Source organism: Cricetulus griseus, chromosome 2, assembly GCF_003668045.3.
Source record: "Cricetulus griseus strain 17A/GY chromosome 2, alternate assembly CriGri-PICRH-1.0, whole genome shotgun sequence".
NCBI classification, from domain to species: domain Eukaryota; kingdom Metazoa; phylum Chordata; class Mammalia; order Rodentia; family Cricetidae; genus Cricetulus; species Cricetulus griseus.
Genome location: NC_048595.1, coordinates 26427677 through 26499264, shown reverse-complemented (window position 1 = coordinate 26499264; position 71588 = coordinate 26427677). Strand labels below are relative to the sequence as shown.

General features: G+C 43.9%; 2 protein-coding genes across 3 annotated transcripts; both read left to right on the top strand.

The window, feature by feature from the left end:
• The first annotated feature begins 10294 nt into the window (after positions 1-10294).
• Positions 10295-10549, top strand: LOC100761930 (DNA-directed RNA polymerases I, II, and III subunit RPABC5). The gene has a single exon (XM_027399289.2). The coding sequence runs from the start codon at positions 10295-10297 to the stop codon at positions 10547-10549; it is 255 nt and encodes an 84-aa protein (XP_027255090.1).
• An 8108-nt stretch (positions 10550-18657) lies between these two features.
• On the top strand, positions 18658-54771 carry Clspn (claspin). Of its 2 annotated transcripts, none has more exons than XM_027399291.2 (25): positions 18658-18809; positions 20651-20759; positions 21314-21753; positions 23865-24026; positions 25656-25733; positions 26451-26523; positions 27447-27555; positions 27742-28310; positions 33462-33653; positions 34362-34573; positions 36440-36615; positions 36937-37001; positions 37883-38082; positions 38399-38553; positions 39657-39886; positions 40815-40923; positions 43479-43554; positions 43926-44023; positions 47802-47966; positions 48069-48190; positions 48910-49037; positions 50340-50442; positions 51363-51445; positions 51639-51800; positions 53506-54771. In XM_027399291.2, the coding sequence occupies exons 1-25, from the start codon at positions 18798-18800 to the stop codon at positions 53617-53619; spliced, it is 3942 nt and encodes a 1313-aa protein (XP_027255092.1). In that variant the 5' UTR covers positions 18658-18797; the 3' UTR covers positions 53620-54771. The 2 variants fall into 2 exon arrangements, with proteins under 2 accessions (XP_027255092.1, XP_027255091.1); XM_027399290.2 differs by having other exon boundaries at positions 18663-18821.
• Positions 54772-71588: the final 16817 nt, after the last annotated feature.

Below are 71588 nucleotides of genomic sequence, written 5' to 3'. Positions count from 1 at the left end.
CAAGCCACCAAAGTCCATTCCCTTATTTGGCTACTTTCTCCTCCCGGGGCTGACTACCAAGGTCCAAGCTATCAAAGTATTGAAGTCCAACAATCAAAAGACCCCTTTGGCTCACCTAATGAACCTGTCAATCAAAATTAAACACCTCATCTTAACACAGGAGGTGGGGGTTTCCCCACTTACCTTTATAAAATACCATTCACCTATGGGCCATATCTGTCTCCTCTCTATCCAAAGTCAGTCACTTGTTCTTCCTGGGGACAAATACCCCCTCCCCTTCCCCCTCTCCCTTGTTCCTTCCCCCTTCTCCCTAGCCCCCTACCTTCTTGTCTGCCTTTGTCTCTTATTCCCAGCCCTTTGTCCATCTAAGACAAATAAGTCTCCTCTGTGCTGAGACTTGGTCTTGGGGTGTCTTGGGCGGACACCAGTCCCTTCAGGGACACATTTGGCCAGCTGATGATTCAGGATATGGTGATGATCCCAGTAGTTATAGAAATAAAACTGAGTGCAAACTCAAAGGCAGAAGTTTTAACTGCGAACACAGGAGTTTAAGGAAAGGGGATCAGCACTGATTTTTGAGAAATCCAGAATGTCTGATAACAGAGGAAAGAGCAGGCACTTGCTGAGATCCTGCAGGAGCTTGCTGGCTATGAGGGTGGCTTTGAGTTCTTTCTACACCTGACTTGTGTGTGTGTGTATCCACATTCAAGTGTCACAGTGTATGCTTGGGGCTCAAAAAACAACTTGTGGAAGCTGGTTCTCTCCATCCACCAGGTGTGTTCTGTATTAAACTCAAGCCATCAGCCTCAGTATCAAGCACTTTTACCCACTTAGCCATCTCACTAGCCTCAAGTATAGCATTTTAATCTTATTTCATTTTTTAAACATTTTATGTGTTTAGATGATTTTCCGAATATACATCTGTTCAATGTGTGCATGCTTGGTGCCCGAGAAGGCCAGAGAAGGCTGTCAGATCCCCTGGAACTGGAGTTACAGGCATTTGTAGGCCATCATGTGGGTGCCTGGAATTGAACCTAGGTCCTTTGGAAGAGCAGCAGGTGTTTTTGACTGCTGAGCTGTCTCACTAGCCCAGAGAAATAGGTTTTTTTTTTTTATGTTCATTTGTTTTTTAAAGAAATTTCTTCCGCAGCCGGGTGGTGGTGGCATACACCTTTAGTCCCAGCACTTGGGAGGCAGAGGCAGGTGAATGTCTGTGAGTTCAAGGCCAGCCTGGTCTACAAAGCTACACAGAGACATTCTGTCTCAAAAAATCAAAACCAGCAAACAAAAAAACCAAAGAAATCTCTTCCTCGTGGTTTAGTTACATAGCCAAGGCTAGCTTCAACTCCTTGTATAACTGATGCTGGCCTTAAAGTTGATTGTCCTGGATCTTTGTCAGACCTGGGGCTACAAGTGTATACCACCACATCTAGCAGAGAGCAAAGCACTGATTAAAGTCAACTGGAATATTCATACACAGAGCATGGCTTATTTTCTTGTGGGCTTTATGAATGAAGTGGTCTCTTTGGGCTTTTTATTAGAAGACTTCCAGTTGTGAGTTTGTGGACTTTCTCTTGGTTTAGTTAATTTCCCTGAGAAAGATCTTCAAGTCTCCAGTGAGCTTTGCTGCTCATTGATGTGAAAAAGGATGGGAAATAGTATCCTCACTTAAAACACACACTTAATCTTCTGAGTATGGTTCACCATAGGGTTGTAAAAAACAATAAAGCTGTGCACAGAAATGGAATGAATGAAGAGAACGAGAGGCAAAGTCAGAGAAGAGGAGATGGGCTGGCAGACAATGAGGGTGCTGTAGACCATTTAGGAATTTGGATGTTTTCTCTGAATCATTGAGACCATTTAAACAGAAATAGACACCTCATTTGCTCTTTGAAAGGATCAAACTAGGGACTGAGAGTGAAAGACCCCCAAAGAGGTACTTTCGTAGAAGGAGACCCGCACCCAGGAATCAGCGAGACCACGAGCTTGGATGCAAAATCGCAAGAGGCTTTATTGGAGATACGGGTACCCGGGAGACTTAGCTTCTGTGAGGCCAAGCGCCCCGAGCCAAGGGAAAGGGGTCCTTATATAGGGAAAAAGGCGCAAGCTAGGAGCAGGGATTCTATTGGATAATTCTAATGAGGCATTGTACAGAGCTATTCCCATTGGTCAATGTATATGAGGCGCTATACAGGGTTATTCAAATGAGGCAAAGTACAGAGTTATTCAAATGAGGTGAAACATAGAGTCTTTCAAATGAGGCGAAATACAGAATCATTTCTATTGGATGGTTCAAATGAGACACAGAGCCATTCCAGATCAGCATATTCTCAAGGTCTGGTGTCTGGTACAACAGACTCAATTCCCCCCCCCTCCGCGTCCAGATGGCTGACCTTGGGGGCGGAGACCTTGGGACAGAGTGTTTCTCATCGGGCGGGGGCTCAGGGGCAGGGCTCCAGGCCGGCTCACTTGGTGTTCGTTCTCGTGCCGGCCCACCTGGTGCTCGTTCTCGGGCTGGGCGTGCGGCGGGTGGCGGGGGGAAGTGGAAGCCGCCGACAGGAGGAAGAGGAGACAAACTTGAGAAAGAAAGGGCTAAGGGGCAGGGGTCTTTCAAGAGTGTGACTCAGTTGGTAGAGTGTTTGCTTAGCACACTCAAAGCTCAGGGTTTGATCTCCAACTGCAAAAACCAGATGTGCTGGTGTGCACGCCTTTAATCCCAACACTCAGGAGGTAGAGGCAGGCAGATCTCTGTGAGTTTGAGACCAGCCTGGTCTATAAGAGCTTGTTCCAGGACAGCCTCCAAAGCCACAGAGAAACCCTGTCTCGAAAAACCAAAAAAAAAAAAAAAAAAAAAAAAAAGCTCCTAGCCCTTAATAGCACCAAACAAAATTTTACTTGGAAATAGGATCTTTGTAGATACAGTATGATTGACATCCTTACAAAAAGAAGAAATTTGCCAGGTTTGGTAGCACACACTTTAAATCCAAGAACTTAGAAGGCAGAGGCAGGTAAATATTTATGCATTTGAAGACAGCCTCATCTATATAGTGAATTCCGGGACAGCTAGAGTTACATAGTGAGGCCCTGTCTCAAACAAACAAACAAACAAACAAACAAACAAACAAAGATACAGGGAGAACATCGTGTACAGTCAGGTGTTTGGAGTGATGCATCTACCTGCCGAAGAAATTCAAAGATGGTTGCCAAACCACCAGAAGCTAGACAAGATGAGGAAAACTAGCTAGCTTTCCACTCATCGAAGGAAGTGTGGCTGGGCCATGCCTCGACTGCAGGCTAGCAGCACTGTGAAGCAGTACACTTCTGCTGCTTGTATGATCCAGCGTGTTAGGGCAGCTCTAGGAAACCAATACAGGGAGCAGAGGCAAAAACAGAAAGATGAAGAAGCAGGTCACAGAGTGACCCGGGAGAATGAGCAATCACAGTGGCTTAGGTGAAAGTGTGTAGCTGTAAGTCCCAGCTGTAGTTTTTAATACAGAGCTAATAGAATTGTTGGTGAGCTGAATTTGGCATGTGACAGAAGGAGAGGCATTAAGAATGATTTCAAGGGGCTGAAGAGATGGCTCAGAGGTTAAGAGCACCGACTGTTCTTCCAGAGGTCCCCAGTTCAATTCCCAGCAACCACATGGTGGCTCACAACCATCCCTTATGAGATCTGGTGCCTTCTTCTGGTGAGCAGATATACACAGAAGCAGAAGGTTGTATACATAATAAATAAATAAAATCCTTAGGAATAATGATTTCAAGATTTCAGTGCTGCCAGTGTTTCTGGTACCTGCCTCTCCATGCCTGAGGGCTTTCCCCACAAAGATAAAGAAAACCATCCTGTTCCAATCTTAGACCTGAAGTGCCAGAGATTAAACTGCATAAAAAGAAAAGAAGCTTTCTGGGATCAGTGTATAGATAGCCCAGCTCCTACCTCCCACATGTGATGTATGAGAGAGCCCAGGACTGCCTCAAATGTGCTACCTGCCCAGTGTTGCAATTACAGGTGTGCCCAAACAGCCAAACCTGTAACTCCAACTCCAAGGGATCTGATGCCATCTTCTGGCCTCTTGAGGCATTGCATGCATGTGCACAAATCCACACCCAGACACATGCATGTACATCATTAAAAATAAAGGTTGATTGGAAATTGGCCTGGCGCTACAGGCCTGACAAGCAAGCCTTTTCAAGGCTGAGACAGAAGGATGATGAGTTCAAGGCCAGCTTGTAAAACATAGTAACATAGTATCTCACAATGGAAAAAAAAGTTGATTGGAATTTTTTTTATCCATTTATGAATATTGCCAGCGGATGGCCTTTCATAATAGAAGCTTCATTTCTCTAAGGGTGTTAGTTCTCCGGCGTGTTCACTGCTTCCGTGCCTCACTTCGGAATAAGGAGTCTGTGGGGGCTGAAGTGGGCGAGGACAAAGAACTGGCTCCTAAGTTTCCGGTCACCTTTCTTTCGTTGTTCTGTATAGATCTTCAGGGTCACAAAGGAAAGCCCCTGACCGGCACTTCCTACTAATGCTTTTGTCTTCGGTGCGTTCCTATCCCTGGGTCTTTCTGCTTGGGTTTCTAGGTTGTCTAGTATTTGAACTGAGCCGTAGTTCATGGGCAGGGACCGGTTTGCTTGTTGTTAGCATCATCTCCATACACTTGTTCCACTTAGCTTTCTGTCTTCCCCTCTGATGTCCCCTCCCTTTGTATCCCCGTGGGTTCATCCCAGTGTTATTCTCTTGCTCCCACTCTTGTGGAGCTCCAGGAAGAACAGGAGATAAGCATCTATATTCAAAGACACTCTTTTCCTCCATATCGAGCATGTTTTGATATGGTCTCTGCTTAGCAAATTTATCAACTCTGGGAATAGTATTTCAGGGGAGAGAGTCTTCTCTTGCAGACCCCTCAGGGTCTTGGCATGCTGGAATTCTTTTTTTCTTCCAGAGGCTAACGTGAGTCAGAAGTATTTTTTTTTACATGGCACATATGCTATTTTCCATCTATCTGACTATAGGGACATCTCCTACTTTCCAAGGAGCCAACTCTAGCTGACTCCTTCCTCTCAAGCCTTGTGTGTCACATAGAACTTGTCATTGAACAATATGGACAACTATATTAAGTCCTCAAAGAAGTAGCAATGATAAAAAAGGAATCTTTGCCAGGCGTTGGTGCTCAGGAGGCAGAGACAGGCAGATCTCTGTGAGTTTGAGGCCAGCCTGGTCTCCAGAGCAAGTTCCAGGACAGGCTCCAAAGCTTCACAGAGAAACCCTGTCTTGAAAAACAAAAACAAACAAACAAAAAAAGAAATAAAGGAATCTTTAAGTTATATGGGGGAAAATATTTACAAACTGTGCATTTACAAACTCATGCTTGTGGCATGAGTAAGGGTGATTTAGGTCATAGATTTAAATTTATATCAGTGTCATCTTCTCTCTCAAACAATCAAGCAAGATTTTACTGAGAAGTGGAATAACAGTCTCTATAGCCCGGGGGGGGGGGAGCAGAATGTGCTGATGCTAAGAATAATTGAAAACACTTTCATAACATTCATTGTCAAACAATACTATTCTAAATCCACCCCCCTCCCCCGTGTGTGTGTGTGTGTGTGTGTGTGTGTGTGTGTGTGTGTTCCTTGAGTACACACAGGCATGTGCTTATGGAGATCAGAGAGCAACCTCAGCTGTTATTACTCAGGAGCCCTCATCACCTTGCTTTTAAAGGTAGACTCTTTCACTCGTCTGGATTCTCCTGTCTCTGTCTCCAGTTCCCTAGCCCTGCAGCCCCGAATCACAAATGCTCCCCATTCTTTTCCCACATGGGTTCTGGAGATTGAACTCAGATCCTCAGGCTTGCATACAGCAAGAACTTTACTAAGCTATCCCCCAAGCCTGTTTTCCTCCTTCTCTTTCTCCTCCTTTGTTTCATCAGGGTTGGGAATTGAACCCCGGTCCTCTGTAATAAGCATGCTCAATGACTGAGGCCCACATGCCTTTTCACGTTTGTTTTGGTTTTGATTTTAGCTGTGCTATCACAAAAAAAAAAATAAGGTGGACAATAATTGAGGAAGACACTGGATGTTGACTTTTATTCTCTTCATACACACACACACAGAGAGAGAGAGAGAGAGAGAAAGAGAGAGAGAGAGAAGCAGAGACAGAAAAATCAAAGCATAAAGGAGATAAACATACACCTAATATGCATTTCCCTAAAACAAATGAAAGAGAAAAAGAAAACGCCCAGCTCCAAGAAGCTTAGAAAACAATAAGTAAGATATATGTAGATGAAATCATGCCTGGACATATTTTAGTCAAACTACTGAAAAATAAAAAAAAACAAAAAACAAAAACAGAGATGGTTCAGCGGTTAAAAGCACGTACTTCTCTTCTAAGGGATTGACTGAGTCCCAGCGTTCACATTAGGTGACTCAAACCACCCGAAACTCTAGCTCCAGGGGCTTCTGTTGGGGGAGATTTGTTTGTGTTGATATCTCCGAGACCACCAATAGAGTCCACATTCAGCTGGCAGGAGTGGACCATAGAGCTTCCTGATGGACTCAGAGGGAGACAGAAGAACACAAGCTTAACACGAATTCTCATTGTTCTTAATAATAAAAACTCGGAGTCAGCTTTCAGGGAGTGAAAGCTGAAGGATCAGAGAAGCAGAGTCATCCAGTAGGAAGTTCTTACTTCTATCAATGCTCAGACCAAAGGCACAATCCTGTCCTCAGACTGCCGCCTCAGACCGCTCTGAACTCCTGTCTCCTCCTGCCTTACATTATTCCATTCTCTGCCCTGCCATATCCCTTCTTTGCCTCCACCTCCTTAGCGCTGGGATTAAAGGCGTGTCACTCCAAGTGCTGGAATCACTTTTGTGTAAGCTCTGTTTCTCCTTCAGCCTGGATCAATTTCTTGTAGCCCAGGGTGACCTTGAACTAACAGAGATCCATTTGCCTCTGTCTCCTGTGTCCTGGGAGTATAGGTGTGTGACACCACTGCCTGGCCTCTATGGCTAACTAGTGTGGCTAGTTTTGCACTCTGATCTTCAGGCAAGATTTATGTGTTAGATCATAAACAAAATATCACCACACACAAAGGAGGAGCCAAGAGGTTGTGCCCTCTCTTCGATCTGGAAACTAGGGAGAGGCAGGTGTTCATGGCTCCACTGCTCTATGAATCTCTCAGGTCTATTCTCTAGTGTTTACTCCTGAGTTTTATTTTTTTATTTTTTTAAAGATTTATTTGTTTATTTAAGATTTATTTATTTATTATGTATACAGTGTTCTGTCTGCATGTTTTGCCTACAGGCCAGAAGAGGGCACCAGATCTCATTATAGATGGTTGTGAGTCACCATGTGGTTGCTGGGAATTGAACTCAAGGACCTCTGGAAGAACAGTCATTGCTCTTAACCACTGAGCCATTTCTCCAGCCCCAAGTTTTATTTTTTTAATAAAATAAAAAAAAAAAATCACAGTATCTGGTGCCCAATGTAGGGCACTAACCCACCACGATCCTGAGATCTCATGCTCTCCTGACTCAAGCAATCAACATAAACAAATCTCCCTCCAGCAGCTCCAAACCCCTCTGACCTCTGCAAGCACCTTCACATACATTGACATACCTGCATATAGGTATGTACACTCCCAGTCAGCTGTATTAAAAGTAGCAAAGTGGGGGCTGGAGAGATGGCTCAGAGGTTAAGAGCACTGACTGCTCTTCCAGAGGTCCTGAGTTCAATTCCCACATGGTGGCTCACAACCATCTGTAATGAGATCCGGTGCCCTCTTCTGGTGTGCAGATATACATGGAAGCAGAATGTTGTATACATATTAAATAATTTAAAAAAGTGTTACCATATAGATTAGTTTGTATTGGCTAAATAATGTATATGATGGACCAAGCCTAATGCTTTACATACCAGCCATTTCTCAGAAACAATAGCTGATGGGGCTGGAGAGATGGATCTGCAGTTAAGGGCACTGGCTGCTCTTTCATTGGACCTGGGTTCCCAGCATCCACATGGCAGCTCACACCTGCTTGTACCTCCAATTCTAGGGTATCTGATGACCTCTTTCTGGGCTCTGCTGGTACCAGGTACAAAAGTGGTGCACAGACATATATGCAAGCAAAACACTCATCCACATAAAATAAAAAATAGTAACAGTGAGTGAATCTGGAGGTGGGGTGTGTCTGAGAATATAGCTCAGGGTTAGTCTGGTTTGTATGAGGCCCCAGATTTGACCTTCAGTACTGCAAAAACAAAACAGTTGAATCAGATGCCACGATTTGGAAAGCTGGTTTTATCTGAGAATGAGGAGTAGGCATAGACACAAAACAGTAACACTAAAATTCTCTGAGAGCCGTTACAAAACAGTAACACTAAAACTTATCACCTCTGTCCTTTCAGTATAACTAAGCACTGTTAAAATGACTTTGCCATGACAGGTAAACAAGAGCTTTTCAGAAAATTTCCATCCAAGACTTCCTTGTAATATTCAGTGACACAGAAATAGTTAATCCCTAGACGCACTCATCTTTCAGCTTTCATCAACCATAGCATTTTGTAGTCGCAATGGTGGCTGAGGGAGTTGGCATTACTTTTGTACTTGCCACATGCCAATCAGTGAGTTAGGGAACTTGATGCATACCAATATATTTTTATTATTGTTTGTGTGTGTGCACATGCATGCTCATTGAAGCGAAGAAAAAAACAACCTCTCTTCAGCTATATGGCTGAGTGGCAGATCCAAGGATGTCTCTGGTGCTGGTGCCTACCTTGTCCCTTTGTACCACTGTTTGACCTGGGCCATACTGGCAATCTCCTCTCCCATGTTCCTGGGTCCAGAATTTTCTTCCTGACCCATTCTCCAGACTGAAGCAAATTTGACTTCAGTAAAACAGTAATTGTTCTATTTGATTCAACTTGGCTTCTATCTGGTAAGATGTGTTTAATTTTGTTGGCATTTAATGCCACTGAGAACCAATTTGTTATGTGAATTGAGGTAAGTCATCTTCTGTTTCAAGTTGATTCCAACCAATCTGGGCATTTGTTAGTAATCTTATATGAACATTATCATGTTGGACTTTGTTGTTGCAGAGGGGAGAGCAGACATCACCTCAACACTGAGAGGTAGCCACCCATTCCTCAATCTTACTACCAAGTCGTGTGTTACAGTGACACCAAATCTGTGAAATCTGACACAGGTTCAAACATTTATTAACAATCATATAAAACCACTCATATAAGTTTTACAATGTAATTTCAGCTCTTGGTCCTTTTATGTACTTTGTCAAGAACCTCTCAGGCAAGCCTTACTTTAGGTAAATAAGACATTCTGGCTGGATTTGTCTAATCTAGTTAGAAACAGGTAACAGGATTCTTGGCTGAAAGGGTGTAAAGGCCTGACTAAGACTTAGCCTATAAATCACCCTGAAGAATCTAGTTCCTGGCCTCACTAGATTCTTCTACCTGAATATACAAGGGTGGAGGAAGCTATAAAAAGCAGTGCTTCTAACCAAATCACATACCTTCTGCCCACCCTCTTCACTCAGGAAAAAAACCACGGCCAAAACTGAAACAATCCTGGAGCACTGGATGGAAGGAAAGACAGCTGTTCTTATAATAATTGCCACTGGAATGCAGGCTTACTGCTTGGAATTTCTCAGATACTTCTAACCACCCCTAGAGTGTAAAAGTATCATCATCCTCCTCCTCCTCCTCCTCCTCCTCCTCCTCCTCCTCCTCCTCCTCCTCCTCCTCCTCCTCTTCTTCTAGGTCTCACAAAGCCCAGGTTGGTCTTGGAACTCCCTGTGTAGCTAAGTATGACCTTACATTTCAAATCGTCCAGCCTCTACTTCTCAAGCTCTGTGATTACAGGCATACACCATCACACCTGGATGTAGATGTTGGATCCAGAGCTTTGTGAATGCTAGGAAAGCACTCTGCCAATCGAGGTACAGTCCCAACGCTGGAATGTGTATTTCTTATGGCCTCTGGAGTTTACAATAAAGATAGTTGACACACACAAACGTCAAACCTTAATGTACATTGAAACACTATGATTTGTCCATATACAGAGCATACACAAATATATGATGTTTTATGTTGTTTCTAATTTATTATACTATTTAAACATATAGGAAAGGCAACACCTTCTCTGGAGTTTAGTGGTGTGATGAAACAGGACAAACTGATTTCTAAGATTTCTTCCAGAGGGGATCTCCTATGATTTTATGAGTAGATTTAAAAGCAGAAAAAAGATCTGGATTAAAGATTTATGCTGTGAGACGCCGCCATGATCATCCCGGTGCGTTGCTTCACCTGCGGGAAGATCGTCAGCAACAAATGGGAAGCCTACCTGGGTCTGCTGCAGGCCGAGTACACCGAGGGGGATGCCCTGGATGCTCTGGGCCTGAAGCGCTACTGCTGCCGCAGCATGCTGCTAGCACACGTGGACCTGATTGAAAAGCTGCCTAACTATGCTTCCCCTAGAGAAGTGACATCTGGAGTTTACCCTCCTCCTCTGCTGGCCATGCTGAATTCAAACTGAGGTGTTGGGGAGGTGGGTGCATTGCCTGGCTTTGGCCCTGTGGCCTACATCCCCTCACCCTGGAAGAAACAGTTCAGTAAAGATGTTAGCAGGAAACAACAGGTCTAACTTTATATAAGACCCTCAACATCATGTCTATGCTGTCTTTGAGGTTACCTGGCCTGGCTCCAGTCTTTTTCCCAGGACTGGTCTCCTTCCCCTTACCCAACTTGGGAGTCCGGTCTTATGGGAGCCCACTATTTCTGTTTCTTTGGGCCTTGACCCATTTGATCTACTAGGTAACCCTACAGTACAATCTTGTACTCATTGCCCTAGGGCCTCACCTTTTCCTGCCAGTTCTCAGGGTGGGTAGGGTAGATGTGGCCACACCATCCACAAGGCAGGGCCCAAGCCTGGGAGGTTACTCCTTTGGAATACTGAAAGTGCTTGGAGGCCCACTCAATTGTCTCACCACCATGGTACAGAAATTCTTTTTATGTGTGTGGTGTTTTGTCTGCTTGTATGTCTTTATACCAATTGTGTACCCATAGAGACCAAAAGTTACAGACAGTATTGAGCTACCATGTATTACTTTTGGTTGTTGTTGCTGGGATTAAAGGCGTGCACCACCAAAAAAACAAACAAACAAACAAAAAAAGATTTATGCTGTGGAACAGTCTTTGTATACTGTAAATATGCATTGTTACCTTTATTAATAATAAACTGATTGGCCAATGGCTAAGCAGGATTTTGGGGGCAGAGAGAATGCTGGGAAGATGGGCGGAGTCAGAGGAGGATTGCCAGCCAGAGGGAAAGCAAGCAGAACATGCAGGAGAGGCAAAAGCCACAAGCCTTGGGGCAGCACACAGATGACTAAAAATGGGTTAATTTAAGTTGTAAGAGTTAGTAATAAGCCTGAGCTATCAGCCAAGCATCTATAATTAATAATAAGCCTCTGAGTGGCTGTTTGGGGGTGGCTGCCGGGACACAGAGAAACTTCATCTACAGATTTACTCTTTATTTTCAATGATCTATCTACATGTGTGTCTTTATGTGGGTATGTGCACATGAGTATAGGTGCCCACAATGCTCAGGGGCATGGGATCCCCTGAAGCTGGGGACCTGTAAGTGGTTGCAAGCTGCCTGATATAGGTGCTGGGAACCAGACTTAGGTCCTCTGCAAGAGCAGTACACAATCTTAAACACTGAGACATCTCTCCAGCCCCAGAATCTGGGTTAGGATTTTGAGGAAAAAACAAAACTTAGTAATAGTTGGTAAAGAGTCATTAAGCATGAACACCTCTTTTTAAGATTTTATTTTTATTCTATGTGCATGGATGTTTTGTTTGCATGTATATATGCACCACATGCATGCAGTGCCAGCAGAGGTCAGAAGAGGGCTGGATCCCCTGAACTGAAGTGAACCATCATGTGTATTCTGGGAATTGAACCAGGGTCCTCTGCAAGAGCAGTAAGTGCTCTTAACCTCTGAACCATCTCTCCAGACCCACAGACTCCCCTCTTCTTGAATAAACTTAGTTTTCTCTTGGAGCTGGAGAGAAAGCTAAGGAGGTAAAGTGCTTGCCAGCAAGCCTAATGACCTGAGTTTGATCCCTGGGAGAGAAGGAGAAAACCAATTTCCACATGGCCACTACACACACACACACACACACACACACACACACACACACACACACACCACAATTTATTTTATTTTTTTAAATATTTGATTCTGTAAAGCAGCAGCTTTTCCCCTTAAGCCCTCAGGTACACTGAGCATCCTCTAAACTGTGTCGTTTAATTTTTGTCTAGGCACTTATTTATTTGTCCACTTATTGCCTATTACAAGAATGTACTTACCTTAAGCGCAGAGATTTAGCCTGGTGGTGGTGGTGCAAACCTTTAATCCCAGGACTCAGGGAGGCAGAGGCATGTGGATCTCTTTGAGTTCAAAGCCAGCCTGGTCTACAGAATGAGTTCCAGGACAGCCAAAGCTACATAAAGAAACCTTGTCTCAAGAGGGGGGAAAAAAAGGAGCAGAGACTTTGTAGCAATCAACATCCATTTGTTTGTTCACAATTCTGTGGCTGGGCTCAGCTGGCCAGTTTTGGTTTACCTTTGTTCACTTAAATGGTTCCTTCATCTGGAGGTTAACTGCGTCTGGGTGGTCCAAAAGAATCAACGTTGGCCTCACTCACCAAGTGCTCCACAATCCACTGCCTTGTGTGTATATTTTACCCCCAAAGAAAGGTGACTTGAGTTAGCAGATATTCAGGCTAACTAACTGTAGATTCTAAGACTGCAGATTCTTAGAGGGTTAGATTTAACCTTTGTGTCTTGTTCATTCCCTGTCTCCTTTGCCATCATAGACACCTACTCTTCTCAAAACTTACTGCCCCCCTACTCATTCTATTTCCCTGCCTAACATATTCCCCTCCTCTTCCTCTTTGCCTATCTGAGTGTTTCTCACTGACATTTAACAAACTTGGCCTCACCCACCGAATGCCAATCAAGTCTGAGTCATGAAGACAGCCGTTTTAGAGATCTCTGGTTGATACCACTAGTAAAACCATCCTTTGGGCCTAGAGTGGGCACAGTGTTCTGCACTCAAAGGAAGTAACCATATTCCTGTGAGCCTCCACTTTTCTAGGTATACCTTAGTTGTCTGACACGTCTGAAAGGGGCTGGGTAGTAACCAATCAATAAAGCAGGTACTGGAATTAAACAGGCTGTAGCAAGGAACCAGCATCCCTTTGTCATTTTGTGGTGGAATCCTTTCCCTCGAGCATACATACCTAGATAAGTCTCCCAACATTGGCTGAAGCTTATATGATCAAAGTATCCAGATATATGATTAGCTATTCTATAATAGTTAATTCTATAATGTACACAGGACAGAATGTATGTCCTGTGTACATTTAAAAGCTGTAGTTTATTTTTATTTACATACATGTGTATGCAGGTGCCCATGGAAAACAAAAGAGGATGTCAGATCACCTAAATCTGGACTTATGGCCACCTGATGTGGGTGCTGGGAACAGAATTCTGGTCCTCTACAAGAGCAGCGAGTGCTCCCAACTGCTAAGCCATCTCTCACGCCCAGACTGATATATAGTTAAGTGCCGGAGACACAAACATCTCAATAAATTTTCTTTGTACTGATACAAAAACACCTGAGAAAAGTGAACACAACCAGGGTAGAGGAATTTCTGTACATATTTCTTGGGTAGGGAACTAGGGAAGAGATGGAGGAGTGAAGAGACGCTACGTGAGTAGAACACAGTTGCTGAGTTGAGTTCTCCTTAATGCTGGGATAACAAATGTGCACCACCACACCCAGGTTTTGTGCTGCTGGGGATGGGATCCAGGGCCTTGGGTTCTCTAGGCAAGCACTCCAGTAACTGAACTACATTTCAAAATCCCCCTTTCTTCTTCTTTCTCTGTCTGTCCCTCTCTTTCTCCTCTCTTCCCTGGCCTCAAACTCTTCCTTCCTTAGACCTCCTGAGTGACGGGTGAATTTTTAATTAGTGACATGCATTCTCAGTTTCGATGGATAGTCCATCACTATCAATCCGGAAAGTGGACAGCACTGGAGTCCCCTCAACTCTCCCTCACCCCCAAGGTCAATCATCCACCAAGCACTATTAGTTTTGCCTCTTTTTTCTTTTTCAGTCCATCCCCTCTCTTTCATTGTTACGATCATTGACCTAATTCAAGTTCCCATAATCTCCCAGAGACAACTGGTCTCTCTAGCTCCCGTGTAATCCCCCTTTAATTCATCTTTTACACATGGCTGGGATAATCTTTCTCAGACATACATTTCACTGTATGGCTCTCCTTAACAAGCCCCACCCCTACTCCTCAACTGCCTAGTTCATTTGGTTTAAATTCTGAGGCGAACATTCCCAACATTTTATTGCATGTGTAACTTGCCGCCTTCGTTTTGACCCCTCCTCCAACCCTACATACACACACACACCCTGTGCTCCAGCCATAGTGACCTACTTTCAAGTTCTCTAAACACAAAATGCGTTATCAAGCTCCAACACATACACGGACTGCTCCTCCTCTTTGTGCCAGCCTGGGGACCGAATTCATCTTTGAAATTCAGTTGGTGAGTCATCTCCCCTGACTTGCCCCAGCCATAGTCTAGTCTACCACCGGCTACAGTTGCCTCTCCCTCCAGTTCCCCACCATCTCTTGTATGAATTTACATATTGCATAGACTTGCTTGCTTGCCTGTCTCCAACTGGGAGTGGGAGGCTCTCTGAGAACAAACCGACTTTTATGTGTCTTTGTTTTCTTCATGGCTATCGTAGCTTAAAATAGGAGCTTGGGGTTTGTTGAGGGAACAGGTGACTATTTTATAGGTACTGATATTGGACAAAGTTGTGGCACCGGGGCCTCTGCACAGAAAGTATGCTGGCTTACCTTGAGGAAAGGCCCTGGACATTTTCTGCATTCAGTATGACATGTGGACCACCCATTCAACAATTAAGCACCTATTATGCTTCAGGTCTTGCATGACTTTTTTTTTTTTTTTAATTAGGAGGTATTGTGTTAAGCAAGAAAACCAGATGCAACCTCTAACAAGGGCACTAAGAGCTTTAAAGCTATTTGAAATTGAAATATGAAATTTCTCTGAAGTTCTATGCTTCGAGTGTAAAGTGATATAAATATGTTATGCTACCAAAGACAAGTTTAAATAACTCTTCGAATAATCTTACAGTGACTCTCCTACTCACACACAACCCAAGCTGCCTCCTCCTCCTTCTTTTTGGTTTTTTGAGATAGGGTTTCTCTGTGTGTAGTTTTGGAGCCTGTCCTGGAACTTGATTTTATAGACCAGGCTGTTCTCGAATTCACAGAGATCTATCTGTCTGCCTCTGCCTCCCAAGTGCTGGGATTAAAGGCATGTGCTGCCACCACCCAGCTCTCCCAAGCCTTCTTTAAGTGGCTTCAGATGATAAATAGAATAAGGGAACTGGAAAGATGGCTCAGAGGTTAAGACTGGTTACTGCTTTCACCCACATCTGGGGATTTACAACCACCTGTAACTCCAGCTTTAGGAGATTCGAGTCCCAAAACCCATATGCTAGAAGGAGAAAATAGATCCCATATGTTATCAGTGTCCCACATATGGGCTATGGCATGTCCACCCATCTCCTCAATAAAAAAATAAATAAATGGAAGGGGAAGTTACTATTTAAAAAGTAAACTGGGGGGTGGTGGTACACACATTCAATCCCAGCACTTGAGAGACAGTGGCAGATGGATCTCTGAGTTCTTGGCCAGCCTGGGTCTACAGAAAGCCATCCAGGACAGCAGCCAGGGCTACACAGAAAAATCTGTCTCAAAAAACAAAAAACAAAAAAAAGTAGACTGACATGACTGAGACCTACCACTTGGTGGCAGTGCTTCTCCAGAAATGAGGGACTAGGCAGTTCACAAAGTCTATAGAACTGTAGTAAAACTGTAACATGATAGGCTCTCCTTCATAAAAAGAAGGAAAAGAAAAGAAAAGGAACAACCCTAGAGAATGATCCGGGTAGGAACACTTATTTAGCATGGATGAGGTCCTGGCTTTGCTCCTCAGCACAGCAGCCACAAAATCCAAGGGAGTGAAAGATAGGATTTAGGTATGTCTTCAACCTTTTCTTAATCTTTAGCATCTGTTTTGTTTATCTGCCACAGAACAAATCATAAGAGAACACTCGACAATGCCGGAACATGTTAAGTTCTGTTTCTCCAGTGCACGTGTAATCTCAGAATGTATTTTTAATTTTTGTGTGTATGATGCATGTGAGTGAGCTTAGCACACATGTGTCATAACATACATGCAGAGGTCAGAGAATAACTAGGAAAGTCAGTTCTCTCCTTCCATGTGGGCTCTAGGGATAGAACTCTGGTCATCCACCTCTGCAATAAGCGTCTTTACCCGCTGAGCCATCTTGCTGGCCTACAACTGGCTAGTAAATATTGATTCTGTGTGCTGTATCAAAATTCAAAGGGCTTAACTTCTGGGAAGAATAGATGAATAGATGAGAATGATTTTTTAATTTATTTTGTTATGTATGGATGTTTTGCTTGAATGTATGTCTGTATTCCATGTTTGTGTCTATTGCCCATGGAGGCTAGAAAAGGATGTCAGATCTCCTGGACTGGAGTTACAGACAGTTGTGAGCTGCCATGTGGGTGACAGGAATTGAACCCGGGACCTCTGGAAGAACAGCCAGTATTCTTAGCCTCTGAACCATCTCTCCAGACCCTGAAAGTAATTTTTGTAGGCAGAAGTGTTATTGGGGTAACCAGAACAGGGGAAGAGGAGAGTCATGGAGGGCTGCTCTTTGTGAGCTCTGAAGTCATAAAGAAGAGGGTATGACAATAGCTCTTCCATCTTTAAAGTCTGTTTTTCTCATTTGCTAAAACAGACATGATTATATTACCTACCTTAAGGTTTACTCGGAGATTAAGAAAATGACGACTATAAAATTCTGTCCAGGGGCTAGAGAGATAGCTCAGCAGTTAAGAGCACTGAGGACCCGGGTTCAATTCCCAGCACCCACATGGCAGCTCACAACTGCCATATACACAGGCAAAACACCAACGCGAATAAAATAAATACATTATTAAAAATAAAAAAAGAAGGACTGGAGAGATGGCTCGGAGGTTAAGAGCACTGACTGCTCTTCCAGAGGTCCTGAGTTCAATTCCCAGCAACCACATAGTGGCTCACAACCACCTTGAATGAGATCTGGTGCCCTCTGCTGGTGTGTAGGGCACATGCAGACAGAAGACTATACTTTATATATAAAATCTTTAAAATAAAAATAAAAATAAGTATAGAAAGCCAGGCGGTGATGGATGCCTTTAATTCAGGCACTTGGGAGGCAGAGACAGGTGGATTTCCTTGAGTTTGAGGCCAGTGTGGTTTACAGAGTGAGTTCCAGGACAGCAAGAGCTATGCAGAGAAAACCTGTCTTGAAAAACAAAACAAAACCAAAAAACCACACCAAACCAAACCAAACCAAAGAAACAGAACTTCAAATATTCTGTCTATTGTTTCTGTCACAAAGTACATGACCAATAAAGGTTGGTCCTCCTAATGCTGAAGGGAGTCCTAGAGATAGATGCATATTTATGAATCACTGATGTGTACAGTCATAGTAAAACAGATAAAAAGATGAAACACCAGGATGGGACTCTTTCTGCAATCCTGGAGATTACTTCCAGGCCACACACAAGCTAAGCAAGAGCTCCACTATCGAGCTACACGCCCAGCTCGAGACCCTTAGGGTGTGAAGAAATGGTAGTTGCTTTGTATCTGAATGCAGATTCCGATAAGGCTGGAAACTTTAAAGAGTCACACCAGTCATGCCTGTATGCCTCTGAAGAGGGCCTAGGAATGTGAGGCTTTCTGTGCTAAAACTGGGCAAGTCCTCAGCAAACTGGGCCCAACTGGTCACCATACCAGTAGAGGTAAAGGGCGGGGGTAAGGGGGTGGGGATGGGAATAAACACTCAGATCTTTCTTTCCCTGTGCCAGCTGGTCTCTTTACAATAACCTTATAAGTAATTTTACCACTGGCTTGATCATACAGAGGCCAAATGGCAGGCCAGCTGGGACAATACAGTCCAGAAAGGCCAGTCTTGCTTGCCCATCGAGCACGGCAAAGAAAGGACAAAGAACAGACCAAAGGGGGCAAAACCATAACTCTGTAGGTTAGATTGCTCCGGGGATGAGAAAGCCTCCAATGGGGTCTCAGGAGCCCTTAGTAAAACCTCAGGTGTGGGACACCGCCTGGAATACCTGGGAACTTCTTAGCTCACTTCCTGCCTGGAAGTTTCACTCCTCAAATTGCGCTTGGTACGACCCATGGAACTAAGCCAAAGATCAAAAGTCCAAGAACATTCACCAGACACCTTCTTTCCAAGCCATAGCGCCTACCTCTTCGCACCCGGGCATCCCCAGTCACCCCAAAGCCACTCCATAGCTGGTTGACAACGGCGTCCGCGACCCGCCAAATCAACCCAAATTACATTTGCGGGGCCGGCTGGAGGCGCTTCCTGATTGGCAGGAGGGCAGGGGGCGGGGCTTCGACGAGAAACCCTCCCTCGGATTGGTGCAAACTATCGAGGGTGCTGTAGCGCTTCTAGGCGCGAAAGCTCGAACACCGCTGCCGGGTTGGAGACGGCGGGAGCGGCCGCCGGCAAGTTGAGGTTACCGAGGACCGGTTCTCCCGGAGCCGCGCGGTAGGGAGGCCGGAATCATGGCCGGCGAGGTGGGTTCTGAGGTGAGTTTAGGCTCCGGCTTGGCCTGTGCAGGCCGCTTGCGGAGGGTCGAGTGTGACAGGGGACCCCGCAGGGCCAGAGCGCCGAGCCCGGAGGACTACAATTCCCGGCGTGCACAGCTTCGAGACCCCTGGGCTGGGGAAGGGGGCCTGGGCCTCGCATGGGTCTCCTGGCGGCTTCCCGCGCTCGGTTCTTGAGGCTCCTGGTTCCGCACCGGGCGCGCCGCTGGCGGCCCAGCTGGGTCCTCGGCTTGTCACGGCAGCCCGCCCTGGTCTTTGGCGCGTTTCCTGTCGCGCAAGCTCTTTTACAGCATCCCCGGCAAAAAAAAAAAGGCGGCCTTGGGCAGCCTGGCCTGGAGGGTGTCGGGTGGGATTCGCTGTAAACACCGGGTGGGGGTAGTATGACGTTTGAACTGGTTCTGGAAGGGACCTCTGAGGGTCTCGTGCGTGGGTCCACTGTGTTTGCCAATCAATAGTGCTTCCCGCGCGGCGTCCCAGCTGACGGCTCACTGGTAGAATTTGGCCATAGGACAGACACTCTTTCGGGATCTGTGTTCTTTTCTGGAGCCAGCACTAGGACCAGACAGTTGCCTTGGAAACAGATTTAATGGGGTATCACAAAACCTAATCACCAAATGAAAGCCGTATTTTGACATAGTTTGCACGATTAGATACCGAACAAAATATCAGACTTAAATCAAGATGAGATCTCATCCGGCACCAACCTGTCTTCTCACCTCACCCGAATCCAAAAAAAAAAAAAAAAAAAGCTTTGTTTTCAGTAAAATTTTTCACAAAGGCAGATGACTGACTTCATAAGCCATACTTTTATTGACTCTTATTTTAAAAGAAAGAAAGGACCCTGAAAGTAAGGGAGGGATTATCAGGGACAGGGAAAAGTGCCAGGGAGATGGGGAGGTAGAAGAATGGTAGATGAGCACAATTGCTTCGTGGGGTGTCTGTCTGTCTTTCTGCCTGTCGAAGTGGGGCCTGAGAGATGGCTCATGAGTAAAGACTCTATCCTCAGGATCCACCTAGTAGGAGAGAATAGACTTCTGCAAGGTGTCTTCTGACTTCCACACATGCCCTTACGTACACAAACACAAAATAAATGATGTAATCTAAAAAATTTAAAAAGGGGCTAGAAAGATGGTTCATTACATAAGAGCACCTGCTTCTTTTCCGGAGGGCCTGCGTTTGTTCCTATCACCACACGGCTCTCGCAGCCATCCATAATTCCAGGTCCAGGTGATCCAGTGCCCTCTTGTGACCTTCATGGGTCCCAACCATGCATACAGTGCCCTTACATGCATGCAGGAGAAACACTCATACACATAAACTAAGTAAATCTTTTTTTTTTTTTTTTTAATTTAAAGGGGGCTGGAGAGATGGATCAATGGTTAAGAGCACTTGCTGTTCTTGCAGAGGACCCCAGTTCAATTCCCAGCAACCACTGTAGCTACATTTCTCACACCCTCTTTTGGCCCCCACAGTCACTGCATGAAAGAAAGTTGTGCATAGACATAAATGCAAATGAAACATCCATACACATAAAATAAATCTTTTCAGTTTAAAAGGAAATAACACAGTGAATCTGATTCGTGTAATTAATGTGTTTAATAATTAAAAGTAAAAGGAGTTGTTCATTTAGAATCCTGTAGCAATTGTTTTTGTTTGTTTTCGGTTTTGGCCAGTAATTCTAAATGTCATCCCTTCATCAAACTATTGTGTTGGTTCTTTTCAGTTGCAGCTGGATGAACCATGCTTTGTGGATCCATTCAGACTTGGGGCTCTGTCTCTTTGTTGATGCAAAGTTTATTCTCTTCTTCTAGATTAATCTGGAAACCAGTGATCTAAAACTTGCTTCACAAGAAACAGCAGACAGTCCTGTAGACAGTGGACAGGGCAGCCTTGAAACACTGGAGCCCCTGAGTGAAAGAGGTTTGTAATATACCTTATATTAATCTTAGGGAATAGAGTATGGGGTCCTGGGTTGTAAGCAATTTCATTTGTTCTCAGTATTTTCTTGACTTATTAAATTGTTAGTGCCCCAACTTTATAATTTATTTCCTTTTTGACAAATGCAAAATAACAGTGGTTACATAGATTTTTAAAGAATATTCATTTCTCTTATATAACTGAATACATAAAAAATGTCTAATAGTTACTACATCATTGCCTGGTTAAAAGCATTCATTATAGAAAAGATTTCTAACACCTGTCAGGATGATTAGATTAGAATGAATTTACACATTATAAATATATATATATATATATATATATATATGTAATTACATTTTTAGCAATAGAGGTTTTGCCACAGGAAAAAAAAATTTTTAGTATATTTTTAGATATGCTTTGCTACAGTCAGTTCTTAATGGTAGTTGTATAATTCCATACGGTGACATATCACATGTATAATTAAATGTAATTTTAAGTAGCTAGGAAGAAGGCCAAATGATTGGGTACCTTAAAAAAAATTGTGTTTCCTCCAGATTCTGATGAAGAGATATTTGTGAGTAAGAAACTGAAGAGTAGGAAAGTGCTGCAAGACAGTGATTCTGAGGCCGAGGACAGAGATGTCTCTCCAGAGAGACCCACCTATGACAGTGCGGAGGAGAATAAAGAGAACTTACACTCAAAACAGACCAGGAAGGTCAAGAACATTTCTAAGACTCTGGCTGACAGCGATGAAAGTAACATGGAGGGGACTCTGTATCCAGAGAGTCCTGAAACTCGAGAGACACCTTCCTTAGAGCTGAGCCACCAGTCTAGAAGCCCTGTGAAGCTCACCGCCGACAGAAAGCTTGCCAAAAAACTCTCCAGAGAAGGAATTGAAGGAAAAGCAAAAGCAAAATCCAAAAGAAGACTAGAGAAAGAGGAGAGAACGATGGAAAAAATTAGGCGGCTAAAAAAGAAGGAAAGGACACATGAGGTGTGTTGTAGTTTTCTGAACTTTGTAATCCTTTTTGTTGTTGTTGTTTTTGAGACAGGGTCACACCATGTAGCCTTGGCTGTCCTGGAACTTGATCTATAGGCCAGGCTGGCCTTGAACTCACAGAGATCCGCCTGCCTCTGCCTCCTGAGTGCTTGGGATTAAGGACGTGCACCACCATGCCCAGCAGTCATTTTTCTGAACTTTGTAATACAGTCTTTGTTCAAGGTTTTTCTAAAATGTATTTTTACTTGATGTGTAATTGCATATACTTGGGGGTACTGTGATATTGCAGTACATGTGTGAAGCATGTAAGGATCAGATCAGAACAATTGGCAAGCCTGTTGTCACCTCCAGTAGTTGGCATTTCTTGACGTTGGCACATTAAACATCTTGTGCACTAGTTGTGTTGAAATATTGAATTAATAGTTGTCAACCCATAGCGTACTGTGTTATAGGACTTTATTCTTGGGGGTTGGTGACATGGCTCAGCAGTTTAGAACACTGGCTGCTGTTCCACAGGACCTGGCTTTAATTCCCACCAACCACATGGCAGCTCACAACTGTCTGTAACTCCAGTTCTAGGGGATCTGACACCTTCACACACATATACAAGCAGGCAAAAACCACCAATGCACATTAAAACAAATAAGTTATTATTACTATTATTATTTGAGACAGGGTTTCTCTGTGTGTAGCTCTGGCTGTCCTGGAACTTGCTCTGTAGACCAGGCTGGCCTCCAACTCATGGAGATCTGCCTGCCTCTTTTTTTTTTTTTTTTTTTTTTTAAGATTTTTTTTTCTCTTAATGTGTATGTGTTTGTGCCTGTGTGAGTTCATGTGCCCTGTATGGATGGTGTAGGTGCTTGTGGAGGTCAGAGGTGCCAGACCTCTGGAACTGGAGTTCAAGTCAGTTGTACGTCACCAGATAAGGGTGTTGGGAACTGGATGTGGGTCCTCTGCCACAGCAGCAAGTGCTCTTAACTGCTGAGCTCTCTTTCTAGTTTGACATAATGTCCTTGTCTTAGTTAGGGTTTCTATTGCTATGAGAGACACCATGACCATGGCAACTCTTGTAGAGAAAACATTTCATTGGGGTGGCTCACTTACAGTTGTAGAGCGTCAGACTTTTATCATCATGGTGGCGAGTGTGGCAGCATGCAGGTAGACATGGTGCTGGAGAGGTAGCTGAGAGTGCTACATCTTGAAGGTAACAAGAAGTCGACTGAGGCACTGGCTGTGTCCTGAGCATAGGAAACCTTACAGCTCACTCCTACAACTACCTCCAACAAGGCCATACCCACTCCAACAAAGTCACCCCTCCTAATAGTGCCACTCCTTATGAGATTGTGGGGGCCAATTACATTCACACTGCCACTGTCCTCTAGTCCCATCAGCATTGCTGCAAATGACAGAGTGAACAATATACCTCTAAGTATGTACGAGTATTTTATGTATGTACTTGTTGAGTACATTCTAAAGAATAATTAGGTTTTATTTTTCAGATAGTTTTCAAAATGTAGGTTTTAGTTCCTGATATTGTTTCTGCACACAAATTACAGTTATAAATGTGCTGCTTTGCGTAATAGTGATGATTATATAATTTATAATTATTGATCTTCTTTGATATTGTGGATGCATAAAGGATACTTCCAAATAGATGGGTTTCTGGTTTCTTGGTGTGTTCTTGTAGTAATTCTTTGTTACTGTTCCTCTGATGAAATGGACTTTGAAGAGAGAATTTAAAAAAATATATATATACATCAATCAAAAGTTCATTTGTTAGCCAGGCAGTGGTGCACACCTTTAATCCCAGCACTCAGGCAGAGGCAGGCAGATCTCTGTGAGTTTGAAGCCAGCCTGATCTACAGAGCAAGTTGAAGGACAGGGCTGTTATACAGAGAAAGTCTGTCTTGAAAAACAAAAACAAACAAAAATCACAGCTTGGATTTCGAAGGACAAGTGTAGGTTAGGAACCAGAGTGTTCTAGGTGTGCTATATTGCCTATTGAGGAAAGTTGTGTTGTGTTGTCTGTTTCAAATTGCCATATGGTGTTGTGAAATGCTAGACTTTAAAATGATCGGATTGTGCTCCTTTTCTTTATTGTCCAGGAAGGTGATGCAGACCAGCCACTTAATGACAGTGGCTGTCTTCTTGAAGATAGTGATCTTTTTGAAACAGGTTTGGAAGAAGAAAATGACTCTCCATTGGAAGATGAAGAGTCATTAGAGTCGATAAGGGCAGCTGTGAAAAACAAAGTGAAAAATAGCAAGGCAAGTGAAGAACCCTTCCAACCTCGCCCACCTTGTCCCCTCCCTTGCTTTGTTTTTTGATTTGCTGTTGCAACTTTCATGTTTTAAACTTAATTTCTAAAGGATTTGTTTTTAATGTATGTGGGCTTTTTGCCTGCGTGTATGTCTGTGTACCACATGCAAACATGCAGTGCCCATGGAAACCATAAGAGGACATCAGATCCCCTGAAACAGAAGTTACAGGTGGTTGTAAGCTACCTTGTGCGTGCTGGAAATGAAATCTGGGTCCTCTGCACTTTGGCTCATTTGCTGCTCAAGAATGAGGACCAGAGTTCAAATCTCTAGAAACCAGATAGAAAAGCAATGTGTGGCCATGGGCTGTAACCCCAGGATTGGGAGACAGACATAGGAAGATTGCCTGGACCTGGTGATCAGCCTAGTCTCAGATTCAGTGAAAAGACCCTGTCTTAAGGCAGTAAGGTGGGGAGTAACAGAGTAGGATACCTGATAGCCTTCTCTGGCCTCTATGTGTATACCAGTGCACAAGTAAACATGCATATACAGCAAACATGCATTCATACATACATACACACACACAAATAAAAATTAAACAGAAAAAGGAATATTTTAATTAGGTTTCTGTGGCTGTGATAAACATGGCCAGAAGCCTGTTGGGGAGGAAAGGGTCTATTTCAGCTTACAGTTGTAGTCAGTCCAACATGAAGAGAAGTCAGGGCAGGAACTGAAGCAAAGTCATGGAGGAGTGGTGCTTACTAGCTTGCTCTCCATATCTTGCTCAGCCTGCTTATTTTTTTTTATGCAAGCCAGGACCACCCTCCCAGGGACAACACCTCCCACAGTGGGCTGGGCCTCTCCTCCGTTAATCATTAATCAAGACAGTACCTACACAGACTTGCCTGCAGGCCAGTCTTGTGGAGGCATTTTCTCAGTTAAGAGTCCTTCTTCCCAGATATGTCTAGACTCATGTCAAGTTGACAAAAATCAACCAGCACGAGGGATTTACTTTCTGAAGATTTTATTTTATGTGTATGAATGCATACACTGTATGTGGGTATGTGCCCCATGTGCATGCCGTGCCTGTGGAAACCAGAAGAGGGTACTGGAGTCCCTGGAACCTGAGTTATAAACTGGTGTGAACTAGGGCATAGGTGTTAGCAACTGAACCCAGGTCCTCTGCAAAAATAAGTGTTCATAACTGCTGATTTAACATTTCTAGTCCCCATAAAAGAGGGGTTGTTTTTTCAGTTCCCTAGAAGTCATTTCCCTTCTTAGGAAATATATAAATAGAAAAATTAAGGTTTGGAGTCCATTTGTATCTAACTTTTTTCTAGGCACAGTAGGAAAACTTTCTATCTGGTAATTATTAACTTAAGAGTGAAGTCATATAATGTAGTAAAAAAACATCTCTAATACCCCAGCCACGTGGGAGGCAGGAGAAATGCAAATTCAAGGCCAGCCTGGGAAATTTGATGAGACCCAAAGCAAAATTTGAGGACTGGGGATGTGTCTCAGTGGAAGAACACTCACCTACCATGGCTAGTCCCTGAGTTTAACTCCTTGCACCAACAAGAGAAAAACATCTTTTTATCTGAGTTTAATTTTTGTTTTAATTGATTTGCAATCTTCTAGAAAAAGGTACCGTGTTTGGAGAGTGAGACGTTTTCATTAGAAGAAGAAAATGAGTTACCTAAAGGCAGTGGGAGGAAGGTAAGACAACCCTACTCAGTACTGATGTTGATCTCTTCCACAGGAGACTACATTTCTCACAGATAAATACTTTACCTTATTTGATTTCCTTGGTAACCAAGAACTTTTCTTATTTACTTTTTTTTTAAGATTTGTTTATTTTTATGTGTATATGCTATGCCTGTATGTATGTCTGTGTACTATGTGCCTGCTGTGCCTGGTGCCCAGAAGTAGGCGTCAGATCCCTTGGATCTGGAGCAGCCATGAGGGTGCCAGGAACTGAACCTGGGTCCTCAGCAAAAGTAGTAGGTGCTCTTTTTTTTTTTTTTTTTTTTTTTTGTTTTTCGAAACAGGGTTTCTCTGTGTAACTTTGGAGCCTATCCTGGCACTCTCTCTGGAGACCAGGCTGGCCTCGAACTCACAGAGACCCACCTGCCTCTGCCTCCAGAGTGCTGGGATTAAAGGTGTGTGCCACCAACGCCCGGCGTAGTAGGTGCTCTTAAACACTGAGCCATCTCTCTGTCCTCCAAGGTGTTTCTTTGTATTTAGAAGGAACAGAAATATTATTAGGTTAAATTTGTTTTCTGAGACTTGCTTATAAATATTATTGTACTGAGTTTATTAGTGCCCATTCTTCTTTCTTTTCCTGTTTTCTTGGAGAGAAAAGCTCTTCAGGGATGAATGTCTTCCTGGAAACCACCATTAATTGTTTTGTTTTGTTGTTGTTTTTTTTTTAAGGAAAGAAGGGCAGCGAAGTTAAGTAAGGAAGCATTAAAAAAGCTGCATAGTGAGACTCAGCGTCTCGTCCGAGGTAATGCAAACCAGTTCAGTAAACTTTGAGGCGAATCAGGGTTTGTTTTTGTTGTTTTGTTTTGGTCAGCTCAACTTGGATGTTGGAGAGTTGTTTTGCTAATACTCCTAATGTGAATTCACATTGTGATATGAAATTTAGAGTTAAACTTGATAAATGTCCGTTGTTCTCAAGCCCATGGACCACTAATATAAACAGAAGATTTGCAGAATTGTGTTAGAGCTAAAGAAGAAACTATTTGTTTTAAGATATATATTTCTAAAATTTGAAACTATATGTTTATGTGTGTGTTGGGGGAGGGGCATTTTGTGCATATGAGTGTAATTGCCCACAGTGGCCAGAGGAAGTCAGATCTCCTGGAACTCTAGTTATGGGCACCTGTGAACTGCTGACCCAACATGGGTTCCAGGAACTGAACTCAGATCCTCTGTGAGAGCAAAAGTGCTCTAGCCCCTAAAGGGAAACTTTTAAATGTTGTCTATGGACTGACTGTATCAGGATCCCTGTAGGAATGTATACAATTTTAACTCCCCACAATGATTCTGTTTCAATAGGTTTGAAATGAGATCCAATAATGAATATAAATTTGTTAAAATCATTCTGGTTTATTTTGCCTGGCATGTGGCCCAAGGCCCTTAAGGTGTTTGAAACTGGGAGGATTGAAAGTTTGAGATCAACATGGACTGTATAGCAAGTTCCAGGCTAACCCATGTTACACAGCATGACCCTGTTTCATAAGAAAACAAACAAAAAAGCCAGGGGTCTCTAAGGAGCTTGCTGTGTTTGGCTCTTGCCCTTGGTAAAGCAGGATTGTTTTCTGTTTCTTGTGATAGCTTTGTTTTATACTATTTGATTAACTGAGTGTGAAGTGACATTTTAGAGCATACACATGAGCATTTCCTTGTTTTGTTCCATTTTTTTAGAATCTGCACTTAATCTTCCATATCATATGCCTGAGAATAAAACTATTCATGATTTCTTCAAACGTAAACCCCGGCCCACTTGCCAGGGAAATGCCATGGCCCTGCTGAAGTAAGAACCTGCTTTCCTTGTGATTATAGTCTTACTGAATATTCAGTTTTGTAGCATCTGGTGTAAATGTTCAGATTCCTAAGTCCCTTAAAACCAATGTAAGTAATTCATTCTGTATTGAGGAATGAGAGTGTTTCCCAGTGAGAATCTTGAGTTTTCAATTCCAGCTCATTTCCCCTTTCCTAGGTCGTGTAAGTATCAATCAGGCCATTACAAGGAGACCATAAACACAGCAAATGCAGCTGAGGTGAATGCTGATGACCCCAGCAAAGGTTCTGAGCAGACAGCAGGTGCAGCAATCGAAGAGGAAACTAATGTGCTCCCCGAGGTCTCAGAAGAAGCCCGGATCACTGCTGGATCAGTTGAGGCTTGTGGGGAGGAGCCGGTAAGACAAAGAGAACTGGAAATTGAGGAGATGGAGAAGCACAGTGATGACGGACCTTCTGGGGACAGATCAGGGTCAGAGCAGGAATCCTCCATCTCCAGGAACAAGGCCAATGAGGTATATCAGGTGGGAGAACTCACAGCATCTGACCCGCATGCCCTTGAGGGAGAAAAACTGAAAAAACCAGAAGAAACAGATGCAAAAGAGCTGGAGCAGAAAACTAAACTGTCAGCAGTTTCGCCACCTGAGAAGGTGAGAAGATTCACCGTGGACCGTCTTAGACAGCTGGGAGTGGATGTTTCCATTCAGCCTCGGCTGGGTGCTGATGAAGATTCCTTTGTGATACTCGATGAACCGGAAACCAACAGAGGTAACCCTTGAACTGAGAAGATTGTTTGGGGTGATTCATACTGGCAACTTGTGCTGCTGTGGAAGGTGGTGAATGTGGGAGAAGGCAGTGATTGACGTGATTGATCTTAGTCTAGAGGCACTAGCGTCCGTCTCTTTCAGACGAGTTGACAGGTGTCAGGGTGATCTTTTAAATCTTTTATCAGATAGAAACCTCACTGGTTAAGAGGGCTTGTTGTTCTACCAAAGGACGAGAGAGAATTTGGTTCCCATCACCCACATCTGATGGTTCATAACTACTTATAACTGCAGCTCTAGGGACTCTTGATGTTTTCATCAAGATGATAACTAACACACAGAAGAGAACTACTGCTGCTTGGTTATGGTATTTAGGGTTTTATTTCTGACTTGAACATCTAAATTTTTCTGTGACCCTGTGACAAATCTTAGTAAATCATTCATAAAAACATTCAATTTTTCACAGCCAGAAACAAACACTTTGATCCACTTCAATCATCTGCAAAACTGAATTGTCTTCCCCCAATCTCACACTCAATAGATACTAAGCTATTTGCTGCATTTATAAAATGTCATACTCCTTTTTGGGCTGACAGAGCAAGGTCACCTGTAACCTCTAGGAATCCTGTTTTACAAGCAAGGCACTCTCTCATATACCTATGTAAATAGTGTGTTCACTGTAGAGACTGGGAAGATGGCTCACTGGTTAAGAGGGCTTGTTGTTCTACCAGAGGACGAGAGAGAATTTGATTCCCATCACCCACATCTGATGGTTCGGTTCATAACTACTTATAACTGCAGCTCCAGGGACTCTTGATGTTTTCATGACTCGTGTTTCTCTGGCTAGTCTCAAACTCACTGTGTAGCCATGGGTGACCTTGACCTGAGTGATGGGTTTGCAGGCATGCACTACCATGCCTGGTTCGTGAACGCGAGGGATTGAATCTAGGACTTCATGAATGCTAGGTGAGCACTCTACCAATTGAGTCACACCTCTATCTCTACAAATTGTTTACCTGAGTTTAGGATATTTAGTTATTATTGAGTCGGGATCTCTGTGTAGTTCAGGCTAGCCTTGAACTCCCAGTTTTTCTGCCTCTGCCTTATAAGTGTTGGGATTCAGTATGTGCCCATCTTAACCATCTTAGAAAGAAAGAAAAGAAAGACATATTGTATGGCTCTGGAGTGATACAATACTGAAGGTGTATTGAAATAATGTATTCAAATGAATAAAGTAAAGAAGCATTCAGGCCAGGCGGTAGTGGTGCATGCCTTTAATCCCAGAATTACAGAGAAACCCTGTCTCAAAAAACCAATAAATAAATAAAAATAAAGGTTTTCAATTAGCAGCTTATTGTTGGCAGATGCTGTCAGCCACTGTGTCTGGTATAAAATATACCTGGTGACTTTTTTGCATAGATGGACTTTGTAGAGGAGAGAAAGGTGTATTCTGGGGGATATATTTATTTTTTCACTTTTTTTTCCTTTTTTTTGACTCAGGGTCTCACTATGTAACCTTGGCTATCCTAGAACTCACAATATAGGTCAAGCTGGCCTCTAACTTAGCAGCATTCCACCACCTCCCAAGTACTGGTGTTATAGGTGTATACTACAAGCATGCCTGTGAAGGACATTTTGTTTTTAATCTTCTTTTTGTTTTGTTTTTTCAAGACAGGGTTTCTCTGTGTAGCTTTTGAGCCTGTTCTGGAACTCACACTGTAGACCAGGATAGCCTCGAACTCACAGAGATCCACCCTTGTCTTTGCCTCCCATATGCTGGGATTAAAGGTGTGTGCTACCACTGCCTGGCTAAGAAGGACATTTTTGGAAATGACAGAAAAAGCTCTGCATGGTAAAAATTGGGAGAAGATGAGCGTTTGATTGGAACTAGACACATGGGGGAGGGGTGTTATATAACACAACTGCATAGAGTCATCAGCAAAGGACAAGAAGGAGCTGCTGCCCATGGCACTGAAGAACATGTTAAATGACACTAGGAATTATCTAAGTAGTCCTGGGTAAGATACAAGAGTAAAACTTTTTTGAGGATCTACTATACTAAATACTGGTATAGTCTTTATTATCTTCCTTAATTATTGTAGCCCTGGAGATTATTTTGCAAAATGAAGAAATAGGCTTAGGAGCTGATTAATTTTTCCAGCATGACACTTAGATTATACAGAACTTAGCATAATACCTGACACATGATGGATGGACTCTTTCTTGTAACTCTGCATGTTTTCCAGCTGGATATGGTGGCACTTGCCTTTAGTTCCAGCATTTGGGAGGCAGAGGCAGGAGGATCTCTGTGAGTTCGAGACTAGCTTGGTCTCCTTAGAGAGTTCCATGACAGCCAGAACATAGTGAGACCCAGACTCAGAAAGTTTATTTTTCCTTTAAATATAATTGATATGAAAGCTTAGTTTCCAGACCAGTCTTTTTCATAATATTCTGGATGTGAAGTTGGTGTCAACATTCATCCAGTGAACTTTGATTTAACGTTTTGTTGGGTGCTGTGTGTACAAGTAAGACCAAATCCCTCTTCTCGAGGGAATGAAAATATAATAGAGAGGCTAGGCAAGCAGACTCTTACCTTACTGGGTGGTAAATCAAGTGGTCAGTATACACCACCAGAGAAGATGAATAGGAACCCTAGAGCAAGTGGCACTCTTAGATTAACAATTCAGACAAGTTTCTGAAAGAAAAAAAATAAAGCAAAAAACCCACCAGAGTTCTGAAAACTGAGGAGGAGATACCAAGGCAGGGAGGAAAAGAAAGCTTTTCTGGTAGAGACAACTGCAAAAGACACAGGCAATAGAAATGGCAGGGAGTGCTGGCTGGTGAAGGGGAAGATTGTAGGGGGATTGATGATGACAGCCTAGATCCTGTAGGGCTTTGGGGGCATGTTAGAGCTTCATCCATCCTTTTCTAGTAAGGGCCATTGCCATGTTTTGTTTTGCTTTTTTAAGCAGGAAAAATGACTCAATTTCTTATTCATTTTAGGAAGTTCAAGCTGATGACTTGATGCCTTGAAAGGTCTTAAGATTAAATATTAGGGAGCTGGGCATGATAGCTTGTGCCTATAATCCTAGCACTTACAAGACTGAAGCAGGAGAATTATTGAAAGTTCAAGACCACCCTGGGCTATGTAGCAAGTACCAGGCCAGCCAAGGTTACATAGCCAAGACCCTGTTGCAAAACCTAAGAAACAGAAAAGGTGTTAAAGAGATGGCTCTGTGGTTAAAAGCATGTGCTGCTTTTGATTAGGATCCAAGTTCAGTCCCAGAATCCACGTCTGGCAGCACATAACCACGTTTAACTCCAGTTCTGGGAAATCTAATGCCTCTGGGCCTCCAGGAGCACCTGTAGTCACATGCACATAAACACACAGGCACAAGTTAAATTTTTTAAATAAACTTCAAAAAGTACAAACAAGAATGAAAACAGTATCTCAATTTCTTTCTCTTATAGTTAATTTCCATGAGAAAAAATGAACGTAGATTTAAATTTCGTCATGTAGGAAATACACTATTCCTATTCTTTATGAGGGCACAAGAAATAGTTTCTAGTTCTAGCTAGTGAAAATGGGAACAGTGGACCAGACCAGAGCTGCCTGGGTAGACTTGAGCTGAAGCAGAGGTTTTCACTTGGCAAAACATGAGAGAGCCTAGGAAAAGACTGAGCAGGAGAATACGGGATGGCTGAGTCCTGAGATAAAGGGCAAAGGAGGTGGCTGCTTCACCTGATTCCAGGATGAAGAGCTTTGGGAATCGTCACTTTCTCTAGTTATGAATGAAAGTGCTTCCTCACTATTATTTTAGGGCCTAGTGAAGTCTTCCTACTCAACTGTTTTATTTTATTAGCATCAATAATGATCTACCTATTTCTGTTCCCTTTCTGCTGGTACCACCTGTTGCCTCCAACTTTACTGAGCTACTATAAATAGGGGACAGACTTAGGGTTTCTCTCACTGTTCTTTTGTCTATAAGTAGACATAGCATTTTTTAGAGTTGGGTTTTTACTGCTAATAATTGTTAGAGACACAATGGAAGATTTTGTCTCATTCTCTAGGGAAAATAAAGAACACATGTTGATGCTAACCATACTGCTACTAACATGGGATCTGAATGCATGTTTTTAAAAAATGAACCATTGACTGAGTATAATGGTGCACATCTATAATCTTAGCACTTAGATGGCAGAGGCAGGAGGAGCCAAAGTTCAAGATAAGCCTGGGCAACATGAGACCCTGAATCTAAAAATAAATAAAATAATAATAAGATCGACCAAAAAATGAGCTTTTTATTTTTATACTTTTTACGTTTTGTTTTTCGAGACAGGGTTTCTCTGTGTAGCTTTGGAGCCTATCCTGGCACTCGCTCTGGAGACCAGGCTGGCTTTGAACTCACAGCCATCTATCTGCCTCTGCCTCCAGAGTGCTGGGATTAAAGGTAATCGCCACCAACGCCCGGTGCAGCAAGTACTCTTATCCACTGTACCATCTCTAGCCCCAGATTAAACTTGTTTTTGTTTTTTTTTTTTTGAGATATTGTCTTACTATGTAGCCCTGGCTGGCCTGAAACTTGCTGTGTAGACTAAGATGGCCTTGAACTCATAGAGATACACCTGCCTCTTTAATTCCTAATGCTGGGATTAAAGGTATATACCATCGCACCTGGCTCCAAATTAAGATTTTTAATAGCTGAAATTAAGGCAGGTTTTTTAGTTTTGTTTTTTGGTTTTTACTACTGATTTGATACTAAAAATGAAAGAGGGGCTGTAGAGGGCTCAAAGAGTAAAACCACTTGCCATCAAGCCTATTGATCTGGATTTGATGGATGGAATCCACAAGATAAAAAGAAAGGACTGACTCTAATAACTGTTCTGACCTCCACACATGTGTAATGTCATTCATTCATACACACATAGTGATAAGTGTAATAAAAATTTGCTTTAAAATGTCTGGTTTTTAAAACAGAGTGAGAACAGTTATGGGTTACAATGTATGGATTTTATGGAGATCTTAGTAGCAAGGGGGTTTTGGTTTCTGTTATTTTCCTTGATGCTGTTAATCTGGAAAACATTCTTAACTGGAGTCTTGGAGGAAAGAGCATGAGCATGGCAAACTGACAAACTGGTTCCTGTTTGGGTTTAGAATTGGAAGCCTTGAAGCAGCGTTTCTGGAGACATGCTAATCCAGCAGCCGCTCCCAGGGCCCATCAGACGGTGAATGTGAACATTATAGTGAAGGACTTGAGCAGCGACGGGAAGGAAGAGCTAAAGGCAGATGTGGTGCCTGTGACTTTGGCAGCCGAGAAGCTGGAAGAGACAAGCCACACAAAACCAGGTATTTGTCTCCATTATTGAAGGCTCTGTGGCAAAAAGTTATAGAACCTTTTTCCTTGGAAACTGGCACAGTGAAAGATGTGGGGCAGACGCGATAGCTTTTTTTTTTTTTTTTAATTTCACTTATCTATCTATAAAAAGCAATAAATACTGTGGAAAAATGTATAGGGAACAAATGAGTGTGTCACTGTTTTCCATCATGGCTTCTGAGCCAGCGACTTTTTCAGCACTGAGACTCAAATCCAGAGCCCTTTGCATGCTAATCAAGGGTTTTTTTTTTACTGAGCTGCATCCCTAGCCCTTTGAGTCAGAGACTTCTGAAGCCTCATTCCCTCCCCACCATCCTTTAAGCAGTTATTTATAATTAACTGGGTATAGACAGTCTCTTCTATACTATCCCATGTTAAAATAAATAAAAGCCAGCTGGATGGTGGTAGTGCACTCCTTTAATTTCCAGCACTCTCGAGGCAGAGACAGATGGTTCTTTGTGAGTTCAAGGCCAGCCTAATCTACAGAGCTAGTTCCAGGACAGCCAAGACTACAAAAACCCTGTCTGGAAAAACAAAAATAAGTAAAAGCCTAGAGTACTAAGGTCTTTGGTTTTCCTTTAGGGTGTCTGGAATACAAATAGAGTTACTTAAATTGCATGTTTATTTATTGTATTGTGTAGTTGGTCATATCTAAAGCATGCCAATATTTTTTTGTTCAGGTGAAAAACTGCAGGTGCTAAAAGCTAAATTGCAGGAGGCAATGAAACTCCGAAGGCTTGAGGAGCGGCAAAAGCGGCAAGCGTTATTTAAATTAGATAATGAAGATGGATTTGAAGAGGAGGAGGAAGAGGAAGAGATGACAGATGAGTCTGAAGAAGATGGAGAAGGGGAGGAGGAGGAGGAGGAGGAGGAGGATCAAGACACTCAGGAGGTTTGGGCAATTATATAATTTTGTTACTTGGTTCTGATAAATAAGAAAGAAAATAAGAGTTAAGATTTATTATGTGTGTGGATGTTTTATCTGCAGTGTCTGTGGAAACTAGAATAGGTCATTGGGTCCTCTGGAACTGCAATTACAAGTGGTTGTTAGCTGGTGCTGGGAACTGAGACAGTTCTCTGGAAGGCAGAAAGTGCTCTTAAGTGCTGAGCCATCTCTCCAGTCCCAAAAAAGGTTTTTTTGTTTGTTTGTTTTTTAATGTGTATGCTTGTTTTGCCTGTATGTATGTAAGTGAACCACATATGTGCCTGGAATATGGATGAAAGTAGCTATATAAGCCCGGTGATGATGGCTCACACCTTTAACCACAGCACTTAGGAGGCAGAGGCAGGAGGATCTCTGTGAGTTCAAGGCCAACCTGGTCTACAAAGCAAGTTTCAGAACAGCCAGGGCTACATTGGGAAACCCTGTCTCAGAAAAAAGAAAGAGGGGAGGAAGGAAAGTAAGAAAGAAAATGGCTATCTTAAATGTGCTCAAAGCTCAACTCATGCAGTTCTGTTGGCAATATTGAATACCTGCAGTTCACAGCTGTGTGTGTCCTGTTTCTATCTGCTAGTTTATATATTTAACATAGTGCTAATATTGAAAATAACTTATTAATTAGGACTTTTACATTTCTCTTTGATATTGAAAAGCAATTGTTCTTATTTAGGTTGAAGTCTGGAATAAGTTCTCAAGCAAGAGGTCTTCCCAAGTTAATCTCCTTCCTTGTTTTTTTTTAGAATTTTATTTATTTACTTATTATATATACAACATTCTGCTTCCATGTATATCTGCACACCAGAAGAAGGCACCAGATCTCATAACAGATGGTTGTGAGCCACCATGTGGTTGCTGGGAATTGAACTCAGGACCTCTGGAAGAGCAGTCAGTGCTCTTAACCTCTGAGCCATCTCTCCAGCCCAATCTCCTTCCTTGTTAAGGAGGGCATTTACACAGGAGCCTCTGGCCCTGTTCCATAATAGTTTTGCAGCCCAGGAGAGGTTATATGGCTGTTAGGTATAGAAAGAGCTCTCTTGTCAGTTGAAAGGCATGGTTAGTATTTAACCCTGAGTAAAGAAAGAAAAGGCAATGGCTGAGCCAGCCAGCACATCATAATCTATGGTTGACTTTGATCAGTGGTCACCCTTCCTCTAGACTGGTTAAATCCTTACTACTTTGTAACATGCTAATCTAAACTTCCTTCATAGTTTTGTAGCAATTTTGGGAGTGTGAAAAACTCTAAAGGTCCCCCAAGCATGATGGCATACACCTTTAATCCCAGCACTCAGAGGCAAAAGCAAGTGGATCTCTGAATTCCAGGCCATCCTGTTCTACAGAGTGAGTTCAGACTAGTCAGGGAGCCCTCATAGTGAGATTCTGTCTCAAAAAAACAAAGCAAGGCAACGCCCCCCCAAAAAAACCCAAAACCAAAAAATAAAAACAGCTATAAAAAGTGTCGGGGGGGCGGGGCTGGAGAGATGGCTCAGAGGTTAAGAGCACTGACTGCTCTTCCAGAGGTCCTGAGTTCAATTCCCAGCAACCATATGGTGGCTCACAACCATCAGTTAAGAGATCTGGTGCCATCTTCTAATGTGCAGATATGCATGGAAGCAGAATGTTGTATACATAATAAATAAAATCTTTTTAAAAAAAAAGTGTCAGGGGAATGACATTGCTGACAGTAATCACACTGAACTTGTTTCAAGTTCATCTTTTTTAACTTGAGATGTGACCTGTAACGGAGAATCCATATTTCAGGATTTACTTTTATATTTTTTGACTTGTATTATTGTTATTTTTTTTTCATGATTGGCATAGACTACAGAATTTCTTCTTGGTAGTGAAGATACAGAAACCAAAGATGAAAAAGAGACAGACAAAGAAAATACAGATGGCAGTAGTGAAATTGGCAAGTGTGTTGACCTCTCTGTTCCCAAGCCCCTCTCCTCAGATTCTACCTTACTTCTGTTTAAGGACAGCTCTTCCAAGATGGGGTAAGTTATTCTAAGGAAATACAAAATTCTTTTGGATTTCTAAAGGCTTGCATTTTTTAAAGGGGTGTGTATCTGTGTGTGGGTATGTGCACATGAGTGCAGGTACCTGAGGAAGCCAGAAGAGGGCGTTGGATCCTCTGGAGCTGGAGTTTCAGGTGGTTTTGAGCCGCCTGATGTGGGTTCTGGGAATTGATCTTGGGACCTCTGGAAGAGTGGTGCACACTTGTAACCATAGGGCTGTTTCTCCAGCCCACCCTTTGAATTTCTTACAAGAGAGTAAGAAGAACAGATACTCAAGCAGTTTACTATTTTATTTTATAGTTACTTTCCTAGTGAAGAAAAATCAGAAACAGATGAACACTTGGGCAAGCAGTCTGGCAAACTGGGTAAGTGGTAGTTCTTAGGGAGAATTTTTTTAGTTCTGGTACATAAGGGCCAAGTAAGTTCCTTTCTTTTTTTTTTTTTTTTTTTTGTTTGTTTGTTTGTTTGTTTTTGAGGCAGGGTATCTCTGTAGCCCTGGCTGTCCTGGAACTCATTCAGTAGACCAGGCTGGCCTCAAATTCACAGAGATCCTCTTGCCTCTGCCACTCAAGTATACAGCACATTCTTACATGTGACAGTGACAGGGATTTATGAATTGGAATGTTTTCATGGCTCATTTTTGGGACTACTTTTGTTTTTTTAGCATTGACTTACTTTATGAGCAAGAATGTGTGTAACTGGTGCTCACAGAGGTCAGAGAGGGTGTTGGATTCCATGCAGATGGAGTTACAGATGGTTGTGAGCTGCCATGTGGGTGCTGAGAACTGAATCTAGGTCATCTGCATGAGCAGCAAGGGCTCTTAACTGCAGAGCCATCTTTCCAGCCCCTGAGCTACATTTTTTATAGTAGACCATGGACATGTGGTAGGTCCTGAGTGGATATATGCTGATTTGTTGATTGAGTGAGACATGAACTACTTCCATACGTAGATAAAAATAAATATATATAATTTGATGGAATAATAAAGATTGATGAAGGCCTTATGCAAGGCAAGAGGAGGAGGAGAACTTCCAGGTGTCACATAGCTCAGAGTAACGAGCCCTGATTATGCAATGCTGTTGTGGTAATTTACCTTTGACAGAATGATTTGGAGCCTAGAACTTAAGGGGTTTGCTGGTAAATTTTACCTGTTTGATTCTCAACTTTTTTTCCTAAACAAATGCACTTGTTTCTGTAATCATACCTTTAAAAGCTATTTCTTTCCTATATAATCTCCTCCTTTAGATGAAGATGACTTGTGTTCACTGCTAACAAAAGAGAGCAGCCACAATAGCAGCTTTGAGCTGATTGGTTCCACAATTCCGTCCTATCAGCCTTGCAACAGACAAACAGGCCGTGGTACCAGTTTTTTACCTACATCGGGAGGATTCAGATCCCCTTCTCCTGGGCTGTTTCGAGCCAGTTTGATCAGCTCAGCTTCTAAGGTAAGGCGGTGATCATTTTTCTAATCTCCTCCTCCTTTTACTTCCCACATTGCTAAATAAAGTGTGTCCCAGCCAACCAACTCCCACCACCTTGGTTCTCAGCTTATGTGTATTCAGCTTTGAAAATCCACCCCCTTCATGTATTAACAAGTGCTCTTCTTGCTTAGAGGTGTTTTCCTTAGGCTCCTTTGACTGTGCATTGTCCTCCTCAACTGCAGTTGCTTGAGAGCAGGTGACATATTGCAACTTCTGTTGTTGTCATGACACTGAATGGCATTTGTAAAATGTTTTGCTATTGTTTTTGTTTTGGTGCCAGAGTTCAGGAAAACTGTCTGAGCCTTCACTTCCCATAGAGGATTCCCAGGATCTGTACACCGCCTCCCCAGAGCCTAAGACCGTTTTCCTAGGAGCAGGAGACTTCCAGTTCTGTTTAGAAGATGACACTCAGAGCCAACTGTTGGATGCAGATGGGTAGGTAGTTTTGTGTTTCTGTGGGTGGGAATGGGGTTGGGTGCTGCTTAATTTTGTTTAAAAATAAAATGAGCTTCTGTCATTCCATCTGTGCTTTCTCTTCTGAGAAAGAGAAGGTGTGCCGACCATTAGTCTTACATTCTATGAGTTTGAACGAAATCTCCAGAAAATAAAATGTAATTTTATTGCTGACATTCTGATCCTCTGATCTTATTTCTAACACGTATATGTCTTGTGTTGTAAGTGCTTTCTCTGTTCATCCTCCTGTGTTCTGATTGTTGGATAAGATTGGGATATAACACCCATCCCTAGGAGGCAACTTTTGTACTTGACCTTTTGACAAAGCTTCACCACCCTCTTTAGGTTAGCATGAGGCTAACATTTGGATCTTGTTTTCTGGATTGAGGCTCAGTATGTTGGTTACTTTTCTCATCACTGTGATAAACCTGACAAACATCACAAAGAAGGAATGGTAACTGTGCCTTATGGTTCCAGCGGATACCCTGTGTTATGGCAGGTCAGTCACAGTGGCAGGAGCAGAAGGCACTGGGCACATTGCCTCCATAGTCAGGAAGAAGAAAGCAATGAATGCTTACATTCAGCTCCTTTTCTCTTTTTCAGTCAGTATAGGACACCCCAGCCCATGGATTAGTACCACCCACAGTTAGGTTGGGTCTTCCTACCTCAGTCAACCTAACCTAGATGATCCCTTGAAGACAGCTTTGTTTCCATGGTGATCCTAAGCCCCATCAAGTTGAAATTCACAATTCACACCAACTTCTTTTTGTCTTTCTTTTTACAATTTTTCAAAATTACATTTTGTTTATCTTGTGTGCATGTACGTGTGAGCACACATACACATATACAAATGCCACAATACACATGAGAAGATCATAGGACAACTTGTTGGAGTTGGTTCCCTCCACCATGTGGATCCTGGGAATTGAACTCAGATCATCAGGCTTGGCAGCAAGCACCTTTACCCACTCAGCCATCTTGCTGGCCACGTTCAGCTTCTAACCCTGGTGTTGGAAATCAGACAGTTTTTACTGGCGGTTTTGTCTCTTCTCTGGGTCATTTCTGACACTTGGTTGTGCTTGTAGATTTTTAAACATTAGAAATCACCGGAATCGCTATCAAGCTTTGAAGCCTCAGTTGCCACTGGCCAGTATGGATGAGAATGCCATGGATGCCAATATGGATGAGCTGCTGGATTTGTGTACTGGACAGTTTACATCTCAGTCTGAAGAGAAATGTCAACCCACAGGGAGTGACAAAAAAGAAAACATGGAGGAACTTCTGAATCTTTGCTCCGGCAAATTTCCTTCCCAAGGTAAATATTCAGTGAAAGTTCTTGGCTTACCACAGCCACACAGCTTACATCAGTGTCCCTGATGGAAGCCCTTGCCCCTTGAAGTGAGTGTACGGAAAACAGGCATGTGCTGGAATTCATTCCTAGTTCCTCACCTTTACAGCTCTTGCTTTCTTAGAATGACAGTGTCAGCTTAGGAATGCTTCCCTAGCTTCGGCCACATAATGTATAACTTAAACTTAACCTATATACAAAGCTTAAAACCTTATCTGGTATATAGTAAATGTTACGTGCTGGAATAGGACATAGGCTCTATGAGGTAATTGGGGTATATTGTTCATTACTGCCTTCCAGGGGCTTGGCACACAGTAAGTATGAGGATTTGTTGAAAGAATGGATGGATGGTGAACTGTAGCGATAAATCTTTCCACCAAGCCGCCCGAGCCCCGCCACCATGTGGATGCCCAAAATAACACACAGAGATTAATGTTAGGTACAGTGCTGATGGCCAATGACTAGGATTTCTTACTCTATATATTTTATAAAGACTTATCTTATTGAATGCCAGCAGCAGGCATCTTCTCTTGCCGGGATCACATGGTGGCTCCAGAGAGAAGAGAGGAGGAGGAAGAGAGCGATTTCCTGCTTGTCCCTGCTTATATTCTGAGTCTGCCTGTTATGTCATTTCCTGCCTAGATCACAAGACTTCTCTTTACTACATTTCCCAGAATTCTCCTCAACTCCTAGTCCCACCTATCTTGCTTCCCTATTGGCCAACAGTGCTTTATTCAGCAACCAATAAGATAAGCATGCACAGAAGGACCTCCCCCATCAGTGGACTTTTTAAACATTTTACCTAAGAACTGAATTGAGCTGGCTGGTCTTTAGATGGCCAGGAAGAGTAAAGGTGTCATCTCCTTCCTCATTGATCTTTTCCTTGTTGAGGTAGATGCCTCCCCTATGGCTCCATTGGAGTTGAGCAACCAGGAGAAGAACAGCATAGATGATCCTATGGAAGAGGCGCTTGCTCTTTGCTCAGGCTCTTTCCCAACGGACAGGTGAGTCTCAAAGATTGGGAGGAACCCTAGGATCCCATTCACTGGGTTCAGCAATAGACTAAATAACTTTGGTTAAGGCAAATCAGAGACATTGCCCCACATCCATTAGGATGACTACAGTTTTATATAAACAACTAAGTATTGGTGAAGACAAGGAAAATCTCTGTTTACCATTGGTGAGCTGCTAGGAAAAACAATATGATGGTTTCTCACAATTCATAATAGAATTACCATCTGGTCCAGCAATTCCACTTAGATTCAAAAGATGTCTACAATCTCAGCACTTGAGGAGACTGAGACAGGAGGATCATGAATTCCAGACCAACCTAGCCTATACATTGAAATTTTGTCTCAAAAGCATGAGAGATACACACAGAGACTTAAAAGTAAAAATTCAAGTGGGCAGGTGTGGTGGTAAGCAGCTATAACTCTAGCACTTAGGTGGTAAAGGGAGTAGGATCAGGAAGGAGTTCAAGATCATCTTGGACTATATAAAGAGCCCCAGGACAAGTGAGAGACATGGGAAAGACCTGCCCCAAAAAACCACACAGCCTGGTGTGGTGTATACCTGGAATCCAGTATTCAGGGAACAGGAGCAAGAGAGTCAGAAGTTCAGAATCAGGCATATGGCTCAGTGGGTAAGGGCACTTGCCTTCAAGCCGAAAGACCTGGGTTCAATCCCTGATGTCTCACTGGTAGAAGGAGAGAACTGACTCCCACACATTGTCCTCTGAACTCTATATGCAGGCAATGGCATGCATGTAGTTATGGCAATGGCATGCGTGTAGTTACAGACGCACATGCTCTTGCATGTATATGCAGGCAATGGCATGCGTGTAGTTACAGACGCACATGCTCTTGCATGTATATGCAGGCAATGGCATGTGTGTAGTTACAGACGCACATGCTGTTGCATGTATATGCAGGCAATGGCATGCGTGTAGTTACAGATACACATGATGTTGCATGTATATGCAGGCAATGGCATGCGTGTAGTTACAGATACACATGATGTTGCATGTATATGCAGGCAATGGCATGTGTGTAGTTACAGACACACTTGCTGTTGCATGTACACACACTAAATGTATAAATAAACAAAGGCAAAAAAGCTTAAGGTCAGCCTCAGCTACATGAACTCCTTTCTCATAAATAAATGAATAAAACAGGTTTTTTAATTTGTTTTACATTATTTGGTAGTAGCCAAAATGAAGAGGGAAAGGCAATGGTCTGCTATCTTAGTTAAGGTTATTATCCCTGTGATAAAACACCATGACAAAAAAGAAAATGGGGGCGGAGAGGGTTCATTTGGCTTACACTTCACCTCACTGTTCATCATCAAAGGACATCAGGACCGCAACTCAAGCAGGGCAGGAACCTGGAGGCAGGAGCTGATGCAGAGGCCATGGAGGGGTGCTGCTTACTGGCTTGTTCCCCATGGTTTTCTCGGCCTGCTCTCTCAACACCCCTGCCTGCCTCCCCCCAATCGTTCATTTAAAAAATGCCCTACAGGGTTACATACTGCTCTGTCTTATGGAGGCGTTTTCTCAATTGAGGCTCACTCCTCTCTGGTGATTAAAGCTGTGTCAAGTTGACATAAAACTAGCCAGCACATCTGCTAAATACAACTTATACACATTAAATGACTTTAAAAGGAAGAAATCTGCTTTTGTTGTCTGAGACTAGGTCTTCCTATCCAGGCCAGACTGGCCTGGAGTTCACTGTTGGTTCAGGCTGACCACAAACTGGTGATCCTTCTGCCTCATCCTCCAAGTGTGTACATCCAGCCCAACAGGAAGGAAATCATGACACATGCCTTAACATGAAGGAACCATGAAGGTATTATGCTAGGAGCAAGAAATATTCGTCATAGGATAGATACTGTGTAAGTCCATTCTGTATAGTCTTGGGAATAGACAGTTTTGTGTAGACAAGAAGTGAAATTTGTTGGTGTCTGGGGAAAGAGGGTGAAGATCTGTCTAACAGATGTAGAGTGTTTAGTAGCTATTTGACTTTGGAGGCTACTTATACAAAAGTATCAACATGTTTTTGTTCTGTTTTGGTTTTGAGATGGTGTCTCACTATTTGGCCTGAAACTCACTGTATAAACCATGCTAGCCTCAAACTCACAGACATCTTCCTGCTTCTGACTTCCCAGTGTTGGAATTAATGATGGGTGCCACCACCATACCTAGCTAGTATGAATATACTTAATAATGATGAACTGTTGTTTTTTTGTGTGTGTGAGACAGGGTCTCACTATACAGCTCTGGATGTCCTGAAACTCATTCTGTAGACCAGGCTAGCTCAAACTCACAGAGCTCCTCCAGCCTCTGCTCCTCAGTGCTGGGATCAAAGGCATGCCGCTACTATGCCTGGGCATGACTAGACTTTCTAGTCAGCACATCCTGGGCATCCCTATCTCTGCCTTATGAGGCTGTAATTACAGAAGGCAAAATATCTTGTTTCTTACTGGTGTTGATAAATGTCTTAAATTCTTCACTTAGCTGGCTGCTTGTAATTTGCTTTTAGTAACTTAGTGTTTTGCCTTCTAGGGAGGAAGAATGTGAAGAGGAGGAATTTGGAGACTTTCAGCTTGTTTCAAAGGAAAATGGATTTGCTAGTGATGAGGTGAGTGTGGCAGGAACACAGCCAAGCTCCACACAGGTTCTTGCTCTTATATCTTCAGTTCTTGAGAATTTTGAGTTTAGCGTCTTACCAGAAGCAGTGTCCTGTGATGAGGCTTGGGGACAGAACTTCACAGATTCTCTAGTTGCGTTTTGGTTTTGTCTCAAGGTACTAGAGCTTAAATCCAGGACCATGTGTCTGTAATCCCAGCACTTGGGATTATGTAACAAGATACTGCCTATAAAATAAATAAATTTAAAACAGGAGAAATAGGGCACAAACTTTTATTACATGCTCAAGACACAATAGCATTTACTTCCTGTGATCCATGTTTTTGTTGTGTGCAACTCGAATGTGATGTTCTAACTTTGCAGGATGAACACAGTGACTCTGGTGATGAAGAGCTGGACCCGGACCAGGAGGATGATGAAGAAGAGCTCCTAAAGCAGTCTGAGAAGATGAAAAGGCAAATGTAGGTGTTCTATCCATTCCTTCAGTTTCTAGACAGTTCTCCTAAGTTTAGGGATAGCTTACTACATTTTTATATAAACTTGCTGGTTTGCTTTCTGCTTTTGTGGTTATCATAAATTAAACAAATCCTTTGGAATTGTATCTCAATAACAGAGCATTGCCTGGTATGCAAAAGGCTCAGGGTTTATCCCCAGCACCATAAGCATGAAGAGGGGAATAGGAAGAAGAGAGGGAGGGAGGGAGGGGAAAAATAAGGGAGCTATTCATATTGATTGGCCAGAATGTACGTGAAAGTGTTGATAATAATTTCTTCATAACTTTTTATACAAATGTTCCTGCACAATTGAGGTTTAAGTAATTTCCCTGTGTGTTTAATTTTGCATCTTGACTTTACCTCCTTGTTGCATATTCATAGTTTTTGGGTTTTTGGTTTTTGGAGTGGGGGGTTTCTCCATGAAGCCCTGGCTGTCCTATTCTATAGACCATGGTGGCCTTAAATTCAGAGACCCAACTTCCTCTGGCTCCCAAGTGCTGGCTTTAAAGGTATGTGTTACCACCACCCAGCTATGCCACCACTGTGTTTTATGATTTTAAAGAAGTTTCATGAACATAATTCTAATAAATATTCAGTAACGTATAGCATGTGTATGCTTTTTTGGACTCATATCTAGGATGTGGGAGATTTTTATTGGCTGGTAGAGGTCTCAGTGTGCTGTAGCCTGACAGCTTTCTCTAAGCTCAGCAATATGGAAACTCCTTCCCTCCCCAGCAAAGCTTCCTGCTCTCTACCTAGCCTTATCTGGAAGAAGTCCCTGGGCCTGGAGGACTAACCTTATGAAAGCTGTCTCTAAACCAGAAGCCTATCTCTAAAACCAGATGCCGGATCATCTTTAGCTTGACCCTTGGCACAGATCCCTGCTAAGAAGGCTTGTGCTAGGACCTCTGCTATTGGACTTAATGCCACATACTAAGCCTTGTGATAGGAGTGTGCCACTTAATGCAAATTAGGGTTTGTTCCCATGCTCCCCAATCCTATATATTCCTCTAGAATAAAGTTGAGCTGATTCACCAGAAGTCCGTCTCCCAGAGGCCTCCCTCTGTCAGTACTCATGGCCACATACAAAGTTTTATGTCACCCCTTCTGCTTCTTTCCCCTCTTGAACTGATAGCCAACAGGCTGAGAGGGAAAGAGGACCCCCTACACCAGGACATCATATTGATCTCTATTAGATTTATACTGTTGCTTTCAGCCTATTGTTCCATTCTCTTAAGATTCAGCTGGGGCTCTAATTTGTCACCCGTCACCTTAACTTTTTCCCATACATCTTTAGGTTATCCACAGATCTCCCCCACCTCTGGCAGTGGTTGTTAAAGCTTATTTAACTGTAGAGGTCTTCAAGTCAGATTCTGTGAAGATTAGCAGCCAGAGTTGAACTGCTTAACAACATTACAAAGAAGACTGGGAAACCTGGTGGCTAGTGGCCCTTGAAGGAACTCCCCAGGCCACCTAGGATTTAGGAAGAAAAGTTGGTTTAAAAGTTATCTTAGAAGCTGGGTGTGGTGGCCATGCCTTCAATTCCAGCCCTCAGGAGGCACAGACAAGCTTGGTCTACATAGTGAGTTCCAGGACAACCAGGGCTACATAAAGAAACTCTGCCTCAAAATAAATAAATAAATAAATAAATATAAATATAATCTTTCAGACCCACCAAATTTTTGCTTCTTGAAGCCATAGATAACAAAACTTTGAACCCAAGATCGATTGCCACCTCCTTCTCACAGAGAATGAAGTTGGAAAGATCACTAGGCCCAGCTGGTGGTGCGGGCCTACTTGGATGCTAGAGTAGAAAGATGATAAGTGAAGGTCACCCTAGCCTAGGCAGCTTAGTTAGAAATGTCCCAAAGTGTAAAAGTAGGCTGTAGCTTAGAGGTGGGATGCTTGCCCAGCATGTGCCAAGCTGTAGCCAAAATCCAGCACGATGACAAAAAAAATAGAAAAGACAAACTATAGACTTTAAATCAACAAGGAATCCTGGCCTGTGATCTTACTGTACCGTACTGTTCTCTAAGCACTGATGAACTTAAATACAAAGCAAAAACTAGTTTGAACCTTCTAGCAAGTACTCCTAATATATAGGAAGATTTTTAAGAGTTTCTGGGACTGAGAGATGGCTCTGGGTGAAATTGATAGCTGTGCAAGCCTAATGACCTGAGTTCGATCCCTAGAACCCACATATTGGAAGGAAGGAACCAAGCAAGCCATCTGAGTGTGATGTACATCTGTAATACCAGCACTGCTAAGAGACAGGAGAATGGGGGACTGGAGAGATGGCTCAGTGGTAAGAGGACTGGCTACTTTTCCAGAGGACCCAGGTTCAATTCTTAGTACGCACACGGTGGCTCGCAACCATCTGTCACTCCAGTTCCATACGATCTGACATTCCCTTCTGTCTTCTGAAGGCATTTCAAGCATGTGGTACACAGACAGACACTCAGGCAAAACACTCGTATTATTTTATAAATAATCAAATAATTTTAAGGCCTGGCAGTGGTGGCGCACACCTTTAATCCCAACACTTGGGAGGCAGAAGCAAGTGGATCACTGTGAGTTCAAGTCCAGTCTGGTGTACAGAGCTAGGTCCAGGACAGACAAACCCTGACTCAAAAAACAAAACAAAAAGTCAAATAATTTTAAAAGGGTTTGTTTGTTTGCCTGGTTGGTTTTCTTAAGAGTCAGAATGACCTGGAAGCTTGGGGGCCAGCAAGCCTGGAGTATATGATGAAACAGCTGAAACAGAAACTATTGTCTCAACAAGGTGGAAGGAAGGCTCTAGAAATGGCTCCCAAGAGGTGTCCCCAGAACTCTGCACACAGGCACACAAAACACTTTTTTTAAAAAAAGTTTCTGGCTGGGGGCTGGAGACATGGCTCCAGGTTAAGAGCACTGACTGCTCTTCCAGAGGACCTGAGTTCAATTCCTAGTAACCACATGGTGGCTCACAACCATCCTTTATGAGTTCTGGTGCCCTCTTCTGGTGTGCAGATATACATGGAAGCAGAATGTTGTATGCTGTATACATAATAAATATAATCTTTTAAAACAATAAAAAAAAAGTTTCTGGCTGTAGGATTACCCAAGCTAGGTTGAGTGCCTCCTACTTGTGGGAACTTGAGTAAACTGTTTGATCCCTCTGAGCCTCCTTAAATGATTCTATACAAGCGTCTCTAGTTCTTTCCAGAACTGGTAGCATTTTTAGTGTTATAGCTTCCAATCTCCTTGTGTTTTAGATAGTCTTTCTTAACTGCAAAATGGCAGAGGTAAGAGTACTCATTCCTAACATAATCTATAAAGCACAGCTATTAGTACATGGTATGGATTAAATGATCAACACTTAAATATCAAAAAAGTATTGAGATACTATCAAGATGTATAGATTTCAGCCTATTGTTATTGATGACTCTATGTTCTGCTTTTCTTTTTATTAATTCCTTGGCTCTTTCATACAGGTATATAATGCATTCTGCTCACATTCTTCCTCTACCCTTTCATTCTCCCCTCATCTCGGCAGCCATCACCCCACTTCCCTTTACCCTACCAAGCCCATCCATCTCTCATCTCTTTTTGTTTTTGCTTTTTGACTTACTGGTTTTAACAAGGGCCATTCAGTGTGGCTATCTACTAGAGCATAGGTAACAGTGGCTTTCTGCTTTTCTTACTCTATCCATATTCTGTGTATGTATCCATTGTCTAATTCCTAATTTTTCAAATTGCTTTCTAGGAGATTGAAGAAATACCTGGAAGATGAGGCAGAGGTGTCAGGAAGTGATGTGGGAAGTGAAGATGAGTATGATGGGGAAGAGATAGATGAGTATGAAGAAGACGTCATTGATGAAGTGCTTCCTTCTGATGAGGAACTGGAGAGTCAGATCAAGAAAATACACATGTTAGTATCCCAGCAAGCCCTTCTAAGCAGAGGGCACCTCACGGCGCCATTGTATCAGGCAGAAAGGTCCTGGTGTTGAGCGCCTTGTTTCTCCTGTTGTAGGAAAACCATGTTGGATGATGATAAGCGACGACTGCGGTTATACCAAGAGAGGTACCTTGCTGATGGGGATCTGCACAGCGATGGGCCTGGACGAACGAGAAAATTCCGATGGAAACACATAGGTATCTTGTCCTTTAGATGGAAACACATAGGTATCTTGTCCTTTAGATGGAAACACATAGGTATCTTGTCCGTAAGAAGCAAATGGTCCAGTGTACATGTTTATCTACTTTAAGATGGTAAATGGTGCCACCAGAACTAGACCAGGAGGCTAGAGATGTAGCTCAGTTGGTAGAGTGCTTACCTAGAACCCTGAGGTCCTGAGTTCCATCCCCAACACCCTATTAGAAAATAACCAGAAGCCAGGAAGTGGTAGTGAATACCTTTAATCCCAGCGTTCAGGAACCAGAGGCAGTCGGATCTCTTAGTTCAAGGCTAGCCTGGCTTACAGAGTGAGTTTCAGAAAACAGTCAGAGATACACAGAGAAACCTTGTCTTGCAAACTAAAAAAAAAAGGAAAAAAGAAAACAACCAGGCATGGCAGTGCAAGCCTGTAATCCCAAAATTTGGAGGTGGAGGGAGAACAAACAGGAACCAAAATCATCCTTAGCTCCACAGCAATTCAAGGCCAACCTGGCTACTTGCAACCCTTTCTGGGGGGGGGGGGGGAGGTACAAACAGAAAATTACACCAGGCTACAAGGTAGCCATAGCTGAAACCATCTGTTTTCTTTTGTGGCTGGGAAAGGTGTACAGCAGCTATATAGGCTTGTTCTGTGTCTGTCTGATCACAGTCCCTATGAGGATTACAAAATGCTAAGTGCCTTACCTCTTTCCTTTAGATGATGCCTCCCAGATGGATCTGTTCCACAGGGACTCTGATGATGATCAGATTGAGGAGCAGCTTGACGAGACCGAAGCCAGGTGGAGGAAGGAACGAATCGAACGAGAGCAGTGGCTTCGGGAACAGGTCCAAAAGAGTTGCCTACTTTGACCAAGTTTAAGGGGGAAAAGATTCAGATACTTCACCTGCCATGAAAACTTAAGCAACAACATACCTAATCCTTTACTCTTGGGGGTTTGCCTTTTTTTTTTTTATACACTGTAAAAGGTTACCATGGTCAGCTCTCTGGCTGTGTGTGTGTGTGTGTGTGTGTGTGTGTGTGTGTGTGTGTGTGTGTGTGTGTATTAGGACTGGGAGTTGGGTCGAATGCCTTTAATTCTGGCAAGTGGATCTCTGTGAGCTCCAGGCCAGCCAGAACTATATAGTGAGACCTTGTCTCAAAAAAATGAAATAAAATAATATTTATTTTAATGGTGTGTATATGGGGTGGGGGAGGTGCTTCTAAGCACAGTCTCTGTGGAGGCCAGAAGAGGGAGGGCATCAGATTCCCTGCAACTAGAGTTACAGGCAGTTTTTTGCTATTCACATGGGTGCTGGGAACCAAACTTGGATCTTCTAGAGGAACAGCACATGATTTTTAACCACTTAACCACCTTTTCTAACCATTCAGCCATTTCTCTAGCCCATTTTATCTTTTTGATCTAAGGCAGCAAAAGTTGTAGAAAGGAAAACAAATGATATCTTAGTAACCTGGCTTTACACCTCAGCCTATGTTAACTTACTTTCCTATATATGTAATTTTAAAATTAATTTTATTTTTTTATTTATTTTTGAGACAGGGTCTCACTATGTATCTTTGACTGTCCTAGATGGAACTCACTATGTAGACCAGGCTGGCTTTGAATTCACAGATATTCACCTGCCTCTGCCTCCTAAGTGCTGGGATCAAAGGTGTGAGCCACCACACCAGCCTTTAATTTTATAGCTTTATGTTACGTGTGTGGGTGTTTTGCCTGCAAGTCTGTCTGTGCATGTGTGTACTGGTGCCAACAGAACCCAGAAAAGGGTGTTAGACTCCCTGCAGTTGGAGCTACAGACATTTATGAGCTAACATGTGGGTGCTGGGAATTGAACCCAGATCCTCTGAAAAGCTGCCATTTCTTTTAGCTACTGAGCCATCTTTTCAGCTCCCTTAAATGGACTATTTTGGGAAGCTGTAATAATAATAGTAATGAGGAAGGAGAAGAAGAAGGAAGAGAAGGAGGAAGAAGAAGAACCATTTAATGAAGACAAGCTGGTCTGGAACTCATTATGTATCCCAGACTGGACTCAACCTCATAGTAATCCTCCTGCCTTAGCCTCCTAAATGCTGGGATTATAGGCATGTGCCACCACACCTGGCTAATACTGTATGATCTTCATATTCAGGCTCAACAGGGAAAGATTGCAGCTGAAGAAGAGGACATTGGGGAAGACAGTCAATTTATGATGCTAGCCAAGAAAGTTACAGCCAAAGCGCTACAGAAGACTGGTGAGCTCTCCCTTCTCTTTAGATCTAGCTGCTTGGGTTGTCAGTGCTGGAGCCTAGGAGGGGGCTCTAACTACTTCAGGGACTGTGGCAGCTAATGTGAACGTTTCTATAATACTGTCTTTTTTTTTTTTTTTTTTTAAGTTTTATTTATGAGTGCTCTATCTCCATGTACAACTTTATGCCAGAAGAGGGCATCAGATCTCTTTATAAATGGTTGTGAGCCACCATGGAATTGCTGGGAATAGAACTCAGGACCTCTGGAAGAGCAGACAATGCTCTTTGCGGGTGGGGGTGGGGTGGGGGGTGATACAGGGTTTTTCTGTAGCTTTGGAGCCTGTCCTAGAACTCACTCTGTAGACCAGGCTGGTCTCAAACTCGCAAAGATCCTCCTGCCTCTGCCTCCTGAGTACTGGGATTAAAGACATGCACCACTACCGCCTGGCTCAGCATTGCTCTTAACCACTGAGCTGTCTCTCCAGCCCCCATAATACTATCTTAAAGGGTTATCAAGGTAAGCAGAGGCAGAGGCTGGCTCTTATGCTATTGATCAGTAGTGTTGTACTTGGGTTTGTGTAGCTTGTTTGGTGAACTGTGGCTTCTCTTTGAGTTGCCCAGGATTTATATGCTCAAGTGTTAGAGGTGGGATTGAACATAGGTGTACTGAACTCCATAAATGGGTTCTTATACACTGCTCCTCACTCTCACCAACTGCTCTTTTTTCTTAAATTAGTCCTTGTTAATGATTAATTGATAATCTCGACTTCATTGACTCCTTAGTGACACTTGCTATGGTTAAGGTTATGAATATGAAATAAACAGGTGTTTATTACGTCAGCTTTTACATCTTCTTAGCTTGTTTGAATATAGAAGGGATTTACCTGGATTTCCTCAGAACACCTCTTTCTGTGTTTTCTTTTCAGCCAATCGTGCTGTGGTTGTTCAGGAATCGAAGTCTGTGCCCAGTAACCCTTTTGAAGCCATCAGACCAGGAAATGCTCACCAGGTTAGTTGGGACCCCATTAATCATAGTTTGTCATTCAGGAGTCATTCAGGGAGGGTGGTGGCCACAGGAAGTGGGAAGGTCTTGCTTAAGGTAGAAAGGCATCCCTTCAGTCCCGAGCGAGGCAGACACGAGTAGACTTGCTTCTCCTTTTCGGCATTTGCAGTTTGATATCAGGTAACTCCTCTTTCCTCAGCTGAAGACTGGCTCCTTGCTAAACCAGCCCAAGGCTGTGCTTCAGAAACTCGCTGCCCTGTCGGACCTCAACCCCAGTGCTCCCCGGAACTCGAGAAACTTTGTCTTTCATACAGTTTCTCCCACCAAGGCAGAGGCAGCAAAGGAATCATCTAAGCCTCAGGTAGAGAATTTGGTAACTGATGTGGTGCTTCCCAAACATTGTTTATTTGTGGGGTTTTTTTTTTTTAGATTTGTTTGTATTTTAACTGCACGTGTGTCCATGCACTATGTGTATGTTAGAACCTGGGAGGCCAGAAGAGCCTGGAACTGGAGTTAGAGCTGGAAGTTGCCATGTGGGAATGGAGTCTGCTTCTCTGCAAGAGGAACAAGTGTCTTAACCACTAGGCTATCTCTCCAGCCTCAGATTTGTTTAATTTAAAAAACTTGTGTGTGTGTGTGTGTGTGTGTGTGTGTGTGTGTGTGTGTGTGAGAGAGAGAGAGAGAGAGAGAGAGAGAGAAAGAGAGAGAGAGAGAGAGGAAGAGAGAGAGAGAGAGAGCATGGCTCACTTTCTGTTCCGTAGGCAGACTCTTACTTAAAGGCATGAGGCAGAGAACAATAGAGGAAGATACCAACATTTTTTCTCCTCTGCATGCATGCACATGGCATGACATCACACATACCCAAGAAAGTAAAATAAAGTGATGTAAAAAAATTCTGATCTAACAGCTTGCTATAGTGTTAGAATTTTTTTTATTTTTTATTATTTTTAATTACTCATATTTACATATCCATTCCCTCGCCCTCCCAGTCTCTCATGTTCCCAATCCAACCCATCCCCTGACTCCTCTCCAGGGATAGTGAGGCCCTCTACCAAGGACCCACAAAGTCTGTCATATTGTTTGGGGGAGGGTCTAGACCCTCCTTGCTGTATCTGGGCTACAATAGTATCCCTCCATAGGGAATGGAATGTTGCACTTCTCCCAGATGGTGGTGGCACATACCTTTAATCCTAGCCCTTGGGAGGTAGAGGCAGGAAGATTTTTGGATTCAAGGCCATCCTGGTCTACATAGTGAAACCCAGTCTTGTGGGGGGAGATCTGATTTGCTGGGCTATGGTGACACACACCCTTAATCCTAGCACTTGGGTAGAGGCGGGGAGATCTGAGTTTGAGGCCAGCCTGGTCTCCAGAGCGAGTTCCAGGATAACCAAAACTACACAGAAACCCTGTCTCAAAAAAGAAAAAGAATATATAGGAGAATTGCTGCTCCAGCAGGCAATCGGCTTTTAAATTTGCCTTCAAAGTTTCTATTTCTTCCTTTTGTTTTTGTCTGTTAATCATCTATGATTTAACTGAGTTGCTAATGAACTCACTGAAGGTAGGCACTTATGTGAGTCGTTTTGTTTTGTTTTGTTTTGTTTTTCAAGACAGGGCTTCTCTGTGTAGTTTTGGAGCCTATCCTGGCACTAGCTCTGGAGACCAGGCTGGCCTCGAACTTCACAGAGATCCGCCTGCCTGCCTGCCTCCCGAGTGCTGAGTGCTGGGATTAAAGGTGTGCACCACTGTAGGGAGACACTGTAGCCCCGCCTCCTAGTTGCCCCTACTGGTGTGCCTGGCCACGCCCATGAGGGCTTGGTCAGGGGAGGGCAAAGATGAGAGCAGGGAATTCTTAGGAGGCCACAAACACATGGATGCCCTTCTCTCTGGCCACGCTAGCTTGAGGCCTCTGGGCACACTCTGGCTTGCGTTTGGGCTGGTATTTATCTGAATAAAGAAATCTTAGCATTACTGCCTATGGATCATCTTTGAGCGCAGGCAATACACCACCAACGCCCAGCCTTATGTGAGTCTTGAGCTGGCCCTGACTCCCTATGTTTTTTCTCTAGGTGAGAAGAAAGGGGCCATCGTTAATGATGTCACCATCACCTAAACGACTAAAGACAGATAATAATAGCAGTCCAGGACCAAAGCGAAGCATCTTCAGATACTTGGAAAGCTAATACCATTCAGGATGCTATCATCTGCCGAAACTGCTCCAAGTAGGTCTGGCCCCTAACGGTGGGACTGACATTGTGCTGATGACCTCTCATTCCCTCGATCAATGCATCACGGGCAGAGTTTCCAGTTCTTCATATCACACGGCTCTCAATAGCAGTTTTCTTTCCTAGTGTTATTTTCTAGTTCAGCCACTGTTCTTATCACGACAGTTTCCAACAGTGACTTACAGAATAATTGAAGTCTCACTTCTTCTGGTAAGCATTTGACATTTTTTCCTAGCAGTTTCCTGGGTTGACACCACTTTGAAATAGAGGTGTTTGGAGGAGGAAGAAAGTGTAGCATTATAGAAAATTACAGAAAGCACTGAAAGCCAGTACTAGGATGACTCCTCCACATCCACGAGACCTGTAACATGGTAACCAGGACTCAGTGCAAGTGACTTAGATGGAGGATCAGTCTTGTTTCTTCTGTGTTCCTGTAAGCTCCTAGCCTTGATTTCCAATTAACCTTTACTCCAGTAACGTCTTAAGCTGGATCGTGGGAGGAAGATGAAGGTTATACCCAGTGTCTACCCACACTGGTAATCTATGGAAGAAACTTTCCCTGGGACTAGAGTCTAAAATTGAAGCATTTGTGAGCCTCCCTTCTGCTGACACTGAATATTGCATCTCTTGGGTTGAGTATATTGCCCTGACCAGTCAGACATTTTAAATATTTCGTCACTAATATCAAGAGCAGACCAGTGGAATTTAATAAAAACGAAGAGAACTGCCACCACTCACCTTCATTGACCTACCACTGGACTTTCAGAAATACAGACCAATTTTCTGCCTCAGAATCGAACTCAGTGCTGCTTTGCAAAATCCATTCCAGGGGAAGGATGGCATCTGTGTCAAAAGCTGAACATGAGAAGTTGGAAGAGATTGTATCTGTCTTTTATTGAGAGACATAAAACAAGCCAATATAATTGATGAAATTAAGGTGTATGTTTTCTGCTGGTTGCTAGGGTTTTTTGTTTTGTTTCTAATATTCAGGATGCTGACTTGGACAGAACACACATTTGTATATTTGTAATCTTGTAATGGGAGAAATGTGTATAAAACTGTTTTAATATGTATGTAGGTTTTCAATAAATCTCATTGCCTTGAGGGCAGGTTTGCTGTCTGGCTAGAGTGCTCATTCCTAGGTCAGTCTGTTCCTAACCTGAGAGAATGTTTTATTTTCGGGATGTTTCTCTCCACAGAAACTGTGTCCAGAATAAAAGAGTGCTGCGCTTGCCCTTCACTGGTCTCTCCCTCCCTGTGGAGTGATCAAAAACTCCCTTAGAGATCTGAACACAGTGCTGGTCAGGGCCAGAACTTATGTAGATAGTAATACTTGCCCTTTCCTCTGAGTGGCACTTTCTCCTTAGCTGCCTTTGTATGTACTTGGGTGTTGCTCTGGGCCCAAGAGAAGGTCACTGCTGCTCTCTAAAGGTCACTGGTGCACCTAAAGCAGGCACCCTTTACCCCCTGAGCAAAAGAGTCAAGAAGTGAGACCAGATCTCTCCCCTTTTGCTTCTCTACATGCCCTGTTGGAATGGTAGATTACTTGGGATCAAACGGAATACCTGCTTAGGCCAGGCAGGTATTCTAATCTCTCCACGTGTTTTTCTGTGGCAGAAATGAAAAGAAGGGCTAGCTATTAAATGTAGTAAAATCAGTGCCTGAGAAATCTGGGAAACAAATTACTTTTCTTTGAGCCTCTGGGGAAATACATTCTATGCCCCCCCCCCCCAGACAAGGTTTCTCTGTGGCTTTGGAGGCTGTCCTGGAACTAGCTCTTGTAGACCAAGCTGGTCTCGAACTCACAGAGATCCACCTGCCTCTGCTTCCTGAGTGCTGGGATTAAAGGCATGCTCCACCACCACCTAGCTCATTCTATGCTTTTTAATCTTCCTACATTTCACTTATTTACATTTATGTGTATGTGTGGGCACCTGTAGAATAAGAGGATAATTTCAAGACTTGGTTTTCACCTTGCACCGTATGGGCCTTGGGGATTGAACTCAGGTCCTCCAGTTTGGCAAGTGCCTTTACCTGCTGAGCCATTTTGTTGGCCCCAAGAATATATTCTTTTTTTTTGGTGGGGAGTGGGTTGAGACAGGGTTTCTTTGTGTGTAGATTTGACTATCCTGGAACATGCTCTGTAGACCAGGCTGGCCTCTAATTTACAGAGATAAACCTGCCTCTGCCTCCCCAGTGCTGGGGTTTATTTTTTTATGTGTGCAGTGTTGCTCCTGCATGTATGCCTGCAGGCCAAAAGAGGGCACCAGATTTAATTACAGATAGTTCTGAGCCACTGTGTAGTAGCTGTGAATTGAATCAAAACCTCGGAATAGAGCTGGGCGTTGGTGGGGCACGCCTTTAATCCCAGCACTCGGGAGGCAGAGGCCAGTGGATCTCTATGAGTTCGAGGCTAGCCTGATCTCCAGAGCGGGTGCCAGGATAGGCTTCAAAGCTACACAGAGAAACCCTGTCTCAAAACAAAACAAAAAACCTTGGAAAAATTCTTGGTTCGACCTTTGCCCTGACTTCTGCTGAGAGCCCTCATCCAGTGGCTGATGGAAGCAGAGGCAGACACCCACAGTTAAACACTGAACTGAACTCTGGAACCCAGTTGCAGAGAGGGAGGAGTGAAGACCAAAGAAGTCGGGACCAGGCTGGTGAAAGCCATGGAGACAGCTGACCTGAACAAGGGGGAGTTCATGGACCCCAGATTGATGTTTGGGAGGCCAGCACCTGGCTGATCCAGACCCCTGAACATGGATGTCAACGGGGAGGCCTCGGCACTCTATGGGGCCTCTGGTAGTGAATCAGTATTTACCCCTGGTATAAGAAGGGACTTTGGGAGCCCATCCCACATGGAGGAATGCTCTCTCAGCCTGGACACATGGGGGAGGGCCTAGGCCCTGCCCAGGATGATATGACAGACTGGGGAAACCCCATGGAGGGCCTTACCCTCCCTGCGGAGCAGAGGGGGATGAGGTGGGGAGCTGGGGGAGGAGAGGGAGAGGGGATTGATATGTGAAGCAGCCTTGTTTCTAATTTGAGCTAATAAAAAAAATAATCTCTTGGGGGGAAAAAAAACCTGGGAATAACAGCCAGTGCTCTTAACCTCTGAGCCACCTCACCAGCCCCAAGTCTACCTTTTTAACAAGATTGGATGGATTGAAGAGTTTCAGCCTGGCCACATACCATCGGTCCAAGGTTTTCCATTCTAACTCAGTAGGACTCAGCTCCACTATCTTCTAAATTACATATTAGGAGGAATGAGAGCCTAAGACTGGGAGATACTGTATGTTAGTGTCAGTCCTTTCGTTTCTTCCTCGTTTATGTGAGTGGGGGCATGTGGTATGGAAAGCATTTAAACCAGTCTCTGGTCTTGTCTGATTCATTTCAGTCCACAGTTGCATAAGCTGTATAGTCTCTTCCTGTAAAGTATCAAGTTATATTTCCCAAATCTCTGAAGAGTCGCTCAGTCTCCATAGCATCCTCCATCACCTCAACTTCTCTGTAAACATGTGGTGATATATTATTTATGATTCAGAAAAGCAAAGTCAGCCATAGGCATTAGAAGCCAAGCACACACCTTTAATCCCAGCAGCCAGAAGCAAGGACTCAGGATTAGGAGACGGATCTCTGAGTCCAAGGCCACCCAGATCTACACAAGAGTGAGTCAGTCTGAGAGAGAATTATAGCTCAGATCTTTAAGCCCAATATTAGGGAAGTATATAAGACAGAAGCAGGCTGGAGAGATGGCTCAGAGGTTAAGAGCACCAACTGCTCTTCCAGAGGTCCTGAGTTCAGTTCCCAGCAACCACATGGTGGCTCACAACCATCCGTTATGAGATCTGGTGCCCTCTTCTGGTGTGCAGATATACATGGAAGCAGAATGTTGTATACATAATAAATAAATAAAATACTAAAAAAAAAAAAAAAAAAAAGATAGAGGCAAGGTCTCAGAGAGGCTTTTCGTTCTCCAGCCACACTGAGGAGAGGCAGCAGTTTGAGACTTGGTGAAGAGCTCATGCATGGATCAGTGCTTTCACCTGAACTAGAAATGAGAACTAGTGGCCGGATGCTTTTCTGATATTTGGCTTGAAGCTTGAACGCTAATATCAGTCTCTGGGTCTTTTATTTTTCATGTTACATAAACATCTCCCAAGTTTGAGATTATTTTTATATACTTTCTTTTTCATTATTGTTTGTTTTTTGAAACAGGATCTCTCTACATATCCCTGGCTGTCCTGGAACTCACATAGTGTCTATGTCATGTGGCTCATAGTTGCCTGTAACTCCAGCTCCAGGGAATCCAATACTTCTAGCTTCCCAAAGCACTGTACTCTCATACACACACACTCACACACACACATACACATAATTTTAAAATAAAAATAAATCTTGAATTAGCCATCACTGTACTCCCCCATCCCTCAAGTAGGAAAAGTGGAAAGCATTCTAGTCAGTTTCCACGACCTTTCTCTAAGTTTTTTCCTATAATTTGCATCTTGAATCAGCTCACTTATTCCAACTCTGCAGCCAGTGCTATGCTCTGAATTTCAGTCTCTTTCCAGAGTACTACAGTAGTCTCCTGATGTCCCCACTTCTGTTTTTGCTTCCCTTTCATCCAGTCTAAATAGCAGCCAGAAAGTGACCTTTGCATATACATAATGTGTGGAGGACCAACTGCCTGACTTAAAACCTTTCCACAGGGATGGTGTTGTTCCCTGGCAGAGTATTTGCTTAGCAGGCACAAGGCTCATGGTTCGATCCCTAACATCAAAAACAAACTTTTCAACCAGGCAGTGGTGGCTCATGCCTTTAATCCCAGTACTTGGGAGGTAGAGGCAGGTGGATCTCTGTGAGTTCGAGGCCAGCCTGGTCTGCAGAGCGAGTGCCAGGACAGGCTCCAAAGCTACACAGAGAAACCCTGTCTCAAAAACCAAAACAACAAAATATTAATATATATATATGTGTGTGTGTGTGTGTGTGTGTGTGTGTGTGTGTGTGTGTGCATGTATGTATGTATGTATGTATTTTTTGAGCCCTTTTCTTAGTGAATGCTAAACTCAGAATCAGCATATTTATGAATCTATAAATCTATTTTTAAAAATCTTGCCGGACATTGGTGGCACATGCCTTTAATCTCAGCACTAGGGAGGCAGAGGCAGAGGCAGGTGGATCTCTGTGAGTTCGAGGCCAGCCTGGTCTCCAGAGCTAGTGCCAGGACAGGCTCCAAAGCTACACAGAGAAACCCTGTCTCAAAAACAAACAAACAAACAAACAAACAAAATCTAATCAAACAAACTCTTCAATGTCTTCTATCATGCTCAGAATAAAGTTTAAACTCCTCAGAGCCCAGCAGGCCCTGCATGAGAAAACCCTGCTTCATATCCTCTGAGTTCCCTTCTCATGCACTCAGCCTTCGGGCCTCTGGAAGCCCCCTTCCAATCTCCTGGCTTGCCTTCACTTCCAACCTCCCTCTGGCTAATATGTAATTCTCAAAACACTTGTCTTAACTCCATCTCCCTCAGAAACACCTTCTCTGACCACCGTCTCTCTCAGTGATGGTGTAATCTGTCTAAGGCTCCCTGCACGCTGAGTCTTTATTGCAATTTGCTACCTTGTGTTTGGGTCTGTTTTATCAATTTAGACAATAAATTCCTTGAAAATAGGTATGTCTATTTTGGTTTTGGGGGTAGCATTGTGCCTGGCACATAAAGTTATTTAACAATTTTTGAGGAGCGTTGGGGGACTTGGTAAAAAGCTTAGAGCTGAATTGCTAGAATACTGTTTTTCAATTTTTTAATTTTTTTTAAAGATTTTTATTTATTTATTATGTATACAGTATTCTGCCTGCATGTATGCCTACAGGCCAGAAGAGGGCACCAGATCTCATTACAGATGGTTGTGAGCCACCATGTGGTTGCTGGGAATTGAACTCAGGACCTCTGGAAGAACAGTCAGTGCTCTTAAACTCTGAGCCATCTCTCCAGCCCATTAGCAATGCTTTTTAAAAAGTACTTTTTAGTGGTGGTGCATGATTTTAATTCCAGCACTAGGGAGGCAAAGGCAGGTGGATCTCTGTGAGTTCAAGGACAGTCTGGTCTACAGAGTGACACCCTGTCTCAAAAACAAGTATTTTTAAATTTTATTTTTGTACAGTGTTATTTTAAGTTTTATTTTTATTATTTTTTATTTGCATGTGGTATTTGTGTGTGTGTGTGTGTGTGTGTGTGTACGCCTGTGTGTGTGTTTGTGAATGATGGCATGTATGTACAAGCATCTAAGGAGGCCAAAAGAGGGCATAAGACCCATTGGACCTGGGGCTACAGGCAGTAGTGAGCCACCTAAACCATATCTCTAGTCCCCTATTTTTGTATTTTTGAGGTAAGGTCACTTTCACTATAGTCTAGGCTGGCCTGGACCTCACTTTTAGCCTCCGGTAGCTTTAAATCCGCTGCAATACTGCCTTGGCCTCCACAGCACCAGGATTACAGATGTGAGCCATCATGCCCGGCTTGCTTGTAAAGCTTTCCAATGTAGGATGGAATAGCAGAGATGGCTGTGTGAGACCTTGTTCTGTCTATGGCTGACAAGTGTTGTGATAATCCATTCTCTGAACTTTCTCCCTCAACTGGATGGGGGTGCTCATGTAGACTAACTTTGTTCAGCTCACTGGGGTGTGGTTGGACTGAGATAAATTAGTATGTGGCATGGTCATACACATTTAACGCTGCATTATCTAACACACTGCTCAGGAACGGATGGGTACACCATGCCTGAGTGGGTAGAAGAGGCCAACCCTCAGCAAAGCTCCACAGCCTCCCAGCCCATGGGGCTATTCCAGCAGTCCATGGCAGTTAGTGCTCACTGAGACTTTGACAGCTGTAGGAGTGGAGGCCTATGGGTATGGTCAACACTCTCAAAGTGAACTAGGGAAATAGGCCTGGCTTTGTGTACAGCTAGTGTCGACCTCAGATTGTCACCTTTTGAGAACAAGGCGCCTGATCTCTCGGTACCTCAGTTGTTGTTTCTTAGTTTTATCCACGCCCTTCCTGTCCCCTCTCTCTGGTCCCATCTTCTCTCACCTTAAAGGTTTTTCATTTTCAGTGTATTGATTTCGTTCTTCCCTGTGGTGGGGTACATAATGAGAAGAGGGAGTTTGAAGTAGCTACAGCCTAAGGGTGATTGGAGGAAGCTTTGGGGTTGAACACTTGGGTTCTTGGCTAACGTTCAGATGAAACACGGCATGTGGTGTTTTTTATGGCTAGTGGGCTAGTGGGCCAGCAGTGGGGTGACAAAGCAGCTCCCAGCTCTGGGCTGGAGAAGCAGTGGGCCCAGTCCAAGGGGTTGAAAGTGCTGGGACCTGTTTGGGAGTGGACCATGCTTTGGGCTTTTCAGCCCCCTCTTGTTCCCAGAGGCTGAGAGAAGGAAAAAAAGCTGATTGCCCACCCCTCTCTTTGTCTTGTCTAATTTAACTTACGTTATTTATCAAAAAGACAGGTTATTTGGAAAACCAGATGGACCCAGGCAAAAATCATCTGGGTTTTCTAAATGTGAAAAATTAGGTTCCGGGAGCCCAGTAGGGAAGTGTGTGTGTGTGTGTGTGTGTGTGTGTGTGTGTGTGTGTGTGTGTGTGTTGTAGTGGGGAGGAAACCAAGAGTATTGAGTAAATGTCTCCAGTCATTCTCAGGAAAAAAATTATGACATTCACGTACCCCTCCTCTCTCTTTCTAAATTAAACTAAAATGAAGAAACAAACAACAACAAAAACCACTTCATGTTAGTGCCTGGATATGCCAAAAGGTTTTGTTTTTATTTTTTTGAGATGGCCTCACTATGTAGCCCAGGCTAGCCTCAAACTCACAAACCTGCCTCTGCTTCCCAAGTGCTGGGATTACAGGTACACACCACCATCAGGGTCAGGGCTGTAGCAGGGCTGATGTCTTTCTCTCCCCAGTCTTTGTCCTCTTTGGGGTTCTGCCGGTTTCTGCAACGGTGATCTGCTTCCTTTCGGCTGGCAGTGGCTTATTGCAGGGATTTACAGTCTGTGGCTCTCTTACCTCTGAGAAGCAGCACTATTAGGAAGGCGCTGAAGCAGGGGGCTATGGGACAGAACTCTTGGCTACAGTTGAGGATATACTGACTGCAGACCTCAAGCCGTCCTATTCATACAGCACACACAGGTGGAACGCAGCCAAGTCCTTTTATGCCTGAAGAATCTCTGACAGCAGAAATGACACTTGTCCCAATGTGAGTATCACTTTTAAAAGTGTCATTGGACTGTGAAAGCCACTTAATAACTTGAACCCATCTGAGTAATCTGACAATACTCACTCCACAGTTGTGAGGATTAAACAGAAAAAAATGGAAACTGTCTGCCTCCAGGCCTTGCCCAGGGAATCTCAGTGAAGCCTGGATGAATGGATCCAAAAGCTGAGGATTGAGGCTCTCCTGACCATCCCCAAGGCTCAGAGTATAACAGGCTGGGAACAGAGACTGATGCACTGTCCCACTGAGCCTGGAGCCCAGAGCTGTGGCCCAAACTAAACCTGTGGTCCATTTAACACAGGGCATGTGTGTGTGTGGAGTGAACCCTTTGCTGAAGGCCTTACCAGACCAGCTACTGGGGACACTATGAGGACAGCTTCCTGTGTTAGCCCCTTTGAAACCTAGCCACAGAGCACCTTGTAAGGCCAGGCCAGGTAGGGATCAGGTAGGGACATCTCTGAAGAGCCATTCTAACCTCAAAACTCCCTATCGGGAGCTGAGACTGCCATGGGCTTATGTTGTGACCCAAATTCCTTTCCCTGCTCCCTGTTTCACAGATATTGAGCCCAAAGGCACTTACTTGTTTAATACTGGGTTGCCCAAGCTGGCTTTGAACTCACTATACAGCTGAAAGTGATCCCAAACTTTTCATCTGCCTGTCTCTACCTCCTGAGATCTGGGGTTGCAGGTGTGTATCACTATGTCTTCCTTATGCAGTGCTGTGGTACATTGCCCCCAGCCAAAGGACAATTTTTTAGATCAATCTTCATTGTATAGACTACAATGAAGCAGATGCCCCTGCCTCTACCTCCTGAGTTCTGGGATTAAAGGTTGGTGCCACCATGCCATACAAAAAGGAACCTCTTATTAAACAGTCTGAGTGAATGCTGAACTCAAAGTCAGCTTCCTGAGGAATCCGGTCTGTGAGGATGGATGGAGTCTTGGTGTCTACCACAGGAAAAGAAGCTCCTTTCACAAGGGAATTCCCTCCTTGGAGGCCTTGATGGTTCTCTTTATAAACACCAGAGGGCAGCAGCCTCTTAGCAATCACCATCTTGAGGCGTCCAGGAGGGGGCTTGAGCCCTTCTCCCTAGTCCCCTCTACAGTCACTGTATCAGCTCCCCTGGAGTGTCTGCCCTTCTGAAGGAAGAAAACTTTTTGAGCTCTCTAGACTTTAGTTTGTCAGTTTTGAGTTCTCTTACCTCCAGCACTAAAGATCAATCAGTCTTCCTGCCTTTCCCTCCCCTTCCCAACCCAGCAAACTCCTTGCCTGGGATTGCCCACCTCTCTCTGGTAAGGCCCACAATAGATTTGTTTTCTGTGTGACAAGGTAATTACAAGCTTGGAGCTAGGAGGCCCAGGGGCCAGTCTGAGGATGGCCACTTCAATCTGACACTCTGGTTCTGCTAACATTATTGATTTTTTTTTGTTTTAGTTTTATTTATTATGACTTTTTAAAGGTCTAGGTCTGGTGACATGAGCTATGAAGGTGAGTGGGCAAGTTTGCTTGTCACAATTTTATTCTTGAAACTGCTAGCCCTGGGGCTGGAGAGGTGGCTTGGTGATTAAGAGTACTGGGTGCTCTTGCAGAGGACCCAGGTTCAATTCTCAGCACCCGTGTGGCAGCTCACAACCATCCATAGCTCCAGTTCCAGGGGGTATAACTCTTCTGACCTCCACCCCAAGGACACTTGGTTTTTTGAGACAAGGTTTCAGCTGTGTAGCTGGACATCTGGCATGCACATAGCACAGTGCATATATGTGGGGAAATACTCACACATATAAAATAATATTTTAAAGAAACTATTTGCCTGACCTTGTTTGTTTGTTTGGTGGGTCATCCAGTCCCCGCCCCCCCCCAGCCTTGACTGTCCTCAAACGTATGATCCTCCTGCCTCAGTTTCCCAAATACTAGGATCACTGGGTGTGCAACAACATGCTTACCCATTTTTGTTACGGCCTCGAGTCCCCAGAGTTTCCAGAGATTCCTCTACAGGATGGTGGCTGGCAGAAGAGTGGGGACAGAGACCTACCACCAGTTAGTTATTTCTAGGCTAAGCCTCTCCACGTCCTGCTTCTTCCTCTGCCATATCCTGTGTGGGCAGTTCTAAAACAAGCCACCCTACTATGTGCCTTGCTGTTTTATTTCTTTAGTGTGTGTGTGTGTGTGTGTGTGTGTGTGTGTGTGTGTGTGTGTGTGTGTGGTTTTTACAGGGGCCTCTTCAGGCTGTGAGATGGGACGAGAAGGACCAGGAAGAAATTGAGACGGGGTGCAGCCCCTTCGAAAGACAATGCCTGCCTGACCCGCTCCAACCCTCACCCCGGGCTTCTAGAAGCCTCCCTCACAGGGAAGAAGAACCTCAAGCTTTAGGCAATGAATTAAGGGGCTGGGTGGGGGCCTCTGAACTTCAGTGACGGTGGTGGGAATTATCTGAGGCCCAGGGTGATTTGTGGGGCCACGGTCCCCAGAGCCTGTTTTCTCTGAGCGTGCCAAGAGAATGAATAAATCATTGTTCGGGGGCGGGATGCAGCTGCCGGGCTCCTCCCCTCGGCACATGCCCGACTCCAGCTCCTCCATTGAGGGCTGCTGAAGCAGAGCGCTTTATACACCCAGCTCCCCAAATCCTATTGAGACCTACCCCTCCGCACGAGCCACTGACTCCGAGCCCATTCAGCATGGCCTTTTGTGCTGGGGGTTAAGTGGTTACATGTGGGGGGCACCCAGAAAGGATCTGTCAGGCCCTGAAATGCTGCTCTAATATGGTGCCCTCCTACTGATGAATGGGGCGGGTGGAGGAGAGGCGGGCGGGCGGCCCGAGGATGGGGTGGAGGTGAGGGCAAGGGGATTACGGAGCCCACGGAAGCAGCTGCTAGGAAGGGTATACGTAGGAAGAATGAGCAGGCAGTCCCTTCCCTCGATCCTCCCTCAGCTCTGCTTTTCTCGCACAGTCACTCCTGCTGTGGGCTCTGGGATGTCCCACAACCTCACACTGTGTATTTGGCTTCCTTGGTCTCTTGGAAGGTGTTGGGAGAAGTGATAATACTGCTTGAGTGTATTGCAGAGAGCGTCTACACGATTTCCAGTTTCTCTTGAGGCATGGGGGTAGGAATAGGAAGAAGATCCGTTTTCTGGGTTCATCTGGTGCAGTGGGGTTGAAACTGTGCCCCACTGAGCTTAAAAACCACCCTCGGGGGAAGCCGTGGTGGCCCGTGCCTTTAATCCCAGCAGAAGTTGTCAAATTTCTGAATTTGAGGCCAGCCTGGTCTACAGAGAGTTCCAGGACAGCCAGGACTACACAGAGAAGCCCTGTCTCGGGGGGGGGGGGAAGAAAAAAGAAAAAAAGAAAAGACACATACAACCATAAACAAACAAACAAAATGCTTGCTCTGCAAGACTGAGGTCCTAAATTTGGTTTCTGGAATCCATGGTGGGAAGGAGTGAACAGTCTCCTCCTACAAGTTGTCCTCTGACTTTTACACACAAGTGTGTGCCTGCATTCCCTTCCCTACAAGAATGAATGAATGAACACCTTCCCTTAGTGGGGAAGTGTAGCTCAGAGGTTTAGACTATAAGATATCCCCAGTTCAATCCTCAGCACCACAAACAAAAACAAACCCACCCAACAAATACAAATATGAAAATCGCCAGCACCTCTTAGGATCTGTTTAGGGTAGAGACATCAAGAGAGATGATCTCAAACTAGTCGTGTCCCGAAGATTTTGTCTGGGGGAAGCCCTGTGTGGTGGCACTTGCCTTTAATCCAGCAGACGATCTCTGAATGAGAGGCCAGGCCAGTCTGGTCTACATAGTGAGTTCTAGGACAACCATGCTACTTGTCCAAAAAAGAAAAGACAGAAAGAAAATTTTTGTTCAAAGAAAATTAAAGGTGATTCCCAGGCATTCTAGTAGCTTATGTCTATAATCTCAGTACTTGGGAAGCCTGCAGGGGCAGGGGTGAGATCATAACCCACCGGCAGAGTTCCTGCCTAGCATGTGAGCGGCCCTAAGTTGATTTTTGGTTGTGAGCCTAGCCTTTAATGTCTGAGCCATCTCTCCAGCGCTGAGTGGGGCCCTGAGTTTAATTCCTAACACTGAAAAACTTGTTGTTGTTTTTTTCTCTCTCCTAAGGCAAAAACAAAAAACCCAAAACTTTAAAGCTTCTGGTTGGAAGTACCTCACCCTCATTGCCCACCCTACCCTTTTATGTAAGTCCGTCACACTGTGCTTCCGTGAGAGTCCAAAGTGGCCCTTTACCTTTAAGAGGTCCTGGAGCAGAAATGAACAAAACTAGGTCACAGGCTCCCAGGCCTCCTTTCTCAAGAAGAGCCAGTTCTGGGGAATAATCTTCTAATCTCCCTTTAGGGCACTCACTCTGTTTAAGTCAAGGGTCCTCCTGGGCTGTGCCTGTGTTTTGAAGCTCATGTAACCATGTTCACAAATTCACAAATGACTCCATTATTCTAAAGGCCTTATCTAGTTCAAAAAGGTGGAAATGACTTCATTTGTCAAAGATCTTGAAGTTGGCACTCAATAATAGGAAAAAAGAAAGCAAAAACAAAGTAGTATGTCCTCCAGGACTAGAATGTTCTGAAGTGGACACTGGGGACTTCCCCAGTTACAGTTACTGCTGTCACAAGACAAAGCCTGAGCTCTTGGAGTGTCGGGCAAGACCTTGCACACCTAGGCTGGGTTTTCAGCCAAATGTGCTACCTCTGTTTTACCTCCAAGATCCAGCCACCTTGGTACACTCCATTTTCTCAGTACTCCTGAACATGTGCCTCCAAGGCCTGCCCAGTGTTAGTGACTACGATTCCGTCAAGCCCTGTCTCAGATGTCGCCTCCAGAAGCTTTTCCCCACCCTCTCCTGTGCTCATTTCTTTCCCTCGAAGCTCTGCTGCAGGGCCCACGGCCATGTGGAGTCTATTCTTCTCATCGAGATGCTCACGGAGACCGCTCCGTTCTGTTCTGAATTCCTAGCGTAACATCTCAGTGGAGCAGTTTGTAGCTGTACACTGCATGTGAACAGATGGATGGGAAGGGGCCAGGCTGCTGAAGCTGAGATGATTAGGTACCACACCCCGTTCTCTTCCTGGATGTATTGATGCTGAAGAATCATCTACCTATTAGGAGCCCTCATCCTTGTCCTGTTTGCTGGAGAATTCCTTTCCTCTTTTCTCCTTGTCTGACACCCCAGACCCTGAGGCCTGAACCTGGCTACTTATTGCTGACCCCTCTTGGCTCTGATATTTGTCATTTGACAACATATTGTGTGTGTGTGTGTGTGTGTGTGTGTGTGTGTGTGTGTTTGTGTGTGTGTGTGTGTGTTTGGTCTGTCTGTGTGAGGTGTCAGATAGCCTGGAACTGGAGTTTGCAGACAGTTGTGAGCTGGGAATTGAACGCATGTCCTCTGGAAGAGCAGTCAATGCTTTTAACCACTGAGTCACCTCTCTAGCCCCACCTGTGTGCGTCTTATGCCTATGTGTGCATGTGTGTGCCCATGTGGGTGTGTTTTTATGCCTATGTGTGCATGTGTGTACCCATGTGGGTGTGTTTGGCCCTGAATACACATGTAGAGATCAGAGATTGACTTTGAGTATCTTCCTTTGTTGTTCTTCCTCTTTCATTTTTAAGATTTATTTTATGTATATGAGTGTTTTGCTTATATGTATGTATATGCACCGTGTGTGTGTGTGTGTGTGTGTGTGTGTGTGTGTGTGTGTGTGTGTGTGTGTGCCTGGGGAGGTTAAAAGGCATTGGTTCCCCTGAAACTGGAGCTACAGATGATTATGAGCCAGCATTTGGGTTCTGGAAAGTAAACTAAACCACAGTCCTCTGCAAGAGCAACAAGTGCCCTTAACTGCTGAGTGAGCCATCTCCAGTCCCTTTGCTTTTTTTGTTTTGTTTTGTTTTGTTTTGTTTGAGACAGGGTTTCTCTGTGTAGCCCTGGCCAACCTGGAACTTGTTTTGTAGACCAGACTGTCCTAGAACTCACAGAGATCGCCTGTCTCTGCCTCCCAAGTGCTGGGATTAAAGACCTGAGCCACCACCACCCAGATCTTTCACCTTACTTTTTGAGTCTCTCCCTGAACCTGGAATGGAGTGATCAGCTAGACTGACTAGCCAGTGAGCTCCAGCGATCTCCTCTCTGCGACCCCAGTACTAGTGTTTACAGGGGCACACTGCCATCGTCTGGCTTTCACATGGGTGCTGGGGATCCAAACTTAGGTCCTCAAACTTGAGCAGTAAGCACTTTGCCCACCCAGCCATCTCCCCATCCTCTGCTTGCCAATACTCTTATTGTTCACTTATAGGTCTTCATGATGGCCTGGCCTGCAGCCAGGCCCTGGGTAGCTTGTAGTTTCTGGGTCTCTGGCATATATGAGGAGAGGATGGGACACAGTCATAGATATGCCTACATTTGGGGTGACTGATCGCCCAGTGTCCTGACTGGAAAAGTTGCTGTCGAATGAATGACAGACACCTGCTTCTGTAGCTGCTTCTCCGCCTCCATGCAGATGTAAATAGCCATAGCTTTCTGGGCCTTTTTGTTCTCCACAGTCTCGAATTTCTGAAAATTCCAGAATCACCGTCTACATTATTTATACAACACTAGAGTATCTCCTTCAATGTAACCCTTGACTGAGAGGCCACTGTCTGGGGCCCTTAGAATCCATTGACTTATATGTTGTTATGTCATTCAGAAGCAACTGGCAGTTTTTGCTGTTTTGAAACAGGTCTCATGATGTAGCCCTGGCTGACCTGAAACTTGGCTATGTGGAACAGGCTGGCCTTGAACTCAGACAACCATCTGCCTCTGCCTCCCAAGTGCTGGGATTAAAGGTTTGTGACACCAAGCCCAGTTCAACTAGCTTTATAGGATGATAGAAGCCAAGCCTGGTGACAGGGATCTGTCATCCTAGCTACCCCACAGGCAGCAGAAGGATTGCAAGTTTAAGGTCAGCTTGGTCTACAGAGAACAATGGAATTATTGTTCTGTACTGAGCTGCACTAGGTTAGGGTGTTATGATACAAAGCACAATGTAGGTGTCAAATCATCACAACTGAAAATTTTTATTTTATGTGTCTGAATATTGCCTGTGTGCATGCATGTATATCACATATGTACCTGATGCTCGTGGAGAACGGAAGAGGGTGTCAGATCCCCTAGAACTAAAGTTGTGGATGACCATGAGCCCCCATGTGGGTTCTGGGAACCAAACCCAGATCCTTTGCAAGATCAACAGCCCCTATATATAGTTTTTTAAAAGATATATTTACTTTTATGTGTATGACTGCTTGCATCGTGTACATATGGAGGCCAGAAGAGAGCATCTGATCCCCTGGAACCGGAGTTACAGCCAGTCTCCGAGATCCCAGGTTCTGCAGGTCAGGAAGTTGAGGCATCGAGGGACGAATGTTTCAATCAGGAACACAGAGGGGATTTCTTTGTTTCTCCTTCTAGATGATGCAGGATCACGGGCCGTATCAGCCTAGTGGTGACTATCAAGGGGGAAAGAACCGCTGCTACTCACTGAGGACTAAGCAGTTGTCTGACTTCCCCTGGGGAGACATGAACATATGTCTGCTTACCCCGGGGAGGGCAGGGATGCCAGACTGAAGAGACAGTTCCACCAAAGTCTAGCTTGGTGAACCATTGTGGTGTTCCTCATGGGAGCATGGGTCAGGGTTCACTCACAGGGGCTCTGATGACTCAGAGGCAGCTACATCGCTTAAAACCTGAATCCAGCATCCATTCCTGGAGCTTCCAGCACAACTCGAGGGCAGCTTCACTGAAGAGAGTCTGTTGCCCCAGCAACCCCTCACTGTTTTCATTACCTGGGGAGTCATTAGCTTCGGTATCTCACAACTCTCCTTCTAGCGCTGCGCTACACAGTAGCAGTGCACGATCGGAACCTAGGCTTACCTCATTGTGGTAGGGCATTAACTCGGGAACCTTTGATTGTCAGTGAGATAAACTCCACTCAGGTTGCTCATGGCAAAATATGGACTTCATGGGAAGGCATCAAAACTAGAAGCCCTCAGAAAGCAGAGACTGGGATGTTAGCCAGCCGTGTGTCTGTGTCATTTCCCCCACTATACAGACTGGCTTCTTCCACTTGGCAGGAAATAAGATTGTTGCAGCCCTGCACTCAACTCTTCACTGTTTTGTCTTCTAATTTCATCTCTAAAGGAAGAACTCTGACTTAAGGTTCCCATCCTTAGAAGCATCAGGCTCTGATTTGAGCCATGTGGTTAGGGTTGAGGGGGGTAGAGCCTAAAGGAAGAGCTGTTTAACAGTTGTTATTTTCCTGTGATGGCACTGAACCTAGGTCCTTGTGCTAGGCCAGTGATCTACCACCCAACTACATCCTCTTCCTAGTTCTGGGAAATGAAGAACACTGCATAGACCAGTTAGGCCTCAGAGCACCTGATGTAAAAATGAGATTGAGGTTGTCACATACATTTTTCAGTTAAAAGCAACACCCTAAATTTGTCTGTTTTGCTGATTGGTTTGAATTTTGATACAAAGTCTGTGTAGTCTTGGCTGGAACTCCCTATATAGACCAGGCTGGCTTTGAACTCACAAAACTCCGTCTGCCTCTGCCTCCCAAGTGCTGGGATCACAGGTGTGAACCATCACATCTAACTTGCCATGCCATTCTAAACTAGGGATTACCACATTATATATTTTCTCTCTCATTTCCCCCTTTGCTCTCCTTATTTGCTGGTGTGAGTTATTGTGTCATTTGGTTAGTAGGTTGCAGAATGGTGAACTGAAATCAAGTTGGAACCAAAAATAGATGCCTTCATCATTGTGTCAGTAATTGCTGTTATATGGTTGAAAATTGAGTCCCTTGGGGCTGGAGAGATGGCAGCGGTTAAGAGAATTTTCTGCTCTTATAGCGGACCAAGCACCTCCAGGGCTTCTGATGTCCTCCTCTGACTTCTGACGTGTGCGTGCACGCACACACATGCAAACACACACACACACACACACACACACACACACACACGAGAGAGAGAGAGAGAGAGAGAGAGAGAGAGAGAGAATAAAATATTTTTTAAAAAGACAATTGGCCTAGCAGTAGTACACATGCCTTTATTCCCAGCACTCAGAAGACAGAAGCAGATGGATCTTTGAGTTCCAAGCCAGCCTGGTCTACAGAGTGAGTTCCAGGATAGCCAGGGCTGTGGTGTTATTTTGTTTGTGCTTTAACAAATAAAGCTTGCCTGAAGATCAGATTTCAGAGCTAGCCACTAGTTAGCCATAGAGGCCAGGCAGTCATGGCACACACTTTAATCTCAGCACTCAGGAGGCAGAGTTAGACAGATCTTGGTGAGTTCAAGGCCACCCTGAGCTACAAGAGATTGATCTAATCTAAAAGAGAAACAGAACCAGGCAGTGGGGGCTCACACCTTTAATCCCAGCACCAGGGAAGGGGAGACAGGAGTGATATGGCTGGGTGGAGAGAGGAGTATAAGGCAGGAGGAGACAGGAGTTCATTGTTTTCAGTCCGAGGATCGGTGGTGTTAGAATTCAGTAGAGGTAAGAACTAGTGACTGGCTGCTCTGCTTCTCTGATCTTTCAGCATTTACCCCTATATCTGACTCGGGTTTTTTATTATAAAGACCAATTAGAATTTGAGCTACACGG

Coding starts and splice junctions, on each gene's coding strand:
- LOC100761930 (XM_027399289.2), top strand. CDS start 10,295: ATGATCATCCCGGTGCGTTGCTTCACCTGCGGGAAGATCGTCAGCAAC.
- Clspn (XM_027399290.2), top strand. CDS start 18,798: ATGGCCGGCGAGGTGGGTTCTGAG. Junction 18,822..20,650: donor CCGGCGAGGTGGGTTCTGAG/GTGAGTTTAGGC, acceptor CTCTTCTTCTAG/ATTAATCTGGAAACCAGTGA. Junction 51,801..53,505: donor AGGAATCATCTAAGCCTCAG/GTAGAGAATTTG, acceptor TTTTTTCTCTAG/GTGAGAAGAAAGGGGCCATC.